Raw genomic sequence first — 72,089 nt, 5'->3', positions numbered from 1 at the left:
AAATCCATCGACAAGTGGGTCCATGGTCGACGGGGAACGGATAGTGGAACCAGTTGCCCCGCAGGCGACTGGCGGGATACTTTATGTTGGGCACACTTTGGGCAAGATGCAATAAACTCTAAGACGTCCTTTTTCAGAGTTGGCCACCAATAGGACCTAGAGATAAACTCCAGGGTTTTTTGGATACCTGTATGACCGGCAAAACGGGAAGCATGGGCCCAATGCATGAGCTTCTTCCTTAGCATCGGCTTCACAAAACTTTTCCCTGATGGGGGCGTAGAGTCCATCCCTACCGTGGAGAATGCCAACGGATTTATAATAGGATGCTTGTCTGAAGACTCTGACTCATTTTCTTGCTCCCATGAACGGGAAAGGGCATCGGCCTTGCGATTCTGAGAGCCCGGACAGAACTGGAGTTTAAAGTCGAACCTGGAAAAGAAAAGTGCCCATCTGGCCTGACGAGGGTTGAGACATTGTGCGCCCTTCAGGTATAAAAGGTTCTTGTGGTCTGTAAGTATGGTGATTGAATGAGAAGCTCCCTCCAACAGATACCTCCACTCTTCTAGAGCGAGCTTGATGGCTAGCAACTCCTGGTCGCCAATGGCATAGTTGCGCTCAGCTGGGGAGAACTTCCGGGAGAAGAAACTGCAAGGGTGTAAATGGCCATCTTTAGCCCTCTGAGATAAGACCGCTCCTACTCCAACGGAGGAGGCATCCACCTCTAAGATGAAAGGAGAGTCGATGTCAGGCTGTTTCAGAACAGGCGCAGAGATGAACCTTTGTTTTAAAAGATGAAATGCTTGCATGGCTTCTTCAGACCACTTGGACGGGTTAGCACCCTTCTTAGTGAAAGCAGTAATAGGCGCCACAATGGTGGAAAAGTCTCGTATAAACTTTCGGTAATAGTTGGCGAACCCTAAGAACCTCTGGACCCCTTTGAGGGTTAAGGGTACCGTCCAATTTTGGATTGCTTGTAGTTTCTCAGGATCCATCTCTAGTCCGGAACCGGACACAATGTACCCTAGAAACGGAATGGACTTGACTTCAAAGACGCATTTCTCTAATTTGCAATAGAGATGATTGACACGGAGACGGGACAGAACCTCCTTTACCCAAAAACGATGTTCCTCTAAATTGTTGGCAAAAATGAGGATATCATCTAGATAGACCACGACATGACGGTATAGAATGTCTCTGAAGATCTCATTGACGAAATGCTGGAAGACAGCTGGAGCATTGCTCAATCCGAAGGGCATGACGAGGTACTCATAATGTCCGTCACGGGTGTTAAATGCGGTCTTCCACTCGTCACCCTCACGGATCCGGATGAGATTGTATGCACCTCGCAAGTCCAGCTTTGTAAAGATGGTAGCTCCGCTAACTCTGTCAAAGAGCTCAGTAATCAGGGGTAAAGGATAACGGTTCTTGATGGTAATGTCGTTCAAACCTCTGTAGTCGATGCACGGCCGCAGACCACCATCTTTCTTTTTTACAAAAAAGAAGCCTGCGCCGGCTGGAGAAGAAGAAGGTCGAATGAACCCCTTTGCTAGGTTCTCTTTAATATATTCCTCCATAGAATGCGTCTCAGGCAGAGACAACGGATAAGTTCAGCCTCGAGGTGGAACCTTCCCTGGAACGAGATCAATCGGACAGTCCCATTCTCTATGAGGAGGAAGGATATCAGCAGAAGCTTTACTGAACACATCCGTGAAATCTTGATATGGAGGAGGTGGAACATCAGACGACCTGGGGGAGGAAGAACAGACAGGCAATACTTTAAACAAACATGTCTCAGCACAGGAGGAACCCCATGCCAGGATTTGCGTAGTCGTCCAATCAATTGTAGGATTGTGAAGACGGAGCCATGGAAGGCCCAGGACCACAGGATGTGTGGCTCTTGGAATCACTAAAAAAGAAATAAGTTCGGAATGAAGAACTCCCACTCTCAGACGAACTGGTAGAGTCCTTAAAGAAATAACTGCATCAAAAATTTTGCTGCCATCCACGGCAGTTAAAGAAATGGACGAAGGAAGTCTCTCGGTGGGTAGGGACCACCGTTTAACATAGGCTTCGGTAATAAAGTTCCCAGCTGCTCCGGAATCAAGGGGGGCAATGACGTTCCGATAACGTTGAGCAACTTGAAGCGAGACTGGGAGATTACAATCTTGAGGAGATGGAGAGGAGATCATTACTCCTAGCCGGCCCTCTCCTTGGCGAGCTAGGATTTGGAGTTTCCCGGACGTTTGGGACAGGCATTAATGGTGTGAGACGGAGCTGCACAATAGAGACAGAGAAACTCGGAGAGACGTCTTCGGCGCTCAGCAGGAGTTAAACGGGAACGGCCAAGTTGCATGGGCTCATCTTTAGATGGTGACAGTTGACGAGGAGGAGGAGCAGAAGATTTTGGAGCAGATGATCTTCCACGCTCAGTTGCTCTCTCTCTGAAACGTAAATCAACTTTCGTGCAGAGTGAGATTAGCTCATCTAACTTAGAAGGTAAGTCTCTGGTAGCTAACTCATCTTTAATACGCTCAGATAAGCCATGCCAGAATGCAGCATACAGGGCCTCGTCGTTCCATGCCAGTTCGGATGCCAGGATCTGGAACTGTATCAGATATTGTCCTACAGTACGTGACCCCTGGCGTAAACGGAGAATCTCGGATGAAGCTGAGGTTACCCGGCCTGGCTCGTCGAAGATGCGCCTGAATGTTGACACGAAGGCAGTGTAGGAAGATAGCAGGGTGTCGGACCTCTCCCATAACGGTGATGCCCAATCAAGGGCTGAGCCACTGAGAAGAGAAATAATGTAGGCAATTTTTGTACGGTCACTGGGAAAATTGCCAGGTTGTAGCTCAAACTGAATCTCACACTGGTTGAGAAATCCCCTGCAGAATCTTGGAGATCCGTCAAATTTTGCTGGCGTTGGAAGATGAAGACGTGGAGCAGAAATGGGTAAGGTGGGTGGGGTTATAGCTGGAGTCACTGTGGTTGACGCACCAGACGCGCCTGATCCACGGAGAGTTGTCTGAATCCCATCCAGCCGAGTAGAGAGATCCTGGAGACAGCGGATGATGTGGCCCTGTGCAGCCTCCTGATGTTCTAGTCGGGCTGCCAGTTCTTGCATCGGCCTGGCCGCTTGATCCTGGTCTCCGGCTGGATTCATTAGGTCAGTGCTTACTGTCACAACTGAGGGCCTGAGCTGACGGGAGGCAGCCTCAGTTGTAGGGGCTGAGATGTACCGGAACCTGGGAGGTTGTATCAGACCCCTGGACATGTAAGTAACATGAATAATAACTGCCCGAAGGCGTGACCACGACAACTTGGATAAAAGTCAATGATGTTTATTATGACAACTCCGCAACACAGCAACAGTAAAAGAAAATGTAAAAAGTCAGCAAAGAATAAATACAGTTCCTGGGTACTACAGGATGGCAGGAGCCACAGGGCACTGGTAGTGTGAGATAGTTCTTATGATCTTCTAGATGGAAAGTCCTTACCAGGCCCGACTGTAGCAATGGAGATAACCCAGGATTGTGCCAGCTGGTGTTCCAGGAAAAGCTGGGTTGCTGAAGATAAAACAGCTGCTGTGGATACTGGCTGGAACCAGACTGTTGTTAGCACGGAGTGGATACTGGCTGGAACCAGTTAAATAATAAATGAACTTGGGAGCGATGAAATATGAACTGAAACGTAGAACTTGAGAGCGGAGAAATAATAATACCGGTGGAGAGTGGTAAAGTGTAGAAAGGACACCGGCCCTTTAAGGGAAGCTGTACTCTGCTGGAAGCTGAGCTGGAAGCAGGTAATGTTGTAGCTGGAAACAGATGAATCCACAATGGATTGGAGAGTCAGGCTACACCGCAGGTGGAATGCTAGTGCGGGTCTCTATGGTGGAAGTCTTGAGACAGGAGCTGGAACCTGGAAGACAATCACAGGAGAGAGACAAACAGGAACTAGGTTTGACAACCAAAGCACTGACGCCTTCCTTGCTCAGGCACAGTGTATTTATACCTGCAGCAAGGAAGGGATTGGCTAGGCAATTATGCAGATTATCAATACTGAGAACAGATTGGTGGAAATGATCAGCTGACAGAATCCAAGATGGCTGCGCCCATGCAGACACTTGGAGGGAAGTTTGGTTTGTAATCCATGTGGTAATGAAAACAGTAATGGCGGCGCCGGCCACCGGAGACAGGAGGCGCCAGGCTGACAGATGCACATCCAACCACGCGGACACAGCGGAGGCCGCGGCTGACGTAATCGCCACTCAGACACTCTGCATGCAGAAGTTCAGGGACGGCGGCGGAGGCCGCGGGAGACGCCATGCCAGGTGTAATATGGCGTTTACTGTGACAGCGTCCCAGAGTGACAGGAGAGGATACAGGAATGTACACATCAGGATAACAGATGGGATCCGGTCCTGGAGCGCTGAGCCAGCCTTAGGAGGCATCTGATGGGTAAGAAATGGCGTCCAGATACCCGGATCGTGACACCCGTGCTCCGGCCACAGCCTGGTAACGTCTGCTGGACCTGCTAGTATATCCGACACAGACGCCCGTCGAGACAGCACTTGTACCGTGGGTAAGCATTGTTGCGACCTGGCAGAGAGTTGTTGGAGCGACTCTTTCCAATATGCGTGTAAGACGTTGTTAGGAAAGATCAGTCAAAACAATGTAGTAAGACTATAAAAATAGCTTAGGGCTGCCAAGCACAGCAGCCCTGTGACCATGGTCCGGCTCCTGCCGCACCAAACAAAAAACTGATTTGCCTGAGCCAGTGGGCGGGGATACATGGACGAGCCTGTTGCATCCTGGGAGGCCTGAAAGCTTGTGATCGTTTGGTGCCAATCCGCTGCTCCATCATATCCCATTGTTATCCTGTGGTTAACCTGTGGACCCTGCCAGAGAAAAGAAGTCTTAGCAGCTGCTAATTCAGACACCATTTTATTCAGGTCCTCTCCAAATAAAATGTTCCCAGTGAAGGGGAGCAGCTCCAGGGTCTTCTTGGAGTCTAAATCCACTTTCCACGACCTTAACCACAGTATACGGTGAGCCAGGACCGACGTGGATGAGGCTTTGGCTGCCAGTACCTTGCCTCAGAGGATGCCTCCTGAATGTAATAAGTTGCGGTGCGGAGATAGGTATTGTCTGGCATTGTCAGAAATATCTTGGACAGCTCATCCTCAAACGCCTGAACCCACGCCTTAGAACCTTTTGCAGCCCAAGAGGCAGCTATCATAGATCTATGAATGGCCCCTGCGAGGGTATAATAAGAATTTACTCACTGGTAATTCTATTTCTCGTAGTCCGTAGTGGATGCTGGGTACTCCGTAAGGACCATGGGGTATAGACGGGCTCCGCAGGAGACTGGGCACTCTTAAAAGAAAGATTAGGTACTATATCTGGTGTGCACTGGCTCCTCCCTCTATGCCCCTCCTCCAGACCTCAGTTAGGGAAACTGTGCCCGGAAGAGCTGACATTACTAGGAAAGGATTTGGAATCCAGGGTAAGACTCATACCAGCCACACCAATCACACCGTACAACTCGTGATAACTATACCCAGTTAACACTATGAACAATAACTGAGCCTCTCTCAACAGATGGCTCATACAATAACCCTTTAGTTAAGCAATAACTATATACATGTATTGCAGAGAGTCCGCACTTGGGACGGGCTCCCAGCATCCACTACGGACTACGAGAAATAGAATTACCGGTGAGTAAATTCTTATTTTCTCTGACGTCCTAGTGGATGCTGGGTACTCCGTAAGGACCATGGGGATTATACCAAAGCTCCCAAACGGGCGGGAGAGTGCGGATGACTCTGCAGCACCGGATGAGCAAACTCAAGGTCCTCTTCAGCCAGGGTATCAAACTTGTAGAATTTTGCAAAAGTGTTTGAACCCGACCAAGTAGCAGCTCGGCAAAGTTGTAAAGCCGAGACCCCTCGGACAGCCGCCCAAGAAGAGCCCACCTTCCCCGTGGAATGGGCTTTTACTGATTTAGGATGCGGCAGTCCAGCCGCAGAATGTGCAAGCTGAATCGTGCTACAGATCCAGCGAGCAATAGTCTACTTTGAAGCAGGAGCACCCAGCTTGTTGGGTGCATGCAGGATAAATAGCAAGTCAGTTTTTCTGACTCTAGCCGTCCTGGAAACATAAAGTTTCAGGGCCCGGATTACGTCCAGCAACTTGGAATCCTCCAAGTCCCTAGTAGCCGCAGGCACCACAATAGGTTGGTTCAAATGAAACGATGATACCACCTTAGGGAGAAATTGGGGACGAGTCCTCCATTCTGCCCTTTCCATATGGAAGATCAGATATGGGCTTTTACATGACAAAGCCGCCAATTCTGACACACGCCTAGTCCAAGCTAAGGCCAAAAGCATGACCACTTTCCACGTGAGATATTTTAGCTCCACGGTCTTAAGTGGCTCAAACCAGTGGGATTTTAGGAATCCAACACACGTTAAGATCCCAAGGTGCCACTGGAGGCACAAAAGGGGCTGAATATGCAGCACCCCTGTAACAACGTCCGAACTTCAGGAAGTGAAGCCAGTTCTTTTTGAGAGAAAAAGGGATAGGGCTGAAATCTTGGCCTTTATGGATCCTAATTTTAGGCCCATAGTCACTCCTGACTGTAGGAAGTGCAGGAATCGACCCCCCTGGAATTCCTCTGTAGGGCCATCCCGGCCACACACCAAGCAACCTATTTTCGCCATATACAGTGAAAAAGTCTTGCTGTCACGTCTTTCCTAGCCTTTATCAGCATAGGAATAACTGCATCCGTAATGCCCTTTTCCGCTAGGATCCGGCGTTCAACCGCCATGCCGTCCAACGCAGCCGCGGTATGTCTTGGATCAGACAGGGTCCCTGTTGCAACATGTCCTGACTGAGAGGCAGAGGCCATGGGTCCTCTGAGAGCATTTCTTGCAGTTCCGGGTACCGAGTCCTTCTTGGCCAATCCGGAGCAAAGAATATTGGCCCTCATTCCGAGTTGATCGGTCGCAAGGCGAATTTAGCAGAGTTACACACGCTAAGCCGCCGCCTACTGGGAGTGAATCTTTGCTTCTTAAAATTGCGACCGATGTATTCGCAATAATGCGATTACTAACTACTTAGCAGTTTCAGAGTAGCTCCAGACTTACTCTGCCTGTGCGATCATTTCAGTGCTTGTCGTTCCTGGTTGACGTCACAAACACACCCAGCGTTCGCCCAGGCACTCCCACCGTTTCTCCGGCCACTCCTGCGTTTTTCCCGGAAACTGTAGCGTTTTCAGCCACACGCCCCTGAAACGCCGTGTTTACGCCCAGTAACACCCATTTCCTGTCAATCACATTACGATCGCCGGAGCGAAGAAAAAGCCGTGAGTAAAAATACTTTCTTCATAGTAAAGTTACTTGGCGCAGTCGCAGTGCGAACATTGCGCATGCGTACTAGGCGGATTTTCACTGCGATGCGATGAAAAATACCGAGCGAACAACTCGGAATGAGGGCCATTGTTCACACTCCTCCGTTTATTACAATTCTCAGCCCTTGGGTCTGAGAGGAAGAGGAGGGAATATATAGACCGACTGGAACACCCACGGTGTTACTAGTGCGACCACAGCTATCGCCTGAGAGTCCCTTGACCCAGCGTAAAACCTTTTTTATCTTTTTATTGAGGTGGGACGCCATGTAGTCCACCTGAGGCAGTTTCCATCAATTTGCAAAACTGCGTGAAGACTTCCTGATGAAGTCACCACTTTCCCGGGTGGAGGTCGTGTCCACTCCCGGAATGAACACTGCTGACAGTGCGCTTACTTGATTCTCCGCCCAGCGAAGAATTCTGGTGGCTTCTACCCTCGCCACCCTGCTTCTTGTGCCGCCCTGGCGGTTTACATGAGCCCCTGCGGTCTGACTGGATCAGAACCGGTTGGTCGCGAAGCAGGAACTCCGCTTGACTTAGGGCGTTGTATATGGCCCTTAGTTCCAGGATATTGATGTGAAGGCAAGTCTGTTGGCTTGACCACAAACCTTGGAATTTTCTTCCCTGTGTAACTGCCCCCCACCCTCGGAGGCTTGCATCCGTGGTCACCAGGACCCAGTCCTGAATGCCGAATCTGCGGCCCTCGAGAAGGTGAGCACTCCGCAGCCACCACAGGAGAGACACCCTGGCCCTGGGGGATAGGGTGATTAACCGATGCATCTGAAGATGTGATCCGGACCACTTGTCCAGTAAGTTCCATTGTCCTTGCATGGAACCAGCCGAAGGGGATGGCCTCGTATGATGCCATCATCCTTCCCAGGACTCGAGTGCAGTGAAGCACTGACACCTGTTTTGGTTTTCAATAGATTCCTGACCAGTGTCATGAGCTCCTGAGCTCTCTCTATCGGGAGATAAACCCTCTTCTGGTCTGTGTCTAGGATCATGCCTAGGCGAGGCAGATGAGCTGTAGGAACCAACTGCGACTTCGGAATATATAGAATCCAGTCGTGTTGCCGTTTCACTTCCAGAGAAGGTGATACGCTGTTTCAGGTATATGTTCAGGGATTTTAATTCAATATGGGTCTAACCGAACCGTCTGGTTTCAGGATTATAACATGGTCGAATAATAACACCCTCTTGTTGAAGGAGGGGACCCTTGACCACCACCTGTTGAAGATACAATTTACGAATTGCAGTTAACACTGGCTCCCTCTCTTGGGGGGAAGCCCGCCGGGTCCTCGGTGAGGGGGCATCTTCTCACAGTCCAGCCTGTATCCTTGCGATACAATTTCTATTGCCCAGGGATCTAACAGGGAGTGAACCCACTTGTGGCTGAACTTACAAAGGCGTGTCCCCACCAGGCCTAGCTCCGCCTGTGGAGCCCCAGCGACATGCGGTGGATTTTTGTAGAGGCCGGGGAGGACTTCTGTTCCTGGGGACTAGCTGTGTTGTACAGCTTCTTTCCTCTGCCCCCGGCTCTCACAAGAAAGGACGCACCTCAGACTTTCTTGTTTCTTTATTCGAAAAGCTGCATTTAATAATGTCGTGCTTTCCTAGGCTGTGCAGGAATATAAGGCAAAATATCAGAATTACCAGCTATAGCTGTGGAGACCAGGCCCGAGAACCTTTCTCCACACAATCCTCAGCCTTCCATATGCCTCTTAAGTCGGCATCATCTGTCCAATGTATATTCTACAGGACACGTCAAGCAGAAATCGACATAGCTTTTGTCTCTAGGACCCAGTATACTCATGTCCCTTTGGGCATGCTTTATAATTATATATCTATCACTTAAGACAGCATCTTAAAATATTTATATGCATACTAGGGTCTCAATCTCTGCTGATAAGGTACCTGTCCACGCTGCCACAGCGCTATAAACCCATGCCGACACAATCGCCGGTCTGGGTAGTATACTAGAATGTGCACACTATCTGCAGGATCCCTGAGAATAGCTGGTGCAAACAGGACACCCAAGGGGAAGATTCTCAACACATCCTGGCCCTAGTGGGGAAAGGATACAGCCTGAGAATTCTCTTGTGGGAAGCTGCCGTCTCTTGTCTGGAGATTCCCGCTCTTTTTCCTCATGAGAGGAGGGAAATTTACCTCAGCATTCTTCCCCTTAACATGTGTACTCTCGTGTCAGGGACAGATGAGTCATCAGTGATATGCAAATCATCTTTTATTCCAATAATCATATATTGAATATCTTTTAGCCCTCTTGGCTGTAACTTTGCATTATCGTAGTCGACAGTGGAGTTAAACTCCGTGTCGATACTTTGTTATTTTGGATAGTGAACATAGAGAGACTCTGAAGGACTCTGTGACATAGGGACAGACCAGGGTAGATTTCCTTTCTGTTCCCTAACCTTTTGTGCAATAATTTTACCTCAGCACTTACACATATCCAAACAGGTGTCGGCGTTGTTGACGGAGACACCCTCCCACACACTTATCCGCTCTATCACCTCCTTAGAGGAGCCTTTTACCTCAGACATGTCGACACACGCGTACCGACACACCACACACACAGGGGATGCTCTATTTGAAGACAGTTCCCCCACCAGGCCCTTTGGAGAGACAGAGAGAGAGTATGCCAGCACACACCACAGCGCTATATAATACAGGGATGTACACTATACTGAGTGATTTTTCCCCTATAGCAGCTTATATACACAGTTTTGCGCCTAAATTTATGTGCCCCCCCCCCCCCCCCTCTCTTTTTTACCCTTTGTGTACCAGGATACTGCAGGGGAGAGCCTGGGGAGCTTCCTTCCAGCTGAGCTGTGAAGAGAAAATGGCGCCGGTGTGCTGAGGAAGAAGGCCCGGCCCCCTCAGCGGCGGGCTTCTGTCCTTTTATGTACTTTAATGGCGGGGGTTAATGCACATATACAGTTTATCAGACTGTATTATGTGCTTTTCGCCAAGTAAGGTAATCTAATTGCTGCCCAGGGCGCCCCCCCCCCAGCGCCCTGCACCCATCAGTGACCGGAGTGTGTGGTGTGCTAAGGGAGCAATGGCGCACAGCTGCAGTGCTGTGCGCTACCTTAATGAAGACCGGAGTCTTCAGCCGCCGATTTTCAACTTCTCTTCGTTCTTCTGGCTCTGCAAGGGGGACGGCGGCGCGGCTCCGGGACCGGACGACCGAGGACTGGGCCTGTGTTCGATCCCTCTGGAGCTAATGGTGTCCAGTAGCCTTAGAAGCCCAAGCTAGCTGCAAGCAGGTAGGTTCGCTTCTCTCCTCTCAGTCCCACATAGCAGTAAGTCTGTTGCCAGCAGATCTCACTGAAAATAAAAAACCTAACAAATACTTTCTTTTCTAGGAAGCTCAGGAGAGCCCCTAGGGTGCATCCAGCTCTGGCCGGGCACAGATACTAACTGAGGTCTGGAGGAGGGGCATAGAGGGAGGAGCCAGTGCACACCAGATATAGTACCTAATCTTTCTTTTAAGAGTGCCCAGTCTCCTGCGGAGCCCGTCTATACCCCATGGTCCTTACGGAGTACCCAGCATCCACTAGGACGTCAGAGAAATATAGATTTCAGGCATCCCGCCACACGTTTATCTGTCGGATCCTTCAGGGAGGTGACAGTGGTGACAGGCAGAGGAGACAGCACAAGACGGGTGACATGAGAATTCACCGGCGGCGGATTCTCCCATTTATTACATAACTCTGCAGAGAAAGGATATCGAGCCAAACCACGTTTAGGGAGCGGGAATTTCTTGCCTGGGGTAGACCAGTGTCCACAAGATGATCAGAATGGGGTAATACAGTTTTAACCACTTTCTGTTGTTTAAACATATCAGTTTTCTTGGCCACAGTAGTGGAATCCTCAGATTTGTAGGCTCTGCTTAATAGCAGCCACTAAGGCAGGGACATCAACCTGTGAGGGAGAGTCCTCGTCAGTAACACAGGATTCAGAGTCTGACAGGACTGTATGCTCCCCCTCCTCCTCAGATGAAACATCACAGAGGTTAGTGGATTGTGAGGAAGCAGCCCGCTTAGAGGACCCAGGAACACGGGAGTGACCTGGAGTAGATTTCTGCCAAACCAAAGACTGATTTAACTGCTGCAGCTGGGTAGACACATTATCCGCCCAAGGCAGATTTACTATAGGGACAACTTGTGGTGGCAGCGGCACCGGAGGTCCCATAGGAGGAGCTAAACGGTCCACCAGAGTCCCCAAGAGGGTAGTGAACGTAGCCCAGGGTGGGTCCATTGTAGTCACAGGAGCTGCATGCAGACTGGGAGGTATATGACATTTAGAACACAGACCATCACACAATGGGGGTAATTCCAAGTTGATCGCAGCAGGAATTTTGGTAGCAGTTGGGCAAAACCATGTGCACTGCAGGGGAGGCAATTATAACTTGTGCAGAAAGAGTCAGATTTGGGTGGGTTATTTTGTTTCTGTGCAGGGTAAATACTGGCTGCTTTATTTTTACACTGCAAATAAGATTGCAGATTGAACACACCACACCCAAATCTAACTCTCTCTGCACATGTTAAATCTGCCTCCCCTGCAGTGCACATGGTTTTGCCCAACTGCTAAAAAATTTCCTGCTGCGATCAACTTGGAATTACCCCCAATATTTCCCCCTCAGGTATACCTCTGGAGCATGCCTTGCAACTTACAGGAGCCTCCAGAGTTTTACTGCCCTTATTGTTAGACATTGTAATAAAGCAACAATCAGGCTAATAGTACAATGAAGCCAGACATAATACACAATCTGCAGACAAAGTACACAACCTGCGTAAGAGTACACAAACTTGTGAACTAAATCCCGTTGTACGCGACTGTAACACAGTAAAATATCCATATAGCGATAAGTACTGTGTACACTATATTAGAGTACCCTGACGCACCTAGGTGGTCATTCTGAGTTGTTAGCTAGCTGCAGTCGTTCGCTGTGAAGAGGCAAAAAAACTGCACTTTTGCGCATGCGGCGCAATGTGCATGCGCGACATACTTTCACAATGGGCGTAGTAGTTTTACACAAGGTCTAGCGAAGCTTTTCAGTCGCACTACTGGCCGCTGAGTGATTGACATGAAGTGGGCGTTTCTGGGTGTCAACTGATCGTTTTCAGGGAGTGTTTGAAAAAACGCTGGCGTGCCAGGAAAAAGGCAGGCATGGTTGGCCAAATGCAGGGCGTGTTTGTGACGTCAAATCAGGAAATGAATGGTCTGAAGTGATCGCAAGCGCTGAGTAGGTTTGAAGCTACTCGGAAACTGCACAAAATTATTTTGTAGCCGCTCTGCGATCCCTTCGTTCGCACTTCTGCTAAGCTAAAATACACTATATATATATCTATATATATATATATACATATATACTGCTCAAAAAAATAGAGGGAACACTAAAATAACACATACTAGATCTGAATGAAATATTCTTATTAAATACTTTGTTCTTTACATAGTTGAATGTGCTGACAACAAAATCACACAAAAATATCAATGGAAATCAAATTTATTAACCGATGAAGGTCTGGATTTGGAGTCACACTCAAAATTAAAGTGGAAAAACACACTACAGGCTGATCCAACTTTGATGTAATGTCCTTAAAACAAGTCAAAATGAGGCTCAGTAGTGTGTGTGGCCTCCACGTGCCTGTATGACCTCCCTACAATGCACACAAGTGGCTCAGGTAGTGCAGCTCATCCAGGATGGCACATCAATGCGAGCTGTGGCAAGAAGGTTTGCTGTGTCGGTCAGCTTAGTGTCCAGAGCATGGAGGCGCTACCAGGAGACATGCCAGTACATCAGGAGACGTGGAGGAGGCCGTAGGAGGGCAACAACCCAGCAGCAGGACCGCTACCCCCGCCTTTGTGCAAGGAGGAACAGGAGGAGCACTGCCAGAGCCCTGCAAAATGACCTCCAGCAAGCCACAAATGTGCATGTGTCTACTCAAACGATCAGAAACAGACTCCATGAGGGTGGTATGAGGGCCCGACGTCCACAGGTGGGGGTTGTGCTTACAGCCCAACACCATGCAGGACGTTTGGCATTTGCCAGAGAACACCAAGATTGGCAAATTCGCCACTGGCGCCCTGTGCTCTTCACAGATGAAAGCAGGTTCTCACTGAGCACATGTGACAGACGTGACAGAGTCTGGAGACGCCAAGGAGAACGTTCTGCTGCCTGCAACATCCTCCAGCATGACCGGTTTGGCAGTGGGTCAGTAATGGTGTGGGGTGGCATTTCTTCGGGGGGCTGCACAGCCCTCCATGTGCTCGCCAGAGGTAGCCTGACTGCCATTAGGTACCGAGATGAGATCCTCAGACCCCTTGTGAGACCATATGCTGGTGTGGTTGGCCCTGGGTTCCTCCTAATGCAAGACAATGCTAGACCTCATGTGGCTGGAGTGTGTCAGCAGTTCCTGCAAGACGAAGGCATTGATGCTATGGACTGGCCCGCCCGTTTCCCAGACTTGAATCCAATTGAGCACATCTGGGACATCATGTCTCGCTCCATCCACCAACGCCACGTTGCACACAGACTGTCCAGGAGTTGGCGGATGCTTTAGTCCAGGTCTGGAAGGAGATCCCTCAGGAGACCATCCGCCACCTCATCAGGAGCATGCCCAGGCGTTGTAGGGAGGTCATACAGGCATGTGGAGGCCACACACACTACTGAGACTCATTTTGACTTGTTTTAAGGACATTACATCAAAGTTGGATCAGCCTGTAGTGTTTTTCCACTTTAATTTTGAGTGTGACTCCAAATCCAGACCTCCATGGGTTAATAAATTTGATTTCCATTGATCATTTTTGTGTGATTTTGTTGTCAGCACATTCAACTATGTAAAGAACAAAGTATTTAATAATAATATTTCATTCATTCAGATCTAGGATGTTATTTTAGTGTTCCCTTTATTTTTTTGAGCAGTGTATATAAAAATACACATATACATATATACACACACATACACAGCGCGGTCCTAGACCAGAGGTATATATCAGAATACTCATACAATATATTCCGGAATAGGTACACTTTCTTAACTACCGCTGTTTGTAATAAGACATGTAGAATACTCAAGTGTCTGCAAAGTCTCAGCGCTGTGTACAGGCGGCTTTACAGGGGTGACCTTGCCCTGCAATCCCAGAGACCAGCAGCAGCTATGCTCAGAAGATGGCGGTGTCAGGAACTGAGGGAGAGTGTGAGGCAGCTCCAGGGTGGGAAATCTGCGAGGAGATGGCACCCTGGGCCAAGGAAGGGGCTACAGGTCAAGCGCCGGATCCCCTATGCTGGACCTCACCACCGGTACTATGGAGCCTTACCAATAGGGGCGCTAGTACACCCAACCTGTACTCCTATGCCCTGGTGGATATAGTGGGGTCCCTGCTGGGTGACAGTGTCCATGCCAGTGTCGCAGCCCCTCTCCTTAAGACTGCGATCAGGAACGCGATTTAGTCTTACCTCCTCCCTTCGTAGCAGCCACGCGAACCAGGAGAGCGTCTGTGACAGTGTGCCTGAAGCGGAGCGTCTCCGCCACAAGTACCTGGGAACTGCGCAGCGGGAGTATGCAACGTCGCTGGGGAGGCGACTGAGACACAGCACTAAATGTGACCCTGACATAACAGTGCTGCGGCCCTTGAAGTCTTCTTAGCTTTTTCAGGGCTGCCCAGTGCAACCCGCCTGTTATGTGACCTGTTGCCTGCAGGCACCACTCGAAACTGAGTTCTCAGTGCCTGGAAGCGGGGTTATAGAGGAGGCCCCAATGCATCCTGGGACAGTCAAAGCTTTGCCTGATGGTACCTCTGGATCAAGATCCCGCTCTATACCCCAATGTTTTCCCTGTGGAACACAGTGTAGCCCACTGCAGAGATTCTGAATTCATAGTTCTAAAATGTGCATAAAAGTGTGGTACACGTACCATCTATTGGCTCGTGTTGCCTATAAAGCAAGACTAACTGAATGTCTTCATGAATGCTCTGATTGTAATCTTTCATCAGTGCTATTAAATGACCTTCATCAGTTTGTATTTATACTATAGATACACTAGCTATGCTTTAAGAGTTTATTACAGAACATTTCCATATTGCTAATATACCATATCCACAAATTTATTGATTATTTACTCTTAGACTTAAATAGCTCCAGTTTACACACAAAAAGTATTTTACTCTTCTAAAAGTGGTCCTATTCATTTACTGCACAGACGGTGCAGTAACGGTGTAATGGTTAGCATTACTGCCTCACAGCACTGAGGTCATGGGTTTGATTCCCCCCATGGCCCTAACTGTGTGGAGTTTATATATTCTCCCTGTACTTGCGTGGTTTCCTCCAGGTACTCTGGTTTCCTCCCACAATCCCAAAAGTATACAGATAGGTTAATTGGCTCCCAACAAGATTAACCCTAACGTGAATGTGTGTGCGTGTACATGTGGTAAGGAATATAGATTGTAAGCTCCACTGGGGCAGGGACTGATGTGAATGGCCAAATATTCTCTGTAAAGCGCTGTGGAATATGTGTGCGCTATATAAATAAATAAGAATTTACTCACCGGTAATTCTATTTCTCGTAGTCCGTAGTGGATGCTGGTACTCCGTAAGGACCATGGGGAATAGCGGCTCCGCAGGAGACTGGGCACAACTATAAAGAAAGCTTTAGGTCTAACTGGTGTGCACTGGCTCCTCCCACTATGACCCTCCTCCAGACTTCAGTTAGGATACTGTGCCCGGAAGAGCTGACACAATAAGGAAGGATTTAGAATCCCGGGTAAGACTCATACCAGCCACACCAATCACACCGTATAACTCGTGATACAATACCCAGTTAACAGTATGACAACAACTGAGCCTCTCAACAGATGGCTCAACAATAACCCTTTAGTTAAACAATAACTATATACAAGTATTGAAGACCATCCGCACTTGGGATGGGCGCCCAGCATCCACTACGGACTACGAGAAATAGAATTACCGGTGAGTAAATTCTTATTTTCTCTGACGTCCTAAGTGGATGCTGGGACTCCGTAAGGACCATGGGGATTATACCAAAGCTCCCAAACGGGCAGGAGAGTGCGGATGACTCTGCAGAACCAAATGGGCAAACTCTAGGTCCTCCTCAGCCAGGGTGTCAAACTTGTAGAATTTAGCAAATGTGTTTGACCCCGACCAAGTAGCTGCTCGGCAAAGTTGTAAAGCCGAGACCCCTCGGGCAGCCACCCAAGAAGAGCCCACCTTCCTCGTGGAATGGGCTTTCACTGATTTATGATGCGGCAGTTCAGCCGCAGAATGTGCAAGCTGAATCGTACTACAGATCCAGCGAGCAATAGTCTGCTTTGAAGCAGGTGCACCCAACTTGTTGGGCGCATACAGGATAAATAGCGAGTCAGTCTTTCTGACTCCAGCTGTCCTGGAAACATAGATTTTCAGGGCCCTGACTACGTCCAACAACTTGGAAGCCTCCAAGTCTGTAGTAGCCGCAGGCACCACGATAGGTTGGTTCAGATGAAAAGCTGATACCACTTTAGGAAGAAACTGGGGACGAGTCCTCAATTCTGCCCTATCCATATGGAAAATCAGATAAGGGCTTTTACATGACAAAGCCGCCAATTCTGATACACGCCTGGCCGAAGCCAAGGCCAACAACATGACCACTTTCCACGTGAGATATTTCAATTCCACGGTTTTAAGTGGCTCAAACCAATGTGACTTTAGGAAATCCAACACCACGTTGAGATCCCAAGGTGCCACTGGAGGCACCAAAAGGGGGCTGAATATGCAGCACTCCCTTAACAAAAGTCTGAACTTCAGGTAGTGAAACCAGTTCTCTCTGTAAGAAAATCGATAGAGCCGAAATCTGGACCTTAATGGAACCCAATTTTAGGCCCATAGTCACCCCTGACTGTAGGAAGTGCAGGAAACGGCCCAGCTGAAATTCCTCCGTTGGGGCCTTCCTGGCCTCACACCACGCAACATATTTTCGCCATATGCGGTGATAATGGTTTGCGGTTACTTCTTTCCTGGCTTTAATCAGCGTAGGAATGACTTCCTCCGGAATGCCCTTTTCCTTCAGGATCCGGTGTTCAACCGCCATGCCGTCAAACGCAGCCGCGGTAAGTCTTGGAACAGACAGGGCCCCTGCTGCAGCAGGTCCTGTCTGAGCGGCAGAGGCCATGGGTCCTCTGACATCATTTCTTGAAGTTCCGGGTACCAAGCTCTTCTTGGCCAATCCGGAACAATGAGTATAGTTCTTACTCCTCTTCTCCTTATTATCCTCAGTACCTTTGGTATGAGAGGAAGAGGAGGGAACACATAAACCGACCGGTACACCCACGGTGTCACTAGAGCGTCCACAGCTATCGCCTGCGGGTCTCTTGACCTGGCGCAATATCTTTCTAGCTTTTTGTTTAGGCGAGACGCCATCATGTCCACCTGTGGCCTTTCCCAACGGTTTACAATCAGTTGGAAGACTTCTGGATGAAGTCCCCACTCTCCCGGGTGGAGGTCGTGCCTGCTGAGGAAGTCTGCTTCCCAGTTGTCCACTCCCGGAATGAACACTGCTGACAGTGCTAACACGTGATTTTCCGCCCATCGGAGAATCCTTGTGGCTTCTGCCATCGCCGTCCTGCTTCTCGTGCCGCCCTGTCGGTTTACATGGGCGACCGCCGTGATGTTGTCTGACTGGATCAGTACCGGCTGGTTTTGAAGCAGGGGTTTTGCCTGACTTAGGGCATTGTAAATGGCCCTCAGCTCCAGAATATTTATGTGCAGGGAAGTCTCCTGACTTGACCATAGTCCTTGGAAGTTTCTTCCCTGTGTGACTGCCCCCCAGCCTCGAAGGCTGGAATCCGTGGTCACCAGGACCCAGTCCTGTATGCCGAATCTGCGGCCCTCTTGAAGATGAGCACTCTGCAGCCACCACAGCAGAGACACCCTGGTCCTTGAAGACAGGGTTATCAGCCGATGCATCGGAAGATGCGATCCGGACCACTTGTCCAACAGGTCCCACTGAAAGGTTCTTGCATGGAACCTGCCGAATGGAATTGCTTCGTAGGAAGCTACCATCTTTCCCAGGATCCGCGTGCAGTGATGCACCGATACCTGTTTTGGTTTTAGGAGGCCTCTGACTAGAGATGACAGCTCCTTGGCCTTCTCCACCGGGAGAAACACTTTTTTCTGTTCTGTGTCCAGAACCATCCCCAGGAACAGTAGACGTGTCGTAGGGACCAGCTGTGACTTTGGAATATTTAGAATCCAGCCGTGCTGTTGTAGCACCTCCCGAGATAGTGCTACCCCGACCAACAACTGCTCCCTGGACCTCGCCTTTATCAGGAGATCGTCCAAGTACGGGATAATTAAAACTCCCTTCTTTCGAAGGAGTATCATCATTTCGGCCATTACCTTAGTAAAGACCCTCGGAGCCGTGGATAGACCGAACGGCAACGTCTGGAATTGGTAATGACAATCCTGTACCACAAATCTGAGGTACTCCTGGTGAGGATGGTAAATGGAGACATGCAGGTAAGCATCCGTGATGTCCAGTGATACCATGTAATCCCCCTCGTCCAGGCTTGCAATAACCGCCCTGAGCGATTCCATCTTGAACTTGAATTTTTTTATAAACGTGTTCAAGGATTTCAAATTTAAAATGGGTCTCACCGAACCGTCCCGTTTCGGTACCACAAACATTGTGGAATAGTAACCCCGTCCTTGTTGAAGTAGGGGCACCTTTACTATCACCTGCTGGGAATACAGCTTGTGAATTGTCTCTAACACTGCCTCCCTGCCTGAGGGAGTTGTTGGCAAGGCAGATTTGAGGAAACGGCGGGGGGGAGACGTCTCGAATTCCAGCTTGTACCCCTGAGATACTACTTGAAAGATCCAGGGATCCACCCGTGAGCGAGCCCACTGATCGCTGAAATTTTTGAGACGGCCCCCCACCATACCTGGCTCCGCCTGTGGAGCCCCAGCGTCATGCTGTGGACTTAGAGGAAGCGGGGGAGGACTTTTGCTCCTGGGAACTGGCTGTATGCTGCAGCTTTTTCCCTCTACCTCTGCCTCTGGGCAGAAAGGACGCGCCTTTAACCCGCTTGCCCTTATTGGGCCGAAAGGACTGTACCTGATAATACGGTGCTTTCTTTGGCTGTGAGGGAACATGGGGTAAAAATGGAGACTTCCCAGCTGTTGCTGTGGAAACTAGGTCCGAGAGACCATCCCCGAACAACTCCTCACCCTTATAAGGCAAAACTTCCATGTGCCTTTTAGAATCTGCATCTCCTGTCCACTGCCGAGTCCATAACCGTCTCCTGGCAGAAATGGACATTGCACTTATTTTAGATGCCAGCCGGCAAATATCCCTCTGTGCATCCCTCATGCATAAGAGTGCGTCTTTAATATGCTCTACGGTTAGCAATATAGTGTCCCTGTCTAGGGTATCAATATTTTCCGACAGGGAATCTGACCACGCAGCTGCAGCACTGCACATCCATGCTGAAGCAATAGCTGGCCTCGGTATAACACCTGTGTGTGTATATATAGACTTCAGGATAGCCTCCTGCTTTCTATCAGCAGATTCCTTCAGGGCGGCCGTATCAGGAGACGGTAGTGCCACCTTCTTTGACAAGCGTTTGAGCGCTTTATCCAGCCTAGGGGATGTTTCCCAACGTGACCTATCCTCTGGCGGGAAAGGGTACGCCATTAGTAACCTCTTAGAAATTACCAGTTTCTTATCAGGGGAAGCCCACGCTTCTTCACACACTTCATTTAATTCCTCAGATGGAGGAAAAACAACTGGTAGTTTTTTCTCTCCAAACATAATACCCTTTTTTGTGGTACCCAGGGTAACATCAGAAATATGCAACACATTTTTCATTGCCTCAATCATATAACGTGTGGCCCTATTGGAAGATACATTAGTCTCATCGTCGTCGACACTGGATTCAGTATCCGTGTCGACATCTGTGTCTGCCATCTGAGGTAGCGGGCGTTTTAGAGCCCATGATGGCTTTTGAGACGCCTGGGCAGGCACAGGCTGAGAAGCCGGCTGTCCCATATTTGGTATGTCGTCAAACCTTTTATGCAAGGAGTCGACGCTGTCGCGTAATTCCTTCCACAGAACCATCCACTCAGGTGTCGACCCCGCAGGGGGTGACATCACATTTATCGGCATCTGCTCCGCCTCCACATAAGCCTCCTCATCAAACATGTCGACACAGCCGTACCGACACACCGCATACACACAGGGAATGCTCTGACAGAGGACAGGACCCCACAAAGCCCTTTGGGGAGACAGAGAGAGAGTATGCCAGCACACACCAGAGCGCTATATAACACAGGGATCCCACTATAAATGAGTGTTTTTTCCCTTATAGCTGCTTATAATAAGATTTTACTTACCGATAAATCTATTTCTCGTAGTCCGTAGTGGATGCTGGGGACTCCGTCAGGACCATGGGGATTAGCGGCTCCACAGGAGACAGGGCACAAAAATAAAGCTTTAGGATCAGGTGGTGTGCACTGGCTCCTCCCCCTATGACCCTCCTCCAAGCCCCAGTTAGGATACTGTGCCCGGACGAGCGTACACAATAAGGAAGGATTTTGAATCCCGGGTAAGACTCATACCAGCCACACCAATCACACCGTACAACTTGTGATCTGAACCCAGTTAACAGTATGACAACGTAGGAGCCTCTGAACAGACGGCTCACAACAAGAACAACCCGATTTTTTTGTAACAATAACTATGTACAAGTATTGCAGACAATCCGCACTTGGGATGGGCGCCCAGCATCCACTACGGACTACGAGAAATAGATTTATCGGTAAGTAAAATCTTATTTTCTCTGACGTCCTAGTGGATGCTGGGGACTCCGTCAGGACCATGGGGATTATACCAAAGCTCCCAAACGGGCGGGAGAGTGCGGATGACTCTGCAGCACCGAATGAGAGAACTCCAGGTCCTCTTTAGCCAGGGTATCAAATTTGTAGAATTTTACAAACGTGTTCTCCCCCGACCACGTAGCTGCTCGGCAGAGTTGTAATGCCGAGACCCCTCGGGCAGCCGCCCAGGATGAGCCCACCTTCCTTGTGGAATGGGCCTTGACAGATTTAGGCTGTGGCAGGCCTGCCACAGAATGTGCAAGTTGAATTGTGCTACAAATCCAACGAGCAATCGTCTGCTTAGAAGCAGGAGCACCCAGCTTGTTGGGTGCATACAGTATAAACAGCGAGTCAGATTTTCTGACTCCAGCCGTCCTTGAAATATATATTTTCAATGCCCTGACAACGTCCAGCAACTTGGAATCCTCCAAATCGCTAGTAGCCGCAGGGACCACAATAGGCTGGTTCAGGTGAAACGCTGACACCACCTTAGGCAGAAAATGAGGACGCGTCCGCAGTTCTGCCCTGTCAGAATGGAAAATCAGATATGGGCTTTTATACGATAAAGCCGCCAATTCTGACACTCTCCTGGCTGAAGCCAGGGCCAGTAGCATGGTTACTTTCCATGTAAGATATTTCAAATCCTCCGATTTGAGTGGCTTAAACCAATGGGATTTGAGAAAATCCAAAACTACATTAAGGTCCCACGGAGCCACTGGGGGCACAACCGGGGGCTGTATATGTAGTACTCCTTTTACAAAAGTCTGGACTTCAGGAACTGAAGCCAATTCTTTCTGGAAGAAAATCGACAGGGCCGAAATTTGAACCTTAATGGACCCCAACTTGAGGCCCATAGACAATCCTGTTTGCAGGAAATGTAGGAATCGACCCAATTGAAATTCCTCCGTGGGGGCCTTCCTGGCCTCACACCACGCAACATATTTTCTCCAAATGCGGTGATAATGTTGTGCAGTCACCTCCTTCCTGGCTTTAACCAGTGTAGGAATGACCTCTTCTGGAATGCCTTTTTCCCTTAGAATTCGGCGTTCAACCGCCACGCCGTCAAACGCAGCCGCGGTAAGTCTTGGAATAGACACGGTCCCTGCTGAATCAGGTCCCGTCTTAGAGGTAGAGGCCACGGATTTTCCGTGAGCATCTCCTGAAGTTCCGGGTACCAAGTTCTTCTTGGCCAATCCGGAGCCACGAGTATCGTTCTTACTCCCCTTTGCCGTATAATTCTCAGTACTTTGGGTATGAGAGGCAGAGGAGGAAACACATACACTGACTGGAACACCTACGGTGTTACCAGAACGTCCACAGCTATTGCCTGAGGGTCTCTTGACCTGGCGCAATACCTGTCCAGTTTTTTGTTGAGGCGAGACGCCATCATATCCGCCTTTGGTTTTTCCCAACGGTTCACAATCATGTGGAAGACTTCTGGATGAAGTCCCCACTCTCCCGGGTGTAGATCGTGTCTGCTGAGGAAGTCTGCTTCCCAGTTGTCCACTCCCGGAATGAACACTGCTGACAGTGCTATCACATGATCTTCCGCCCAGCGAAGAATCCTTGCAGCTTCTGCCATTGCTCTCCTGCTTCTTGTGCCGCCCTGTCTGTTTACGTGGGCGACTGCCGTGATGTTGTCCGACTGGATCAACACCGGCTGACCCTGAAGCAGGGGTTTTGCCAGGCTTAGAGCATTGTAAATCGCTCTTAGCTCCAGTATATTTATGTGAAGAGACATCTCCAGGCTTGACCATACTCCCTGGAAGTTTCTTCCCTGTGTGACCGCTCCCCAGCCTCTCAGACTGGCATCCGTGGTCACCAGGACCCAGTCCTGTATGCCGAATCTGCGGCCTTCTAACAGATGAGCACTCTGCAACCACCACAGAAGAGACACCCTTGTCCGTGGCGATAAGGTTATCCGCTGATGCATCTGCAGATGCGATCCGGACCATTTGTCCAGCAGATCCCACTGAAAAGTTCGTGCGTGGAATCTGCCGAATGGGATTGCTTCGTAAGAAGCCACCATCTTTCCCAGGACTCTTGTGCATTGATGCACAGACATTTTTCCTGGTTTTAGGAGGTTCCTGACAAGTTCGGATAACTCCTTGGCTTTCTCCTCCGGAAGAAACACCTTTTTCTGAACCGTGTCCAGAATCATTCCCAGGAACAGCAGACGTGTTGTCGGGGTCAACTGAGATTTTGGAAAATTCAGAATCCACCCGTGTTGTTGCAGCACTACTTGGGTTAGTGCTACTCCGTCCTCCAGCTGTTCTCTGGACCTTGCCCTTATCAGGAGATCGTCCAAGTAAGGGATAATTAATACGCCTCTTCTTCGCAGAAGAATCATCATTTCGGTCATTACCTTGGTAAAGACCCGAGGTGCCGTGGACAATCCAAACGGCAGCGTCTGAAACTGATAATGACAGTTTTGCACCACGAACCTGAGGTACCCTTGATGTGAAGGGCAAATTGGGACATGCAGGTAAGCATCTTTTATGTCCAGGGACACCATAAAGTCCCCTTCTTCCAGATTCGCTATCACTGCTCTGAGTGATTCCATCTTGAACTTGAATTTTTGTATGTACAGGTTCAAAGATTTCAGATTTAGAATAGGTCTTACCGAGCCGTCCGGCTTCGGTACCACAAATAGCGTGGAGTAATACCCCTTTTCCTGTTGTAGGAGGGGTACCTTGACTATCACCTGCTGAGAAAACAGCTTGTGAATGGCTTCCAATACCGTCGCCCTGTCTGAGGGAGACGTTGGCAAAGCAGACTTTAGGAACCGGCGAGGGGGAGACTTCTCGAATTCCAACCTGTAACCCTGAGATACTACCTGCAGGATCCAGGGGTCCACCTGTGAGCAAGCCCACTGCGCGCTGAAATTCTTGAGTCGACCCCCCACCGTTCCTGAGTCCGCTTGTAAAGCCCCAGCGTCATGCTGAGGGCTTTGCAGAACCCGCGGAGGGCTTCTGTTCCTGGGAAGGAGCTGCTTGCTGCCCTCTCTTACCCTTTCCTCTGCCTCGGGGCAGATATGACTGTCCTTTTGCCCGCTTCTTATAGGACCGAAAGGACTGCGGCTGAAAAGACGGTGTCTTTTTCTGTTGGGAGGGGGTCTGAGGTAAAAAGGTGGATTTCCCGGCAGTTGCCGTGGCCACCAAATCCGATAGACCGACGCCAAATAATTCCTCCCCTTTATACGGCAATACTTCCATATGCCGTTTGGAATCCGCATCACCTGACCACTGTCGTGTCCATAAACTTCTTCTGGCAGATATGGACATCGCACTTACTCTCGATGCCAGAGTGCAAATATCCCTCTGAGCATCTCGCATATAAAGAAAAGCATCCTTTAATTGCTCTAAAGTCTGTAAAATACTGTCCCTATCCAGGGTATCAATATTTTCAGTCAGGGAATCCGACCAGACCACCCCAGCACTGCACATCCAGGCTGAGGCGATGGCTGGTCGCAGTATAACACCAGTATGTGTGTATATACTTTTTAGGGTAGTTTCCAGTCTCCTATCAGCTGGATCCTTGAGGGCGGCCGTATCAGGAGACGGTAACGCCACTTGTTTTGATAAGCGTGTGAGCGCCTTATCCACCTTAGGGGGTGTTTCCCAGCGCGCCCTAACCTCTGGCGGGAAAGGGTATAATGCCAATAACTTTTTTGAAATTAGCACTTTTCTATCTGGGTTAACCCACGCTTCATCACATACATCATTCAATTCCTCTGATTCAGGAAAAACTACAGGTAGTTTTTTCACCCCCCACATAATACCCCTTTTTGTGGTACTTGTAGTATCAGAGATATGCAAAGCCTCCTTCATTGCCGTGATCATATAACGTGTGGCCCTACTGGAAAATACGTTTGTTTCTTCACGGTCGACACTAGATTCAGTGTCCGTGTCTGGGTCTGTGTCGACCGACTGAGGTAAAGGGCGTTTTACAGCCCCTGACGGTGTCTGAGACGCCTGGGCAGGTACTAACTGGTTTTCCGGCCGTCTCATGTCGTCAACTGATTTTTGTAATGTGCTGACATTATCACGTAATTCCATAAACAAAGCCATCCATTCCGGTGTCGACTCCCTGGGGGGTGACATCACCATTACCGGCAATTGCTCTGCCTCCACACCAACATCGTCCTCATACATGTCGACACACACGTACCGACACACAGCAGACACACAGGGAATGCTCTATTGATGACAGGACCCCACTAGCCCTTTGGGGAGACAGAGGGAGAGTTTGCCAGCACACACCCAAGCGCTATAATATATATGGGAACAACCCTATATAAGTGTTGTATCCTTATAGCAGCTTAAATATAGTAATATCGCCAAAAAAAGTGCCCCCCCTCTCTGTTTTACCCTGTTTCTGTAGTGCAGTGCAGGGGAGAGTCCTGGGAGCCTTCCTCACAGCGGAGCTGAGCAGGAAAATGGCGCTGTGTGCTGAGGAGAATAAGCCCCGCCCCCTATTTCGGCGGGCTCTTCTCCGGAGTTTGTGAGATCTGGCAGGGGTTAAATACATCCATATAGCCTCAAGGGCTATATGTGATGTATTTTTTAGCCATAAAAAGGTATTATACATTGCTGCCCAGGGCGCCCCCCCAGCGCCCTGCACCCTCCGTGACCGCTGTGTGAAGTGTGCTGACAACAATGGCGCACAGCTGCAGTGCTGTGCGCTACCTCAGGAAGACTGAAAAGTCTTCTGCCGCCTGCTTCTGGACCTCTTCCATCTTCGGCATCTGCAAGGGGGGTCGGCGGCGCGGCTCCGGGACCGGACTCCATGGCTGGGCCTGTGTTCGATCCCTCTGGAGCTAATGGTGTCCAGTAGCCTAAGAAGCCAATCCATCCTGCACGCAGGTGAGTTGACTTCTCTCCCCTAAGTCCCTCGATGCAGTGAGCCTGTTGCCAGCAGGACTCACTGAAAATAAAAAACCTAAAAACTTTTTCTAAGCAGCTCTTTAGGAGAGCCACCTAGATTGCACCCTGCTCGGACGGGCACAAAAACCTAACTGAGGCTTGGAGGAGGGTCATAGGGGGAGGAGCCAGTGCACACCACCTGATCCTAAAGCTTTACTTTTGTGCCCTGTCTCCTGCGGAGCCGCTAATCCCCATGGTCCTGACGGAGTCCCCAGCATCCACTAGGACGTTAGAGAAATTATATATATATATATATATATATATATATATATATATATATATATGTATATATAGATATATATATATATACTGCGCCTAAATTTAGTGCCCCCCCTCTCTTTTTTACCCTTATGTAGCTTGACACTGCAGGGGAGAGCCAGGGAGCGTCCTTCCAGCGGAGCTGTGAGGGAAAAATGGCGCCAGTGTGCTGATGGAGATGGCCCTGCCCCTTTTCCGGCGGACTTCTCCCGCTTTTTCTGGAATTCTGGCAGGGGTATTTTTACACCTATATAGCCTTCCTGACTATATATGGTGTAGATTTGCCAGCCAAGGTGTATTATATTGCCCTCAGGGCGCCCCCCCCCCAGCGCCCTGCACCCATCAGTGACCGGAGTGTGAGGTGTGCATGAGGAGCAATGGCGCACAGCTGCAGTGCTGTGCGCTACCTTGTTGAAGACAGAAGTCTTCTGCCGACGATTTTCCGGAACACTTCTTGCTTCTGGCTCTGTAAGGGGGCCGGCGGCGCGACTCCGGGACCGAACGATCGAGGTCGGGACCTGTGTTCGATCCCTCTGGAGCTAATGGTGTCCAGTAGCCTAAGAAGCCCAAGCTACCACCAGTTAGGTAGGTTCGCTTCTTCTCCCCTTAGTCCCTCGCTGCAGTGAGTCTGTTGCCAGCAGATCTCACTGTAAAATAAAAAACCTAAAATATACTTTCTTTCTAGGAGCTCAGGAGAGCCCCTAGTGTGCATCCAGCTCAGCCGGGCACAAGATTCTAACTGAAGTCTGGAGGAGGGTCATAGTGGGAGGAGCCAGTGCACACCAGTTAGACCTAAAGCTTTCTTTATAGTTGTGCCCAGTCTGCTGCGGAGCCGCTATTCCCCATGGTCCTTACGGAGTCCCAGCATCCACTTAGGACGTCAGAGAAACTGGTAATAAATAATAAACTTACTGAGATTTAAGTGCCACGTTTAGATGATTTCCTTAGCCACGATTTTTCATAGCTACCAATGATGGGTGGCTTTGACAAACGGATTTTAAACACGTAATAGTAAATTAATGCTAAACCATAGTAATATTTCCCATTGCCCTTTGAAATCGATTGGCAGGGTTGTAAACCAGATGGATAATAAATCTACCCATTAAGCGCAGATATACTAAGCCTTGGGGTGTGATAAAATGGAGAGAGATAAAGTACCAGGCAATCAACTCCTAACTTCCATGTTACAGGCTGTGTTTGAAAAATGTCAGGAGCTGATTTTATCTTGCTCCACTTCATCACTCCAAGGCTTAGTACATCTGTTCCCATGTCTTTTATAGAATCAACTCACTCTACTCCCAAATTTGAGGGCAGTTTGCACATATGCATTCATTAACAAGATGTGCTATTAGCCTAGTACAACTTATATTGATGAGACCTATAAGATTGTTCAAAGAAACCAAGTAAGTATAGTCTCCAAACTGCAGAAAAATATATGCAGGGATTCAATTTCTGGCAGTAGCAAGAGCCTTGCACTTAGGTCGAGGACCTGGAAAATGGATGTCCTTTCAGTGACGTGAGCAAAGCACATTACTAAACAAAACTAAATAAAATAATAATAATCATAATAATATGGAAAAAGTTGTCAAAAGATTAATGCCCCATAATTATTTTTCCAGTTTTATTGTTTGAAATAATAAAAAAAAATGGTTTAAAAAAAAAAAAAGTTTTTCAGTGCCCAAAACGTTCCCATAGAACTTCCATAAACACTATTGTAATTTAAACTGGAAAAAAAAACCCTCAAAATTAAATCTCCCCAAGCTCCTATTTACAAAGAAAAAAAAATAAAAAGACAAAATTTCTCCCAAGACATTACTTGTTTTAAAATATTTACAATGAAACAAATTTTTACACATTAGAAAAAGAAAAACAGAACTTGAACTGTGAGAAAGATGAATAGTTTGCAACGATGTAAACTGGTTTTCACTGTGAGGACGTATAGTTCAGGTGTGACCCCGTTGTCTGTAGATCAATGCAATGCAGGCCCTTCTGGCATTGAATGGGTATGTGGCTTTTTCTCTAACAGTGTTAAAATATTTGTTAACACTGCTGCTATCTTGTAGACGAGGCGGTCTGGATTGTCACTTTCCACGTACATAAGGGCCGTTTCAGACAACTTGTCTTACATCATGACGATGCCAACTTGGATAGGGACGATAAATGCTCTCTCTCGTGGACCACAGGACGAGTTTTCTGCTGTCAGCAATTTTACGTAACATTACGGCTCTCTAGATTTCAGCCCTCACCTACACAGTGGAAGCAGCCATTTTGTAGTCTGTTAATTCACTAAGACATGAAGGACTTTGTGCCTTACACTATAACAAGTCAGTGTATTATGACTGACGGACAGCAACCCTGTAAAAATTGGTTAAGCACACAAAATTACTGCTTCCACTATATCTAGGCGATAGGTGCACAAAATGTGAAGTACTGTTGACAATTAAATACAGTCTAAATCCACTGACTTGAAAGGACAGAATTGCTAGAGAGGGCAATGAATGAAAGCAAGAATGGAAGTACACAATGTGGAAATTATAGATGTGATGAGATGCTTTGCTTATTTCCTGTACAAATTATGTAGAGAACAGTAGAGAAGGAACCGATATGCTAGGATCACATGTACGGGAAGCCATTCCATAAAGGGATAACAAGCATATAGACAGGTCAGGCAAGGAGCAGAGAAAGAAAAAAGCAAATAAAAACAAACAGATAGCAGTAACAATATGTTATAGGAACACCAGTTTCATTTGGAGCTGGAAAAATGGTAAACAGAAGAGTTTATGCAAAAGGGAAAAATATACTTTTGCTTCTGGTTAACTAAAAATACGAAGAATCGTTATGTGCTACGATCTGTAGCAGAAAAGAGGATACAGTCATAGGGGCAAAAAGGTCTCAGACTTTTGCCAAGTGGTTCTGCCGACTGTGGTAGCCACAGTCACATGACATAAGATGCAGTGAGCAGGTGGCTTTGAAACTAGATTCTAGTCAGCATGCTTGTTCACAACAAAGGGCAGATTGTATTGGTTTGGGCAAGACATCACTAGTATGGTAGAACTTTAGAGATGGAGAAGAAATGACAGGAAGTTTATAAGCTAGCAGACAGTAGCTCATGTTAAGGGTAGAGGTGGTTGGTGCCTGCTAGAGCTATTTTTAGGTGGGCGTTAAGCAGGCTAGAAAAAACCCTGGCCAATTTGCATTGAACCACCCTGAGGAAACAATGTTCGGGATATGAAAGCCTTCCATAATTTCCTAGGATTGTCCAATTTTCATTTAACCAACTGCTGATTCTCATAAAATAATAGGACCATGCCCCTATAAAAGGTTTTGCATGAAGTAACAAGTATGGGGGGGCTATTATAGACTGATTTAAACACATTGTGAATGTGCCCGTTTTCTGTTCCAAGAACACTGGATCCCTATTCATGTATGTTCAGGTATTGCAATGTTATATATGCAGAATGAAGGGTGTTAACAAGTAAAAGGAAATGCTAGGTTAGGTAAGCAAGACATTACAATGAAGAAAGGGCATGAAAACTGAACTCCCCACAGACTAGGCAGTAAAGATAATACAAATGAGCAATTCAATTTATGTAAAAAAATAATTGACAATATTTCTTCTCCAGAAGCAATTAAAGAGATTTAGTTTAGTTAACTTGGTCTAACAATACACCATTAAATCGGGCGATCCTGTGACTGAACTTTCACAGCCAGCGGGGTGTGAAACAAATTGCAGGCCACACGAGGTTATTTTGTATACATCAACTTGCAGTGCATATAATTCAATATTTAAACGTTGTCACAAGACATGGGTTCCCAGTCTATTTACGGGGTGTCCTGTGTGGAGTCTGCTTCTTCTGCATTTCAATGCGGCATCGACTCCGCTCATCAAGCCAGGGGAGCTCAAAATTCCTTAAGGGAATAGAAGATGATAATATAAGTAAAGAGAAAATAAATTGGGTAAGAAGGAAATTAAAGTTAATTATCTACTGTGTACTTACTGTGGTGTTATTTTGGGCAAGGGGCGTCCAAATGACACAACAGGGAGGTAGGGGGTGATCATCACAGATTCCACTGCGGAAGTAGTAATGAAGAGTCAGCACAAGAACATTAGGATATTATAACAGTTTGGAGAACAATAGTTTTAACAAGCCTAAGAAAGTATATAAGCTAGTCCAGAGGTTCTCAAACACGGTCCTCAAAGCACCCCAATGGGCCTTGTTTTAGTTATATCCATGGCTCAGCACAGATGGTTAAAGCAAATTCATTGAGGTGCTGTGGCCAAGCATGGATATACCCAAAACCTGGACCTTTGGGTTCCTGCCTTGAGGACCGCATTTGAAAACCTGTGAACTAGTCAAAAAAATGGACAAAACAACAAGACAAAACAATAGCACATAAACAATGATATACAAAAAAACGTTGATGAAAGATTAATAGGAATATACATTTGGAGTCTCCAACATATTTAAAATCCTTAATTGTGAAATGCTGAAAAAGCATTTGATCACACTGCTTGGCCATTCATGTTTAGGGTTCTTTAGTTTGATGGGTTTCAGAGGGAAATTCTAGAACGCCAATGCAGCATTATATAACAGCCTAAGAGCTTCACTGTTTGCTCCTCTCTCTACTACCAATGGCACCCCGGCAGGGATACCCTTGGACACCATTAGTTATAGAACCCTTGACTGCAAAGATTCTGGCCAATCCACACATAAAAGGGGGTCAAGGTGGGTCCTACTGACCATAGCAGATGTGACCTCTTCACTTCCCCACTTATTTAAAGAGATTGAAGAAAATGGCAGCCACTCTGGGTATAAAATGAACCAACAGAAAACAGAGGTCTTAGACTTTTATATTCTTAAAGAAAGGGTACACAATGCAAGAAATTTAACTGCGCTCTACCCCTGATGTTCATATGTCTCAATCTGTTTAAATCGGAAATACCTGTGCTGTTTCTTAGCTTGAGATCAATAATACCAGTGAGTGGAAAAGTATAACTAAAAGGTGTTTTATTGATTGCTAATTGGACAGGGTATGCGTTCCAAACAAAGTCCAAATGCTGTCCTTCTCTTAAGTGAAAGTCCAACAAGCTCTTTCTATTACTGAAAGTGCCCTTTTTGATGCAAGGAGTAATAACTTCAAAACGTCCTTTTCCTAGTAGTAGTTCACATTGAATTGACACTCTTTGATCCTTAATGAAGTAACAGAGACCGGCGTCCCGTGTCTCTGTTGAGGTCTAGTGGATTAAAGTCCTTACCGTTGCGGCCGTGTTAGGAGACAGGATTCATCAGTGATAGAACAATATATCCAATGGAGAGCACTAGATATTTTAACATACAAGAAGGAATTAGGGAACACACTTTTTTTTTTACATTTACTAGGTTAGACTGGGGACTAGAACTAAGGGATTCAGAAAGGGCACTTTCAGTAATAGAAAGAGCTTGTTGGACTTTCACTTAAGAGAAGGACAGCATTTGGACTTTGTTTGGAACGCATAACCTGTCCAATTAGCAATCAATAAAACACCTTTTAGTTATACTTTTCCACTCACTGGTATTATTGATCAAAAGCTAAGAAACAGCACAGGTATTTCCGATTTAAACAGATTGAGACATATGAACATCAGGGGTAGAGCGCAGTTAAATTTCTCACATTGTGTTCTTGCATTGTGTACCCATTCTTTAAGACTGTAACAATAGGGACTGGACATCCCCTGAACTTGCAGCACACCCCGACCCAGCTAACACCTAACACCTCAGTGCGCAGATTACCATCACCTGTTCTAATTCTTAGACTTTTATATGTCAAGAGATATTAAACACACACTGGCGCAAACCTTTCCTTTTCAGTGACATCGGTGCCAGATTAAAGGAGTCCATAGCACAAAAACTTATCACCAAATGTTTAAAGCCAAGTATACAAAACTACTAGTTCAATTTAAGCCCAGAATAAGACTCTGGAGTGGCCGTTATATTTCATAGATTGGCCAGATCAATGATTTATTACCACAATTACTTTACTTATTTCAAACCCTAACTGTGAGGGTTTTCCCATAGGTTTCCAAATATCTCCACCATATTACCTCCCAATTTCTATTGTTATTTAAAAAAAATAAAAAATAAAAAGAGAGCACACTACAGTAAGGAGTAATCTTTTACAGAGATCCACACTGAGCGAAGGTTTGGGCATCCCAAATTTTTAACTTTATTACTTGGCAGCCAGACTCACCCACTCGTCTTATGGAACCAGCCCAAATCAGAGAATTTGGCCAACAATTGAAGCAGGAGTGCTGGGAATGGAATATGCATGTGGTGGAGCTGCCCGAAGCTTACTCCCTTTTGGAATGAGATAAGGGCTTGTTAATTCCATAGTAGGCTTGAATATGCCTCTAAACTCCAAATACTTTCTCTTGCCACGGAGCATCCCATATGCCACTCGCCAACAAAAATTGATTAGACACATACTAATGGCGGCCACATGTCAGATAGCATCATTTTGCATAAGTGGGAGATTTTAGCCACACTGTGGCATATACATTCTATGAAATACATTACTAGTATTTTGCTCGACTCCTCTAAGAACTTCTCTAAAACCCAAGACCCACGGTCATCACATGTTCCTCTGGCATTTTCCTGACATCTTAGCAGACCCACTATACTTGCCCATTACATTCTCGAACTTCATACATTGATAAAATCCATTTGAGGCTTCGGATGGGTCTAGCGGGGCCAAATCCACCCTCCACTCCTCACTTTTCTCTTTTGTTTTTTCTATTTCTCCATACCCTCCTTTTCTCTCTCTTTAGCCTGCAGTTGGCCATCCCGCAATATTTTCTTTGCTTCTTTCTTTCAAGCTTTATAATTTCTCTTCCTATTTACCTTTGTTAAAATTGGATGAATTGACTGTTTTATTAGCCTGTATTATGTTACCTTGGTGAGAATAAACTTTAATATTTCTATTTTTCTTAGGTTTTTTATGAACAGACATTGTTTTGCACTCTTTACCATGCAAGGTTTAGGTTTACTTCAATTATATTATATGCCCTGTTATTATTGACCTCTGCATAGGTCTGTTCTGTTATGTCTCTCAATCACTGAATAAAATAATAATTTAAAAAAACCCAAAAAACCTTTATTGTGGAGTTTACTGCTCTCATAATAATCATTGTTTTCAGCCATGCCCGCCCCCCCCCCCAAAGATGTACATATACGACTCGGTTAAAGGAAGCGAGTGGTGGCATTTTATGGAATTGACCATTACTTATTATGATGCAATCTGCAAATTCACTGCAAATTTGTGACTGTCTGCAGATGTGAGGAATGTTACTTTTCCACAGTGAACGGATGAGCTTTGTTCTGAAATTGCATCACTAGTTCTTAAACACATGGCTTTATTAACATGAATATTCGCTCACTGCACAAAATGGCTGCCTCCACTCTGTACACTGTAAAGACGGCATGCTATTTTGGCAGTCATTATTTGGCCTGTTTCTAAGTATATCAGTATCCTTCTGAAGGAAGACTCTGCAGTTTCATGCATTTATCTAAAGGGTTAACTAAAGGGGGGTACTCACGGGAGAGATGTGCGCTGAGTGATCTTAACACAGACCACTCAGCACACATCTCTCTCCCCGCTCAGCACAGCGCGATGTGCTGAGCGAGGGGGAAAGCCGATGGGGTGCCGCTCACTTCACACAACGGTGAAGTGAGTGACCCGCTAGATTGAGCCTGCATGCAGGCTCAATCTAGCACCGGCGATAGCGATGCGCGGGGCCGCGCATCGCTATCGCTGGAGGGCATACACACGGCAGATCCGTGCTTAAAATCTAAGCAATCTAGCAAGATTGCTTAGATTTTAAGCACGGATCTCTCCGTGTGTATGCCCCTTAACACTATTCTGCAAAGATGCAAAGTGTTATTTAACAGCATAGGTGTGACAATGTTATAGGATGGGAACTTTAATTCACAATGTGATGTTATGAGCAGAGAAAGCGAATACACACAAAATATATGTATAAAAACCAAACAAAAATAAAAATAAAATGTAGATTATAGTAAGATAATCAAAACACCAAAAATGACCTTCATCAGGATCTGGAAAGAAAGAGGTAACCTCTGGCTCACTCTCCTGATTCCCTTTCTTTTTGAACATCCTCAGCTGCAGTCGCTGTAATATCCTCTGCTCACGGATCCGCTGTATATCCCACCTTTAGAAAAGAAATACAAATGAATGTACACCTGCATGTTGTCTCTCGGGGGAAACGTAAGTGTATAAACACACAAACACGTACATACAAATAAAGCCTGAAACCCTCACCTTTTTCTCCTCTTTTCATCTAGCTCTAACTTGGCATGTCTTTTAGCGAACACTGCGTCATCCAAATTCTGAAAAGATACCAGGTTATAGGCACATGGTAGAACATAAACATAGTAGCTACCAGTTATCACCTATAAACTACATTAACACCTAGTCACAACAATTTACGCACCTAGCGATATCCCCCTATTGCACCATTTTTCTCAGGGCGACATAGTTAAGGGCATTACAGACGGGGAGATGTGGAGGGAGATGTGTGCTGAGCGAACCGCTCAGTACACATCTCTCCCCACAATCAGCACAGCGCGATGTGTGCTGAGCGAGGGGGACCGCTCATTTCATGAATGATGTGCTAGATTGTGCCTTCATGCAGGCCAATCTAGCACCGGCGATAGCGACGCGAGGGGCCGCGCATCGCTATCGTTGGGGGGCATACACACAAGAGATCCGTGCTTAAAATCTAAGCAATCTAGTCAGATTGCTTAGATTTGAAGAACAGATCTCTCCGTGTGTACCCCCCTTTAGTTAGATGAGCCACAATCTGAAAGGAGGAGGATGGTGTTAGAAGTTAGACCAATCATAAACTAAAGTCATCAAACTTTTGCTAATTCTACATTACAGAAATGGGAAGGGGAAATACCAAGCTAGCAGATTTTATAAAACTAGGTGGTAATGCATCTTAAAGTACTGCAAATTACTAAATAAGGACAAATAGCTTATGTAAGGAAAATGCTTGTAACACACCTACATTTTCCACAGAAAGCTAGACTCTCAGAAGAAAGAAAGTTATTGAATTTGTTTGTCTATCATACTACAGGCAGAAACATTCAATAACATATAGCCAATAAGAAGCTGACTTGTCAGCTGACACTCCATTCATAACATCCCAGGCCTTAAATCATAAACAATTCAAACCTAACAGGCCCTAGACACTGGGCAATATTACTGAAAGATATGAATGATCTCGTTCATTAATGAACGAGATACCGTTCCCATCTTTCAGTGTGAAGGCACCAGTGATGAACGATGCGCGGCCCCGCGCTCATTCATCGTTGGTGCCCCGTCGCTTGTGCACTGCTATGGAGCCGGGTGACGGGGGGAGTGAAGAAACTTCACTCCCTCTGTCACTGCCCCCCCCCAGGTCGCCCATATCTGCCGTCGGGCAGCTCGTTGACGCATCGCATAGGGTGTAGGGCCCATAACTGTTTCCGGTCATATTATTAAAGATTCTGCTGGGTAAGGGTTCATATGGGAAAATAAATCTTACCCAACTAAGGTTATATTTACACACAAAAGAGCTATGTGCAATCACTAGATAGCCTTTCATTTTTATTTGAAAAATCTATATTAGGGGTGGTCATCAACCATCGATGGTCTGATGGCAAGCAGTACCTCCTACTAATGGGAGGTCACTGAGGGTAAAACATCAGTGGCTGTCCACTGATGGCGACTGCTGGCCCCACTATGTGCACATGTGGGGTACAGGAGTATCATCAATGATTGTCAATGGCCATCGCTAATCTATATACTATGTTCTTATGATATATTCAGTTGTCACCCACTGTACTTCTAAGGGGGTGTACACACAGATATTTTCTTTCGATTTTGACTATATAGTCAAAATCGCAAGAAAAGTTAGTGCAGATCAAGGTGAAAGTCACCTTGCGATCCCGATTCGATCCCGATGCGTGGTGCCGCCAGGTCGGCATCGCAAGAAAAGATAGACTGTGTAGGCAAGTCAATCCTTGCTAGATCGGTGTACTATCTAGTTCATCTCACATGTCAATGACATCTCACATAAGCCAAAATCGTAAGTACACATAGTCCATATCTCAAGAAAAGTTAGTCAAAATCTGTACTATCTGGGCTCCGGGGAGTTCAAGGGAAATTGCAAGTGAAAATCGGTCATAGCAAGGATCTCACCGTGCACCCATGTAGCAAATTGGTGGGTTACCTACTTTTATTACCTGATAACTCTGAGGTGTGTCCAGTCTAACCTTACAGAGTGCATACAGTCAGCTCTGTCCTGTACCTTGTGCACACAAACACTCACTTCTGTAGGATTTGCCATTTGCTACATGAAGGGGGTATTTCATTATGCCCTTATGTTACGAAAGTCTTACCTCTGGTACATCTGATGCACTCAAGTCCTGCAAAGGCTCTATAGGATGTTCTCTCCATGAAGGAACTAGAAAAAAGAGAAAGTATAGAATACATAGAAGATTAACATTTCTGTAACACTATGTGGCTCAGAGTAGGACTAAGTTCAGAGTTCATCACTCCTCATATCTAAGTAGCTCTTTACAAAACATTTATCCCATGAAGCAACTGTCTTGCAACATTATGTGATGAATACATCCTCTTACAACATCACTGCAAAAATACTAAGCATGGTTGTTTCCCTTTTTACATTCTAGCAATAAAAATAAATTATACTGAATCATTATTTATTTAATTTAAGTATTTGTAAAACTCTACTTTTTAGGAAAAAAAGGTAGAACAGATGACTTGTGCAATGTTCAACGACTTAATCTGCACCAGTTATTCGATCATTTATTTTAGCCACAATAAATGACTGCTTCATCTTTTTTAAAGTCTATGGCTATTGCTTCCACATTTATGAGCATAGATGAAAAAATCCAGAGAATAAGCATGTTGTGTACACACTGTGAAGACAGGCATTTTGTAGTCTTAACCAAGATTCTGAAAAACTACAGCCTCCATTACACAGGAAACTAGTGGCGTCACTAATATACGACACATTCATGACCACTAGTCCCAAGTGACTAAAAATGCAGCCACCAAACCCTTTACACAAACAGATCAATCAATGCCCATGTCTCACAAATACATAGGTATCTTGAGAAGGCTTCAGACAAATGATACCTCCTCCCAGACATTGGAAGAAATAACAGTAAACCTGAAGTCGCATACATCAGGTACACTGAGGGTTCTATTCATGAAGCAGCGAAAAGAGTGGAGAAAAGGACCAGTGGAGAAGTTGCCCATGGCAACCAATCAGCTTTGAAGGAAGCCTTTATCAAGTACCTTCTATAAAATATAAGGGAGATGCTGATTGGTTGCCATGGGCAACTTCTCCACTTGTTTGTTTCTCCACTGTTTTCACGTCTTCATGAATAGAACCCTGAATCTTTAAACATTTTAACGCCCAGTTTGATAGAAACCCCTAATTTGAGTCAAGAACATTCATTCTACCAAAATAGGTTAACACTATATATAAGTCTGATTTAAACATTTCTAGTGTTTAATCCTGTAATGTTTTCAAAGGAGAAGCGGAAGCTTGCACATACATTACAGGAGCAATTGCAGTTATTTGTTACATTTTAACTGAACTGCTCCTTCCCTTCTGTGGAACTCCAGAGACTTCTTGCTGAAACTATTATTCTTGGGAGATATCTTTCATTTCCATCAACTAGCTCAAAGAAAAAAAAAAAAAAAAGAGCTGGTTCGCCATCCTAAAAAAAACTGTTACATGAGCGTGAGCAGGTAGACAAATAGGAAGCTGCACAGTCACACTCCACCAGACTGTAGTGGCAAAGCAGAGGAGTGCTGGGAAAATTCTTTCAGCATGCTGGTCATACTGCTGCACTATGTAACAGGAGCGAGTCAATCAAAAGTGAAATAGGAACAATGAAAAAAAAAAAAAAAAAACAGCTTTAGATAGTACCAGGCGGACCAGAAAAAAAAAAACAAGCGATGTTCATATAAAAATACCTACAAGAACATACCCCCTTAAACACTTTCTTCTTTAAGTTTTCACACGATTTGTAAAAAAAACAAATAGATTATGAATTCTAAGCTGAAATAAGATATTGGAGCTAAATCATATACAAACTCCGGTACCAGTTATTCTGTTGAAGAAGCAAATGGTAAATAGCATGTCTCTGTAGTAATCCCTGTCCTAGCCTAAAACAAAGACATAATAAAGAACACACACATATATAATCTTTATAACCCCCGCTCAATGATGTGATGGTTGACATCATGGTTGTTGCAAACCCTACAAAACGGAGTAAAGCGTGAAACAAAAATAGATTTACATGCAGACTAATCTGCATACTAAATTGTACAAGTATGGGGCTTACTAGGAGTGGAATATTTTATAATGATTCAGATCATGAACAAGTGCTTAACGGTCACTCCCCTGACTCCTCTTAAAGGAGAACTTCAGTCTCCAACAAACTTTTGCCACTCCCCATCATCTCAAACAGGTTGTCCCTCCCATCTGATGATGCTAACCAGCCCCTTGCCATTTGTCCAAAACTAATCACTGGTGGCCCTGTCCATTCCATGTTTTCTCTCAGTTGGGGGGGGGGGATATATAAAAAAATAAAAATAAAAACAACACTGGAACTGACTCACACTGAGTCTCAGCTGACTGTGACACACAACATCAAGTGAAAGGACAACAAGGACCCGATACACAGAGCCAGACCCAGTCACACAGGTTTTGGCGAATCCAAGTACCCAGGGGCCAGAGATCTCAGTACAAGCAGACTTAAGGTGATTGGACATTATGTGGTCAATTGAAATCTAAAATACAAGGCCAGTTCGGCCCTCTCTGAATATTATCCTGACTTCAGGATAAACAAAGCAGTGTGGGGAGACAAACAGTGATGAGTATTGGGCAAACGGTAGTTGTCTCTGGGAGGGACTCTGCATTTTAATTTGTTGAGGGAAGGGAAATTAGAGGTCTCCTTATACAATTTTTTTTTTTTTTTTTTTAAAAGGTCACCAGACGTCAACATATTGGGGGTAAACAGCATTTGTTAGCCAATAAAAAATTATATCACTTTTATTCAACTTTTATCTTGTTGCAATTCCTTAAACATATGAAAGTTGAAAGCATATAACAGGCTGACTCTTCAAAGAAATGGATAATATAGCCCCTAAAATATTCAAGTTCTCTGTACCATGGGATAATAGAAAACCAGGAGCAATTTCTCCACCCCAGTGTACTTAGGGAAAGAATGGCCTCTTACTTGCCACACACTCTTCTTTCTTGGGGGAGGGTTCCCTCAGCGGGGAAGGAGGTGGCTGATGCCACCGGCTTAGATACATGTCCGTGGTGGCGAGGTAGGGTAGAGAATCTACTTCGCCAGGGTTTAGGTCACTGTCCTTTATTGAGGCTGTTGCAGAGGTGCCCCACGCAGACCTCAGGTGAGCATCTACTGGAGATTGTGAGTGCTCAGAAGTCTCTTTGCTACGCAGCTCTCGCTGACAGGCCATCTCAGACACCGAGCCCCCAGGCTCTGTATCCTGTGTTTCTGTCGGCAACCGAGACATCTTGCCCTTTAACTTTGAGAGGTTAGAAGACAATCTCTTCACAGGAGTCCTGTGTTCTGCGCTACCAAAAGCAGATTTCCTAGATGGTGGAAAGAAAAGAGTTAGGCTTGAAAAACATATACTTACTTTGACATTGTGTGTAGTGCTTACAAAAATCTAACACAAAATAAATAATTTTTTCCCCATGGACTCGTCACTCATACTTCAGGTTCTTGACCCATACGAATGGAGATAACATAATGTACAAGGCAAGTTATATAATGCTGTCTGATCCCAATGAAAGTGAAATGCCGCTCTCCTTGTATAATAGAAATGTGATGAACTTCCCTTCACGTTTAGAAGTCAATTCTAGAATTAGCATTACAGCAGAGAGCTATAGTAAGTGGTACAAAGCAATAGGATAAGGATTACCTTACTGTACACTAATGTCACTTCAAATGGACCAAAGGGGCATGGAAAAGATCTCAAAGTAATAGGATATCCTATTAAATATTATTGTGGCTGTATTTTCCCATTATGTGTTTTAGTAACTTACATTTTATACTATCATCCCTCCCCACGCTGCAACTATGTGAATGGGGTGCAGGATATTCCCAGCACTATCGAAGCTTAATATGTTTGGGTGGCCATCAGGCCTGAATAATATTCAAAGTATCCGTTTATCTGTCCAAACCGGCAGAGGCTCAACACACAATTTATTGAATCTCAGCTGCAGTCAAGGTGAAATTAATTTCTAATACACACCTTTTGTGACCTTTTGCATTTCGGCCATAGGAGAAGGGTTTTGGGTTAAGGCCTGAAAGCCGAGGGGAGGCCTCTGGGGGAAACTCCCCACCCCCTGCACTCTCTGGAAGGGGTGCCTCTGGCATGTCGACTGCCGACTCTCGGCTTTGAGACGTGCGCTGTTTATCCTTCTCACTGTCCTTTCTGACCAACTGCATACGTCTTTCCATCCGCTCAATGCGGGCCAGAAGCTGTGGAGAACAAATAGAAGTATTGGAACATTTATTAGTATTAGAGGAGGGATAGAACAAAATGGAAACAAGGTGAACAAATAAACATTTTCTATGTAGAACATAAAACAAACAAAATACATACATACATACATACATACATACATACATACATACATACACACACACACACATACTATTAGATAGAAACATTAGCATGTTTCTTTACCTTGAATCCTTCCATTTATAGACTACAATATAGACTGGGCAGCAGAACAGTACTCTTTACAGGTATTACACGTCTGTGTGCAGAAGACTGCTACTTAAAGGCCCTATCCTCATTCAAAAAAAAAAAAAAAAATTGAGTGGGGTCAGGTAGCACAAGAGATTCCAAGCATGGAGGTGTCTACTTCCATGCTTAAATAGGTTAAGTAGTTATAGATCAAGTTGTGCAGACACACCAGCAGAAATACGAGGAGGAGGAGGATGGGGTGTATTAAGGTGTTTTAGGGGGTTGGGGTGGAGGTAAATTAGTTGTAAAGAAGAGACAGTCTGAGGGAAGAAAAGAAAAGCAGACATTCACAGAGCAGCCATATATAGTCTGCATTGCACCAAATCACTGTGTGAGTGTCTGTGTTAAGACAGACACCTATAACAACCAGAAGACATGCTAAGGAAGACACATTTGCCCAACTACTGGAGGGTGCAATATAAAAACACAAACAGGTGTTAAAATGAATGAAACAAATATCTGATCATAGGATATATAATAAAAAATGGTCCCCTTGCAATATGCAGTCTAGAGGAAGGAAATGAAAGCCAAAAAAAAAAAAAAACCTCACTGCAAAAGCTTAAACATTTATCAGATTGCATTCGTGGTCCCTGCAGATATTTGGCTGTAGAAGTGTTAACAATTAGCAGATATTCAATCTACAGTCAAAGGGCCCAAAACAGATTGAAATGCTAGGAGATGCAAGCTCCTATAGCAGTGCAGGGGTTAAGGGGGCAGAAATTTCACTTATATATACATATATAAATATACACACAAGCTGCAGCAGACTTGCGGATTCTATTAACCATTACTGCTAATGCGACCCAATTCTTGCTGGTCATGTTGCAAATTAAAGGGGAAAAACAATAATAATAATCCAGACTCCTGATTCCACCAAACCTTAAATCCATGGTATCCCATCCTCCTTTCCGTTGCCATGGCAGCCCATTTAAACCGCCACCCCCCCTCCAACGCCATGATGGTCTTGTGTGATTCTCATGAATGTGTATAGAGTGGAGGGGATTTGTAAAGAAAAAAGGAGGAGGGCAATGAGAGGGAAAAAGGGGGGCTGGAGAGAAATGGTGAGGGAGGTGGCATTACCTCAGCCTGCATGGGTCCTTCCTATGGAGGGCTGGCAAGGCAGATTCTCTAGCATTACAGCATGCAAGCTCAAACATCCACTCCATAGCTCCCTCTCCCCCCTCACAAGCATCCTTTCCCCCTCTCCACTACAATATCCCTTCTCTTCCAACCCCCCACAACCTCCTACCCCCGGTCTAGCCACAAGATGCATTGATTATACAAGTACTGGCCGTCCCACAGGAACATGTAGGTCTATCAGAAAACTTTATAATAGATGCTGGATCATAGCTATTTATAGTACTAATGCCAACATATAGGAGCAATCTTTCAAGAAATGTCATAGCCCAGTTGTAATAAAAAAACAAGACATACACATACTGTTGTCTAATATAATAGTGATCACTGGAAGCCACAGTAAAGGGAAACATGTAGATTGCCAACAATACTCCATACACATGACTAGCTGCAGGAAGAGACTGTGAAGGAGATGGAATGAGAATTTACTCCTCAAAAATGCCAAAGCCCTGACCGCTTTTTGGAGGGTACACATACACACTGTATGGGGGTACCAGCTAGCATGCAAACTGCGGTTCATTAAACGCTTGCTGACTGCAGGTACACACACACACACGTTACTGTACAGATGTGTAGAGACACACATACATGTATGTACACACTGCCATGTATCCCAGGTGTGTGCCTGGGGTAACAAAGCACACGGGGTCTGTGGGAACAGCACAATGACACATCACAGCCGCCTCTATTGCGATCACCACTCGCAGGCCTCGTCCCCACTCTCCGTTTTTCCCGGCTAGCGGCACCGTCCCCCCGGCGGCCGTTATCTTACCGTGTCCTTCTCAGCCCGGAGCTCCCCGATCTGCCGCTCCCGCTCCTGTATGCGATGCTGCTGCTGCTCGATTAGGTCCAACTGCAGGAGGACAATCTGTTTGAGGCAGGCCCCGGGACCGGCGCCCCCTCGCAGCGGCGGCCTCCAACGCGGGCCGGCCGGGGACGTAGAGCTCGAGGCCGGGGCCTGGCCTTGCCCCGTGGCCGCCGTGGTAGCTGCCCCGGCCCCGGTCACCGCCGCCCCGGCAGCTCCCCCAGCCCCCTTATCCGCCAGGGCCCCCGCTTCACAGCCAAGCTTGCCGCAGGGATCGCTGAGCCCGGCCTGACCCTTCCCCTGCTCTCCAGCCCAACTGTCAGGCTGCGGCCTACTCCGGCCCGCAAGCCCCGAGCTTTCCTGAAGCTCTTCCCCCGGCGAGGGGTCTTCGTGCCTCGGGCGGCACACACTGCCTTTCATACTCATGACTCCTCCTCGGGCCCGGCATCCTCCTGCAGCCTCGAGTGAGGGGAGGAGGCCGAGGCCCCCGGGGCGCAGTGAACAGGGAACCGAGGAGGAGGAATCAGTACAAGATGGCGGCGGCTGCGGGGGGAGGGCGGCTGGTGGCTACAGCTGGGTATGTATAGGAGAGAGAGAAGGGAAGAAAGCTGCTCATAGCCGCGGCGGCGGCACTGCTGCATGCACACACTGGGGAGAGCTGCCGTGTCATGTACAGACTTCTACCTATACATCTGCATGCTACACTGTACTGTGCACAGCCAGGGAGGGTGTGCTGCTGCTGTGCTGTGTTATGGGGCGTATATAGATTATAGCCAGCACCACCCTGTGTAGAGTGATGCAGGGGGGAGTGAGGTGTGGACTTATTTACATGGAGGATCCTGAGTGCTGGAGAGTAGGTCTGAGGCTCTGATTACTAGTACCAACAATCCCATCAGGCATAAACGTGCAAAACTCTGCATTCACATAGTGGAAGGTCATATGTTCTACATGATACTAGTCAAAGATGACCCCCCCTTTTATTCTGACTATACTTCAGTTTTACATTGTGGCTATTATTGTTGACACCGCATATTTATATTACAATCCCAATTAATAAAGCTAATAATAGTAAAATAATGCACATATCTATGATAATGGGCCACAAGATCTGTTTTCATGTGTATTTCCTATTTACAGTGTCTATGACAGTCATTTGGCAATGTTAAATAAAAATAGAATCTTACGGTAGAAAAGAACCAAATGACCCTTCCAGTCTTCCGTTAGGGTATTACTGATAGTTTATGGTTTTAGTATTATGTTGTTTAGTGGTTTGGGTTAGGGCCGAGTTTTTCAAACACAGTTCTCAAGGCACCCCAATGGTCCAGGTTTTATGTATGTGACTGTCCATGCTTGGCCACAGGTGACTTAAGCTGGGTACACACTGGACGACTTTTTTAACAATATTGCTGATAATGACATTTCTGAATTACTTTTTTGTCAAATCATCCAGTGTGTACACACTATGGGCCTAATTCAGACCTGATCGCTAGCAAGCGATTTTTGCACTGCTGCGATCAGATAGTCGCCGCCTACAGGGGGAGGGTATTTTAGCTGTGCAAGTGTGTGAACGCATGTGTAGCAGAGCTGTACAAACTGATTTTGTGTAGTCTCTGCGCAGCCCAGGACTTACTCAGCCGCTGCGAACACTTCAGTCTGTCCGGGACCGGAATTGACGTCAGACACCCGCCCTGCAAACGCATGGACACGTCTGCGTTTTTCCAGACACTCCCTGAAAACGGTCAGTTGACACCCACAAACGCCTTCTTCCTGTCAATCTCCTTGCGATCGCCCGTGTGAACGGATTCGCCACGCAAACCCATCGCTGAGCGGCCATCCGTTTTGTACCCGTACGACGCGCCTGCGCATTGCGGTGCATGCGCAGTTTGGACCTGATCGTTCACTGTGCGAAAACACAGAGCAGCGATCAGGTCTGAATTACCCCCTATATCATCAACAATGCGCACTCCTGCGGGTTGTTACCAAGGTCTTCTGTCGTCTGTACATGCAGATCAATTTTGGCTATGTCATTAACGACAAGGTGCATATTCAGCGCAACGAACGACATGTTAAGTTAGACTGAAACTAAAACAATGTGGTAATATCGGAGACGACTCCTATATTTTATTGGTCATTTGTAAAATCCCTCAGTGGGTACACACTATGGGCCTAATTCAGCACGAGTTGTAGTTTTGCGGAAATTCGCAAAACTTAAACTCATTCCACAGGCATGCGGTGGGGCGTCAAGCATAAGACAAAGCCGCCCAGCATGCCGGGTCCTGCCCCCCCCCCCCGCTAAAATGCGAGCACTTCGCTAAATAGCAAAGCACTCACACGTTTAGAGTAGCCCCCTGCCTCCGCAGCCTAGCTGCAAAGGCAGTCACCAGGTTTTTAGGTTAAGTGGTGCCTGCCCCGCAACTGGTCCGGACCGCGCTCCCCCACAAAACGCCTCCAAAACACTGAACACTGCGTTGATGCCCCGCCTGCCCCGTGAATGCCTCTGCCTGTCAATCAGGCAGAGGCATTTGCAAAAGTGAGATGCTATCGCATCTCACTGTGTGCACACGCGCAGTACGGCTCCTGCGCGCATGCACACTGCACAGGGGCTTTTGACCCTATATCGTTTGTCCGGGAAGTTCAAGGGAAATTCAACGATATCGTTCATGTTTCATGTCGTCCAGTGTGTACCCATCTTTAGTTAGTACATCAATCAATTTGATTTAACCATCTTTGCTGAGCCTTGGATGTACTTAAACCTGCACCATTGGGGTGGCTTGAGGACTGTGTTTGAGAATCCCTGGGTTAGGGTGTCAGGGATAGGGTATTAGGTTTGGTTTAGCGGTTTGGATTAAGCTGTTAGGGTATTAGGATTAATGTTTAGAGTGAGGTTTAGGTTAGGATACTAGGGTTAGGGTGGGGATGCTCTACACCCCAGATTTACAGAAATTGTACCAGATTCAGCGGAAGATCAACATGACAGCTAATAAGTCAGTACTCAATTTACAAGGAGTGATTATTGTGACAGAAGTATTGCTATGAAGAACTACAGCCAACCTATAGCTTGTAAGCATGTGAACAGAGCCCTCTTACCTCCTTGTCTGTCATTACCCAGTCTTGTTTTATTATTGCTGCATTAATGTTTTGTTCCTCAAAAGCAAAGCACAGTGGAATATGTTGGTGCTGTATATAAGTAAATACTAATAAATAACCTGTATCTCCTAATTTATCTCCTACTGTGCCTCACCTTAACCCCTGTGCTTTACACCAGATCTACATCTCTCATTCACCCTCCTTACCTTCCATGCCCACAGGACTTTCCCAAAGCTGCACCTGCTCTGTGGAATGCTTACTCTTGGGCAACAAGCTTTTCCTGTAGCCTTGCAACGTTCTCTGAAAATTACATCCACCAGCAAACCTGTGAATTTCCAGAACCCCTATATAAACTCCCTAGGTTATTTTACCCAACTACATCCCCTCTACCAGATACAATAGTAACTACCTTCCCTCTAATAGGTGCAGTAGCGTTTTACATCTTTCCTATTTTTGCTCTCACACAACCCCCTGACCTTTGACAGCATTGTGACTGGACCTTTCAATCTGGCTGTACCAATTTACAATATAAGTTGCTAATTCACATATACTGTATGAGATTACTACTTCCCTAGGTGTTGCATACAGTCTTGTTCCATTACTGTTCTATCCTCAATTGTAAAGTCTGACAGAGGGGGTTATTATTGTTGGATTGCAGATTCTGCGAAAAAGCAGAATCTGCGATCCAATCTATGCTGAAGGCCGCCCATCGCAGGGCAAGGCCGTCCAGCAGCTGCGACACTGTGGACAACCCCCTGCTTTTGCAGCCCGGCCCACCTCTCATTTTTCCATTGGAGCGGCTGCATGTGTCACGCAGCCGCCCTGAAAATGCCGCCAACCCGCCCCCGTTTTCCTTGCACCACTCCCGCAATGATTCATTGCTGCCCCGCGAACGCCTGAACCTGTCAATCATTGATTGTGGGCTTGATATGTGCGGTTTTGTACAGCTGCACGGAAGCAGCTGTGCAATACCGTACAACATGTATGCTAATGCTGCAGGAGGCTTCTGTAGGAAAAAGATGCCTCCTGTTAGCATCTGCAATCCATGTGCTGCGTCGCATCCATCTGTCACAGCCCTCAGCCATCTGAGCTAGTTCGGCACGCCTACAAAACCAAGGCAACACACCTCAGTTTGTAGAACGTTGCCCGGCACTGCCCCCACCCCCAAACAAGCATTGTTGCTGAGGTTGCACTGAGTGCGAGGAAGCAGGACCCGTTCTGCACATGCTAAAGGTAACTGCCCAGATGAGCATACAGTCATAGGCTGGGAACACACCTGGGCGACAAAATGCCCGACCCGCCATTGCGCTGACAGATGGCTGATTAGGCAAGCATACACACTTACCAATCGTCCACTCACTATGTCGGGTCACGCATCACAACTGGGCAGGCATTTGAATTTGCCTGCCCAGTTGTGACATCAGTACCTGCAGCCAGTGTAGGGACAATCAGACTGTCACCCGTACATGATATACATCGGCATTGGCTGTGTTGCAGGCCTGATGTGGTATGTCTGTGAGCAACATTCCCCAGTGCAACTGAGATCATTAGTGCCACATAAAATACTATTGTTTCTGCAGCGGGGTACACAGGTGTTCCACAGGGAATACATCGGGGTGTAGAGCGGGATCTTGAATCCAGAGGCACCATCAGACAAAGCTTTGACTGTCCCAGGATGCATTGGGGCCTCCTCTATAATTCCGCCTCCAGGCACTGAGAGCTCAGTTTCGACAGCAGGTCACCTAATAGGCGGGCTGCACTGGGCAGCCCTGAAAAAGCTGAAGACTTCAAGGGACGCAGCACTGTTATGTCAGGGTGACATTCAGCGTTGCGTCTCCGTCACCTCCCAAGTTGCATACTCCCGCAGCTCAGATCCCGGGTACTTGCGGCGGAGACGCTCTGGCTGAGGCACACAGTCGCAGATGGGCTCCTGGTTTGCATGGCTGCTACGAAGAGAGGAGGTAAAAGGGTCCCCCAGGCGGGACCCGCCACTAAATCGCATTCCTGACGCAGTCCGTCTCCCTAGGCGGATATAGTGGGGTCCCTGCTCCCTGGCGTGGACACTGTTACCGAGCAGGGACCCCACTATATCCGCCAGGGCATAGGAGTACAGGTCGGGTGTACTAACGCCCCTATTGATAAGGCTCCGTAGTACCAGCGGTGAGGCCCAGCCAGTGGCGTAACTACTGCCCCCGCAGTCCTCGCGGTGGCTTGGGGGCGAGGGGCTGCGGGGGCGCCACTGACTTTGCACAGATTGACATGCGGACGAGCGTCCGCATGTCAATCTGCGGTCTCCTTCCCTCCGCTGCTGTAAGGAGGGACACGGAGCGCACAGCGCGCGCCTCTCCTGTGTCCCTCCCTGGCTCTCCGGCCGGTCTAATAAAGGAAGTGCCATTCGTGAGCTCTGATTGGCTCACGAACCGGCACTTCCTTTATTAGAGCGGCCGGAGAGCCAGGAGGGACACGAGAGGCGCGCGCTGTGCGCTCCGTGTCCCCGAACACAAAGGAGCGAGGAAGGGGAGCAGGCACTGTGGGGGAATATCTGGCACTGGGGGCATATACCTGGCACTGTGGGGGAATATCTGGCACGGGGGGCATATACCTGGCACTGTGGGGGAATATTTGGCACTGGGGGGAGCAGGCACTGAGGGGGCATATGTGGCACTGTGGGGGAATATCTGGCACTGTGGGGGAATATCTGGCACTGGAGGGAGCAGGCACTGTGGGGGAATATTTAGCACTGGGGGGAGCAGGCACTGAGGGGGCATTTGTGGCACTGGGGGGGGGTATATGTGGCACTGGGGGCATGTACCGGGCACTGTGGGGGAATATCTGGCACTGTGGGCATATACCTGGCACTGTGGGGGAATATCTGGCACTGGGGGCATATGTGGCACTGGGAGCACGGCGCTAGCAACAAGCACTACCCCCTAGCAACGAGCATGACACCCAGTGCATGACACCCCTGGCAACGAGCATGACACCCAGTGCATGAAACCCCTGGCAACGAGCATAACACCCAGTGCATGAAACCCCTGGCAATGAGCATGACACCCTGAGCATGAAAACCCCTGGCACCGTGCATGGAACCAAGAGCATGAAACCGCTGGCAACGAGCATGACACCCAGTGCATGAAACCCCTGGCAACGAGCATGACACCCTGAGCATGAAAACCCCTGGCACCGTGCATGGAACCAAGAGCATGAAACCCCTGGCAACGAGCAGGTAATTTAAAAGTAATTAGAAGCCTTACTGTAGAACTTAATGTGTAATGGTATTCAAAACGATTATTACAACTCTCAGCAGCAGCACAGTGATCTAGGATACTATACTCTGCAGTGTCTGTTTGCATAGGTATTCTGGAGTTATTGTTTTGTGCAGAATTTAGCCTGTTTAATTGTTAGATATTTGGGGAATTTGGGATGTCCTCCTCCCATATCATTATTTGTTTGTTTTAGCTTTATTGCCCACCAGTGGGTGTTGGGCAATGGGTGGGGTTTTAATCAGTGAACCAAATTGTGTAAGGCTATAAATACAGAGGAGGATGCCGAGTCTCTTCAGAACGACTTAGTTAAATTAGAAGCATGGGCAGCCAAATGGAGAATGCGCTTCAACACAGACAAGTGTAAGGTAATGCACTGTGGTAACAAGAACAAAAATTACACCTACCTACTAAATGGGGTAAAATTAGGGGATTCTGTACTGGAAAAGGACTTAGGTGTCCTCATAGATAGCAAGCTAAGCAGTAGTACCCAAAGTAGGACTGCAGCAAAGAAGGCTAATAAGATATTAGCATGCATAAAATGGGGTATTGATGCTAGGGACGAGAGTATTATACTCCCGTTATATAAATCACTAGTGAGGCCACACCTTGAATACTGTGTACAGTTCTGGGCACCGTACTACAAAAAGGATATCCTGGAGCTTGAAAAGGTACAGAGGAGGGCGACCAAACTAATTAAGGGCATGGAGACGATGGAATACAAGGAAAGGCTTGAAAGACTAGGCATGTTTACATTGGAAAAGCGGAGACTAAGAGGGGATATGATCAACATCTACAAATATATAAGGGGACAATACACAGAGCTTGCGCGGGACCTGTTTTTGGTTAGATCAACACAGAGGACTCGTGGACACTCGCTCAGGTTAGAGGAAAGGAGATTCCGCACAATACGGCGTAAAGGCTTTTTCACGGTAAGGACAATACGTGTTTGGAATTCCCTGCCCGAGGGAGTTGTAATGGCGGAATCTGTCAACGCCTTTAAGAATGGGTTAGATAAATTCCTATTGGATAAGGATATCCAGGGGTATGGTGCATAGTCATGCATTATAGTTACTATAAATAGGGATAAAATGCAATGGCTGACAGCAGCATCAGTCAGAAATTTTAGTCAAATCATCATGCATAGGACACCACAAATAGGTTGAACTCGATGGACAATTGTCTTTTTTCAACCTCAGATACTATGTTACTATGTTACTATACCTTACACATGTTAATGTTAGTTCATATTAGAGTATACTTGGCTGATTAAGCCTGGCTGATTGATCCAGGGTGTAGGACTCTAAGGGAGGAGACTCAAAGGGAGCAGATATATAATTTTAATATCAAAGCCTGGACTTAGCCTGGACGAAAAACTGAACGAAAAACTGAAAGAAAACATCAAACAACAACAGATGAACTACTTATCAATATCAACTGGATATGCAAATTTATCACCCTCCAACTTTCACTCTGTGAACACTATGCAACCCACTTGCAGAAAAGAACATTGGCCCTCATTCCGAGTTGTTCGCTCGGTATTTTTCATCGCATCGCAATGAAAATCCGCTTAGTACGCATGCGCAATGTTCGCACTGCGACTGCGCCAAGTAACTTTGCTATGTAGAAAGTATTTTTACTCACGGCTTTTTCATCGCTCCGGCGAACGTAATGTGATTGACAGGAAATGGGTGTTACTGGGCGGAAACACGGCGTTTTATGGGCGTGTGGCTGAAAACGCTACAGTTTCCGGAAAAAACGCAGGAGTGGCCGGAGAAACGGTGGGAGTGCCTGGGCGAACGCTGGGTGTGTTTGTGACGTCAACCAGGAACGACAAGCACTGAACTGATCGCACAGGCAGAGTAAGTCTGGAGCTACTCTGAAACTGCTAAGTAGTTAGTAATCGCAATATTGCGAATACATCGGTCGCAATTTTAAGAAGCTAAGATTCACTCCCAGTAGGCGGCGGCTTAGCGTGTGTAACTCTGCTAAATTCGCCTTGCGACCGATCAACTCGGAATGAGGGCCATTGGCCCTCATTCCGAGTTGTTCGCTCGGTATTTTTCATCGCATCGCAGTGAAAATCCGCTTAGTACGCATGCGCAATGTTCGCACTGCGACTGCGCCAAGTAACTTTACTATGAAGAAAGTATTTTTACTCACGGCTTTTTCTTCGCTCCGGCGATCGTAATGTGATTGACAGGAAATGGGTGTTACTGGGCGGATACACGGCGTTTCAGGGGCGTGTGGCTGAAAACGCTACCGTTTCCGGAAAAAACGCAGGAGTGGCCGGGGAAACGGTGGGAGTGCCTGGGCGAACGCTGGGTGTGTTTGTGACGTCAACCAGGAACGACAAGCACTGAAATGATCGCACAGGCAGAGTAAGTCTGGAGCTACTCTGAAACTGCTAACTCGTTTGTAATCGCAATATTGCGCGTACGTCGGTCGCAATTTTAAGAAGCTAAGATTCACTCCCAGTAGGCGGCGGCTTAGCGTGTGTAACTCTGCTACATTCGCCTTGCGAGCGAACAACTCGGAATGAGGGCCATTAGTAAGATCTGATTTCCATCCATAATCAGGATTACAAAGATCTTCTTTGGGACAATTGTGAGTTCATCTTCTCATCTACAAACACTTGAAAAATCTAACAAAATTACCATTGCTTCTTAACCCTCTCACAATCCTTTCATTTCTTACAGCCCAAATACATTTCTGCACCCACTTTATCTACGCTTTTGACTCATTCCATACTAAATCTACACCCATTGAGACTACACTGCTTTTCTCACCTGCATTTCTGCAATTCTTCTGCTCTGATTCCCTTACAGTCTCCACTCCTACTTCCACTTTCCCTCAACCTATTTACCTACTTAACACTATGTCAAGGCTTTCTTATACTCCCCACATCACTCAGTGTCTACCTAATAATGTATCTTTATCCTTCCACCCTAGTCTCCTACACCTCCTCCTCTGTCTCCCCTCCATCCCTCTGTTTCCTTCCCCCTCCTTTCCTGTTACCCCACATTCATTTACCTCTGCCCCATGGTCCTGCTACCCCTCAACTCAGCCCTGCTCCCTCTCTCCCTTCCCTGTCACCTCCCCATATCCCCATCCACATCACACTGACCTCCCTCCCTGCCCACCTCCTGCAGTTTCCCCTCCTAGCTCAGGCACCCGTACCATCACTACTCTCTCATCATCCCTGCCCTCAAAGTTAATCTCACCTCATCGCTACAGCAACCCTGATAATCTCATTCACATCTCTCCCACAAACTCATACCCCCTATCCTGTGCCCTCTGGAATGCCAGATCTGTTTGTAACAAACTGGTCCCCACTCATGACCTTTTCATTTCCAACTCCCTACACCTACTAGCCATTACTGAAACTTGGATTACGCCCTCTGACACTACTTCTCCTGCTGCTCTCTCTGCTGGGGGCCTCACATTCTCACACACACCCCGACCTGGGGGTCGCCATGGGGGTGGTGTTGGGGTCCTTTTACCTTCTAGTTACTCCTACCAACTCATACCACAGAACCATCCCTTACATTCTCAACATTTGAGGTCCATGCCATGCGCCTCTTCCAACCAGTCCATCTTAGAGTAGCTGTCATTTACCGCCACCCTGGCACTGCTTCCAAATTCATCGACAACTTTGCTTCCTGGCTTCCTCACTTCCTCTCTTCTGACATTCCCTCCATTATCCTAGGCGATTTCAACATCCCTATTGACATCCCCACACAATCCCCTGCCTCTAAATTCCTTAACCTCGCCTCTTCACTTGGTCTCTCCCAGTGGACCTCCTCACCCTCCCATGTGAATGGGAGCTCACTGGATCTGTTCTTCACTCACCGCTGTGATATTTCTGATTTTTCAAACTCCCCATTTCCCCTCTCTGACCACCACCTGCTCTCCTTTAACCTATCTCTCTCGACTTTCCCATCTCTACCTCCTAAGGCTACCATCACTAAGCGTAACATTGAAGCTATTGACACCACATTCCTTTCCTCCCTGTTTGACTCACTTCTCTCTCCTATTCTCTCTCTCTCATGCCCTGGACAAGCCACTTCCACATACAATGCATCCCTTACTTCTGCTCTTGACTCTGTTGCTCCACCGACCACTATTCACCCTCTCAAATTAACACCTCAACCCTGGCACACCAAATGCACCAGATATCTGCAAAAATGCTCACGTACTGCTGAGCGACACTGGAGGAAATCACGCTGTAAGGGAGACTTCCTCCATTTCAAACTTATGCTCTCATCCTTCAGTGCTGCCCTTTCTCTTGCTAAACAGTCATACTTCAAGAACCTCATCTCCTCCCAGTCTGTTATGAGCCACGGCTGTGGCTCATTCCTGTTTTGCATGTCAGTTAGGTATTTTATGTTATTCTTCTGTTCATGTTCCCCGTGGGTGTCATGGGGTGCTCGGAACTCACCTTTAAGGAGGGGATACTGTTATGAACCACAGGTAGTGGTTCATTCCTATTTTATGTTTATAAGTTGTTTCGCAGGCCAGGATTTCCTGTTGCTCTGTTTAAGAGTACTCTTGGTTGCTGCCGCTGGTGAGTCTGTGTAATTGCAGCTTGTTCCCATGTGTTCAGCCTCACCTGGCTGCTAATTGCATCTTGTCAGTTTGGAGTCATGCAACAGGGCAGCTGCATGAGATTATTAATTAGGCCTCTCTGTTATATGCTGGCTCAGTGCTATTCACAGACACTGGTGATATTTCTGGGTTTCCAGTCTGCTTGAGTTCTGAGCTTGGTTCCTGCTAGTTCCTGAGCTTCCTGTGTCGATTCCTATGTCTGATCCCGTGTCCTGCCGTGAGGCGTTCCTGTGCTGAGGTCCAGTGCCTTTGCCTGTGCCTGGTCAAGTTTCTGGCTTCTTGGTGTCCACCGGTCTGTCGTTTGGGATTCTGCCTGTCCTCCAGTTCTGAGAGTCTGTGTCAGCAGCATTGGGAGTTCCTGTCCGTTTGCCAGTATTCGTACCGGTTCCGTGAGTAGCGGCACTGCCGCGTCCGTCGGCCTAGGCCACTGTATTCCCTTATTATTTTTGTCACTGGTGTTTTGCAGAGGGTTCTGCTTATGCTGTCACCGCCGGTACACAAAAGTATTGTGTCGGCGTGTGGTCAGCATTTCCTTTGTTGTTCTTTTCCTTTGGCGGCAAGCCGCACATACTTTGGTTTTAGGTTTGTTTGTAGCCCCTGGCCTTGTTGTTTAGTCAGAGGGCCCCTTGTTATCACCCTGTCTCGGTTCACTCTTTGTCTCTCATTAAGACCTGAGGGGGCATCGAAGTTGGGCAGACGTAATCCACCCTTCAAACGCGGCTGCCATGGGCTCAAGCAACCATAGTCTCGCAAGAGTGTACTGACAGCACGGGCGAGACAACGGAGATAGGGCGCCAGGGGCTATTCCCTTTCCATTCCCCTTTCCCAGCGTTACATCCTGGTGCTCTGGACTCACTTCATAACATCTCCCTTGTTCTGAGCACCAGGAACCTAACACAGTCTTCCAACCCCCATCGCCTCTTTGCCACTCTCAACTCACTCCTCTGCCCACCTCCACCTCGTCTCCCTTCCTCACTCTCTGCTCTTGACTTTGCCAATTACTTCACATCCAAAATTGATTCCATACGTCAGGACATCACATCACACCAGTCCATCAGTAACCAGCTTTCTCCTATCCCTTACCAACCCTCCCCATCCCTCGCACCTACTCTGACATCTTTCTTCCATGCATCTGGAGAAGAAGTCATGGCCCTCATTCGTTCCTGTCCCCTCACCACCTCCCCACTTGACCTTATCCCCTCCCGCCTCCTCCGCTACCTCTCTACTTCTGCTTGTTCCCATCTTTCCCACCTTCTCAATCTATCCCTCTCATCAGGCACTGTCCCCTCTGCCTTCAAGCATGCACTCATCTCTCCTATTCTTAAAAAACCTACACTTGATCCAAACACTCTCTCCAACTACCGACCCATCTCTCTCCTCCCTTTTGCCTCCAAACTCCTTGAGCGTATTGTCTACAACCGTCTTACTTCCTTTCTTTCCTCACACTCACTGTTTGACCCATTCCAGTCTGGCTTCCGTCCTCTCCACTCCACTGAAACTGCCCTTACAAAAGTATGGAATGACCTCCATGCTGCTAAATCTAAGGGACACTACTCTATACTTATTCTACTTGATCTCTCTGCTGCTTTTGACACTGTGGACCATCCTCTCCTACTGCAAATTCTTCACTCCATTGGTCTACGTGACACTGCCCTCTCTTGGCTGTCCTCCTACCTTTCTGACCGTTCTTTCTCTGTCTCCTCTCATGACTCCACCTCCCCCTCACTTCCACTAACTGTAGGGGTACCCCAAGGTTCTGTCCTTGGTCCTCTTCTCTTCTCTCTCTATACGTCCTCACTAGGTAAGCTCATTAGTTCTTTTGGTTTCCAATATCACCTCTACGCTGATGACACCCAAATCTATCTTTCCTCTCCAGACCTCTCCCCTGTTCTCCTCACTCGTATCTCCAACTGTCTCTCTGCTACCTCATCCTGGATGTCCCAGCGCTTTCTTAAACTTAACATGTCTAAGACCGAGCTGATCATCTTCCCTCCCGCATAACCTCACCCCCTACAATCTCATTATCTATTGATGGCACTACTATCTCCTCTAGCCCCCAAGTGCGCTGTCTTGGAGTAATCCTTGACTCCTCCCTCTCCTTCAAACCACACATTCAGCACCTCTCACAAACCTGCCATTTTCATCTAAAAAATATTTACAGGATCAGACCCTTTCTGACCCAGGATGCTACTAAGACTCTTATCCACTCACTGGTCATCTCCAGACTGGACAACTGTAATCTGCTCCTGACTGGTATTCCTGACAAATACCTCTCTCCACTCCAATCTATCCTCAATGCTGCTGCCCGGCTCATCTTCCTCACCAAACGCACTACGTCCACCTCTCCTCTCTTACTAGACCTTCACTGGCTCCCCTTCCCTTTCAGAATCCATTTCAAGCTTCTCACACTCGCTTGCAAAGCCCTCACCCACTCCTCTCCCATCTACATCTCTGACCTTATCTCCCTTTACACTCCCACCCGTCCTCTTCGCTCTGCTAATGCACGCCGACTCTCCTGCCTACAGATTACTTCCTCCCACTCCTACCTCCAAGATTTCTCACGTGCTGCACCACTTCTTTGGAATTCCCTACCTCTCCCCCTCAGACTCTCCACCTCTCTACAAAACTTCAAAGGACTCTCAAGATCCACTTCACCAAACCCAGCCAAATCTCATCCTAACCCTCTGTTCTACGCTCTCTATGTACCCCAACTGTGTCACCCCTGTCTGTCTACCCCTCCCCTTTAGAATGTAAGCTCTCACGAGCAGGGCCCTCTTCCCTCATGTGCTTATCCTTTCTTACTTTAATAATCTTCAACTGCACCAATTCCATCAGTCTTCTGCCACCTGATACTTATTCCAGTGTCATCTGCTGATGTAACTATGTTTATTTACCCTGTACTTGTCCTATACTGTCATCAACTGTAAGTTGCTGTTTTCCTGTTTGATTATTTGTTTATGTACTCTGTAATTGGGCGCTGCGGAACCCTTGTGGCACCATATAAATAAAGGATAATAATAATAATAATGGGCATTACGGTGTGTGGCATAATGTATCACGGACATTGCGGTGTGTGTCATAATATGTCAGGCATTACGGTGTGTTGTATGCTATATCACGGGCATTGTGGTATGTGGTATAATGTCTCAGGATCATTGTGGTGTGTGTCATACTGTGTCACAGACATTGTATGTGCTATAATGTATCAGGGGCATTGCAGTGTGTAGCATAATGTATAACGGGCATTGCGATTCCTGTCATAATGTGTCACAGGCATTACGGTGTGTGGCATAATGTGTCGGGGGCATTACAGTGTGTGCATATTGTGTCATGTGCATTATTGTGTGTGTGGCATAATGGCTAAGCCCATTGCAGTATGTGGAATAATGTATACTGGGCATTACTATAAGGAGGAAAAATGACAAATAATGTAAGGGGCATGAATCAGGATTATTTTTCTTTCCTGTGGTGGCTAACGTCTGGGCGTGCAGGTTGCAAAACTGGGGTATAAGGTAGTCTTTTCCTGCAATGTCACGCCCCTTTACGTGAAGCCACGCCCATTTCAATGAAGCCACACCCCTTTTTGGCGGGCGGGCGCATATTTGTCCCTTTACTAGTGCCAATTATGGGGGTTATGGGGGGGGGGCGCCGAAGAATTTTTTGGCTTGGGGGAGAAAAATTTCTAGTTACGCCACTGGGCCCAGCATAGGGGAGTCAGCACTTGACCTGTAGCCCCAGCCCAGGGCGTCATCTACTCACAGATTTCCCGCCCTGGAGCTGCCTCACACTCTCCCTCAGTTCCTGACAGAGACACTGGGCACCATCTTCTGAGCATAGCTTCTACTGGTCTCTGGGATTGCAGGGCAAGGTTTCCCCTGTAAAGCCGCCTGTCCACAGCGCTGAGACTTTACAGACACTTGAGTATTCTACATGTCTTATTACAGACAGCGTTAGTTAAGAAAGAGTGTACCTATTACAGAATATATTGTACGAGTATTCTGATATATACCTCCAGTCTAGGACCGCGCTTTATTATATATATATATATATATATATATATATATATATAGTGGGGGGTCCCTGCACTCTCACTTGATACAGATAAATAGCGGGGTGCCAGTCAGAGTCCAATCTCGTGAAAGATGGGGCCCATAGTACACCATACAGTATCTCCACTATGTGGAAAAGACAGCACTCTCCAAATTGGATTTTCAAAAAATCAAAAAGTGAATATTTATTGTAAAGTTTGTCTCACAGTTTTCCAGGAAATGTCCAACGTTTCGGTCCACACCGGGACCTTTTTCAAGGTATACAGCAACAGAAACATCCAAACAGCAATGCAGCATAGGTCAAAGTGCTGTCTTTTCCACATAGTGGAGATACTGTATGTTATATATATATATATATATATATATATATATATATATACTAGTCCAGTGCAGTTTTATTGTGCTTATAATAATCTCTGCATTGCCATGTGACTGTGTGTGCCTGTACCTGCTGTATGGTTTCACTCTCATGTGTATCCCATCTAAGGTAGCTATCACTATATTCTATACCCGAAGGGACTAGGTGCGTCAGGGTCCTCTAATATAGTGTACACAGTACTTATCACTATACGAATATTTTACTGTGTCTCCCAGTCAGCCTGAAGCTCCTGTATCTACAATGGAGCCACCCTGGGCTATGTTCACTACCCTACTGGGGACTCTGGTGGATGGTGGACCTGTCAGGGCCGTTTCTAGCCAATTTGGCTCCCAGTGTGAGATTTCAAAATGCGCCCCCCCCCCCATTGCTATAAAAAAAATTGTGTGCCCTCCCCCCCCACATACCTATAAAAAGAAAAAGCATGCGCGCGCTCCCGACATGGTGGTGTGGCCTGAATAAAATGGGTGTGGTCTCATTAAAGTGGGCGTGGCCTCGTCTGATATCACACCCACCACAGGGGAAAATAAATAAAAATAAAAAAGTCCCCATTTTACACAGCGCGGCAGGGGTCCCCATTTTACACAGTATGGCAGGCAGGTGTCCCCATTTTACACAGCACGGCAGGCAGGTGTCCCCATTTTGCACAGTATGGCAGGCAGGTGTCCCTATTTTACACAGCGCGGCAGGCAGGTGTCCCCATTTTACACAGTATGGCAGGCAGGTGTCCCCATTTTACACAGCACGGCAGGCAGGTGTCCCCATTTTACACAGCACGGCAGGCAGGTGTCCCCATTTTACACAGCACGGCAGGCAGGTGTCCCCATTTTAAAAAGTGCGGCAGGCAGGTGTCCCCATTTTACACAGTATGGCAGGCAGGTGTCCTCATTTTGCACAGTACGGCAGGCAGGTGTCCCCATTTTACACAGTATGGCAGGTACGTGTCCCCATTTTACACAGCACGGCAGGCAGGTGTCCCCATTTTACACAGCACGGTAGGCAGGTGTCCCCATTTTACACAGTATGGCAGGCAGGTGTCCCCATTTTACAAAGTGCGGCAGGCAGGTGTCAAGTGGGGGGGGGAAGCGGGGAGGGAGGGGGAGAGAAAGAGAGATAGAGATACTACTTACATCTACCCGCTCTTTGGGTCTGGCCGCCTCACGTCCCTCGCGCCGGCCGCCTCCTCCTTCCAGGCTTATCTCCTCTCCTCCCTCTTCCCGAGCGCTCCTGCTCGGGGGGCGGGGTTTCGTGAAAATGACGCGTTTGCGTCCTGACGTCACGACGCAAATGCGTCATTTTTGCGAAACTCCGCCCCCCGAGCAGGAGCGCTCGGGAAGAGGGAGGAGAGGAGATAAGGACACACAAAGTGCTGCGACGGGCGCGCCGTGCGGTTGCACGGCTCGCCCGCCGCTAGAAACGGCACTGGGACCTGTAAATGCTGATTTACTTACAGGACTAAAAGCAATACCTTATTACACTTAAATTCAAGCCGCTGCGGCCGCTGTATGTAATTCTAAACCTACGTACCTTTTACTCAGCGTACAAAGGCCTGTACCGTGTACGCACTTTGCGTACACACGCCGCGAAGGACGTACACACACACACACCGACACACTGAGAGCACAATGCAGCTGCACGTGTGGCTGAAATACAATTTAAACCTTAGCAGGAAGGAGACACGACACCAATTGTATTTAAGATGTTGGGATCCGACCCACCAACATATATTTGATGAAAGGGGGTTACAACAGATATACAATCACAATAACAGAAAAGAGGCTACAATCAATGGTACATACGTTTGGTTTCGCCAGCGCCACACGGTCCGGTGCTCAGTCAATCAAGCAAGATGACCTTCAGAGAGAGATGAATGACCGGCTAGGCAGCTTGGCTTTTATACAGTTGGTCGAAACACAATACAATAGAAACTGTAACCTCTTCATCTATAGGACAAAGGGCTAGTCATTTACAGTACAGGAGGGGTCATAAGTTGGTTTGAATAGGTGGGCGATGTCTTGTCCAGGTGTGCTTGCAGTTGGTCTCTACTGGGTTCCCGCCGAATATCAGAGTACAGTAAACACAGTATAATATTAATATCCTGTTCCTGCGCGTAATTATGCGCAGGAGCGTGCTATCTTCTGCAAACTGCTACCGGAATGTTGCCCTTAAAATACCCTACAGTTGGATACCAAACACCACCTCATAACTAGTGATGTGCACCGGAAATTTTTCGGGTTTTGGATTCGGTTCCGCGGCCGTGTTTTGGATTCAGACGCGTTTTGGCAAAACCTCCCTGAATTTTTTTTTTGGCGGATTCGGGTGTGTTTTGTGCACTATGTGGATTAAATATGAGATATGTCTTTGTGGCTATTCTATGCGAATACAAATGCTACCATAATTACTCATACCACAACTTTTTTTTGTATGTTTTGAATGTTGTGTATTTGTCGTGTGGAGTAAAACCATCTGTGGAATAAAGAAAAGGGGAATAAAAAGAAAATGTCAGGTTTGCATTCACCATCAGGTCGTCACACCATCATGCATATCAATGTCTGTACACAGTTTCCCTTTCACCAGTATTCTCATTCTCCACCCTTTGTGCATGACCAGGCACATTGTAGTAATACTGGTGTCATTGTGCTGGTGAGATATACTGGGTTTGGGCAGAACTCTGAAGGACCAATTAGGCATGTGGTGTTTGAACTGTAATCGGGTCCATGTATTTCACCCTCCTGTAGGTGAATGTAAGAGATGAAGAGGAAACTGTGAAGAAAAATCACATAGAGGTTAGTAACAGATAAGTTTATAGAGGCAAAGAGAATTTTATAAAATTTGACAACTGGATTGGGCACTATGGGGAATGACTTTCTACTTGGTCTACTCCCCTTAAAAAAAAATTCTATGTATGTTGTATCTCTACTGGGACTATCCCAGCCATCAATCCAGTGTCCTGTCCATCCTAAGTTCAATGGGAACCTAGTATTTTAGTGAGACATTTTCCTCTACCTGTGATGGACATGAATCTAGAACAGTGAAATGCAACATTAGTCTTCGTTGGTGTCTAACATACTTTGTACTTTCTGAACGGGAGCACATTATATGTATATCATATCTAACAAAGATCCTGTTAAGTTAATCAGGGGCCATTTCTGCTAGGAAAAAGAAGCAAAAGTTTAGAGGCCCCATCTTAACCCCAGCAAGTTTTGTCAAAGGGTAATGTTGCGTTTATTTTGTTCTTCCCATTAGCCGAATCTGTGTTTTCTATATGGCTTTTGAATCCTTACTATATGTCCCTTGGTCCCGTCTATGTGTTTAATAATGTGGCTTGTGTTTTTTGTCTAGGGGGTCTATATTGACTATGTGTCCTACTACTCCTACAATCTCTGGCAAAATGCCCTTCCTTCCTACAAATGTAACATAGTCTTGATCTTTTCCATACATCAAGGGTCTGGGGTTTAGGTAGATGGGACTTTGCTGTAAGAGCCTGTAGATTTTCAGTCCTCAGCCTCTCCTCCTGTTGTTCTCTGCATATAGCGATATTCCTGTGATGTTCCATAATGCACTCTATGAGATTATCTACTGTGACCCCTCTCCAATTTGGCAAAGAGGTTTGCACCCTGGCCCTCAATGCCTTATTGAGCCCGTCCATTAGCACAGAGACAGCCACCTCCCTGTAATTCTCATCGTTCCCTATATTCGATACCCTAGTGTATCTAGCCATTATTTGCAAAACCCTATGGAAATATTCAGATGTCATTTCATTTTCTCTCTGCTTTATGGAGAAAATTTAGCTCCACTTAACAGTTGTGGGGAAATACAATCCTAGTTGCATGTTAATTCGTTCCACGTTCTCCTGATTGTGTTCGTCAATCATAGGACCGTCCAACTCTAATTTACAATCCGTAATACATTTTTGGGTGTCAATATTAGGGTGTAGGCACGCTTTCAAAAGTGTCCACCAATCTTTATTTGCAGGTTCATGGGTATTACCCAGATCCTTGATAAACTTCTGACATCTGGCTAAATGCTTCTGGGGGTCGGGGAATTCTGAAATGATTGACCGCAGCTCTGATCTGGACCACGGACAATACATTGCATTATTCCTGGTGAGGATTATACCCTATCGGTCCTCATATTGGGGTTACTATTTCCAAGACAGGATGTAAACCTACCATTCCATTCTTACAAAGGCCCGTACCATGTACGCACTTTGCGTACACACGCCACGACGGATGTACAAAGAACACGCAGTGCATACACACCGACACACTGAGAGCACAATGCAGCTACACGTGTGGCTGAAATACACTTTAAACCTTAGCAGGAAGGAGACAGGACACCAATTGTATTTAAGATGTTGGGATCCGACCCACCAACATATAATTGCTGAAAGGGGGTTACAACAGATATACAATCACAATAACAGAAAAGAGGCTACAATCAATGGTACATACGTTTGGTTTCGCCAGCGCCACATGGTCCGGTGCTCAGCCAATCAAGCAAGATGACCTTCAGAGAGAGATGAATGACCGGCTAGGCAGCTTGGCTTTTATACAGTTGGTCAAAACACAATACAATAGAAACTGTAACCTCTTCATCTATAGGACAACGGGCTGGTCATTTACAGTACAGGAGAGGTCATAGGTTGGTTTGAATAGGTGGGCGATGTTTGGTCCAGGTGTGCTTGCAGTTGGTCTCCACTGGGTTCCCGCCGAATATCAGAGTACAGTAAACACAGTATAATATTAATATCCTGTTCCTGCGCATAATTATGCGCAGGAGCGTGCTATATTCTGCAAACTGCTACCGGAATGTTGCACTTAAAATACCCTACAGTTGGATTCCAAACACCACCTCATAACCTAATGCTGTACCCTCATATCCTGTAAAGGTGAATCCCTTTGTTGTTGCACCTTTTAAACAAGTATAACTTTCTGGTGTGGTGCATGTGGGCTATGTGTACATTGTGCACTATGTGGATTAAAGATGAGATATGTCTTTGTGGCTATTCCATGCGAATACAAATGCTACCGTAATTACTCATACCACGCGCTAATACGCAGGACCGCGTGAGCGGTCATACGCAACTTGCAAATAAATGCACGGCAGAACAAATACGCGCACGGAGGCATCTTTGTGGAGTTTGTACGTGATGTGTGTACTGTAATATTTTCCGACTTCGACAGACCGTTTAGCCCCTCCATGGGACCTTCGGTGCCACTGCAACCACAAGTTGTCCCTATAGTAAATCCGCCTTAGGCAGAAAGTTTGTCTACCCAACTGGAAGAGTAAAATCAGTCTTTGGTTAGACAGAAATCTACCCCAGGTCCCTCTCATGTCTCTGGGTTATCTAAGCGGGCTGCTTCCTCCTCACAATCCACTAACCTCTGTGATGTTTCATCTGATGAGGAGGGGGGCATACGGTCCTGTCAGACTCTGAATCATGTGTTACTGATGAGGATTCCAGGTTGATGTCCCTGCCCTGGTGGATGCTATTAAGCAGATCCTACAAATCACTGAGGATGAGGATTCCACTACAGTGGCCAAGAAAACTGATATGTTTAAGCAACAGAAGGTGGTTAAAACTGTATTACCCCATTCTGATCATCTTGTGGACATCAGGAAGAAACCCTGGTCTACTCCAGGTAAGAAATGCTGCTCCCTAAACGGGCTTCGCTATCCTCTCCCTGCAGAGTTATGTAGTAAGTGGGAGAACCCACCGCCGGTGGATTCTCATGTCACCCGTCTCGTGGTGTCGTCTACTCTGCCTGGCACCTCTGTCACCTCCCTGAAGGAACCAACAGATAAGCATGTGGAGGGATGCCTGAAATCTATATTTCTGCTGCGGGGTACACTGGACTCCACAGGGGATGACATTGGGGTGTAGAGTAGGTGTCACAGCTGAGGGTTTTAGCTGACAGGAGGAAGCCTCAGTTGTAGGGGCTGAGAAGAACTTAAACCGGGGAGGTTTAATCAGACCCCTGGACATGTAAGTGTTAAAAGGAAACCCAAAGGTGTGACCATGACAAACAGGTAAAAGTAAATTAAAAGTTTATTGACAAACTCCGTGTAACAACAGACAGCAAATGATGACAGTGGCAATAAATAATATTCCTGGAACACTTTGACCAAGGAAGGTGTAACAGAGCACTGGTAGGTTAAGAACAGCTGTTAAAGTCCTTGATGGAAAAACCTTACCAGGCCTGGCTGTAGTAGTGCAGATAACCAAGGAACATGCCAGTAGATGGAATAGATGAAGTTGGTAACTTGAATCAGCTGTTGTGTTTGCTGGATAGAACCAGCCAGGTGGTAAGACACAGAGTGGATGCTGAGTGGGATCAGCCAGGTGATAAAGTCACTGAGTGAATGCTGGATGGAACCAGCCAGGTAATGATACACGGAGTGGAAACTGTAAGATGCTAGGGAGCGTGGAAACAGAGGAGTTAAAGGAAGGTTACCGGTGGTAGTGGATACTGCTGATAAGTAGGAATCCGCTGGAACAACACCGGCACTTTAAGGATACTGGAAACTGCTGGAAGCAGGCTGCTGGAAGCAGATGGGTTAATAGCTGGAAGCTGGATCAGCCACGGAAGACTGCAGAGTCAGGCTGCACCGCAGGATGGTAGGCAGGTGCGGGTCTCTTAGTGGAAGCTGGAGACAGGAGCTGGAACCTGGAAAAACAACCACAGGAGAGAGACTGGAACAAGGTATGACAAACAAAGCACTGACCATTTCCTGGCACAGGATACTTATACCTGCAGCAATGCAGGTATTGGCTGGGCAATTATGCAGATTTCCAGAGGCAGTGGATTGGTGGAACTGAGACATGTGATTGGATCCAACATGGCTGCGCCCATGTTAGAACTTGGAGGGAAAGCTGGTTTGGAAACCATGTGGAAATATAACAGTAATGGCGGCGCCGGCCGCAGAGGACAGGAGACGCCATGCAGGATTCAAACAAGGCGCCGCGGTGACAGCGTCTCAGCGTGACAGGAGGGATATGCAGAATGTGGACACAGATGAGATCCGGCCTTGGAACGCTGAGCCAGCCTCAGGAGACATCTGAAAGGCAAGTAATGGCGTCCAGATACCCGGATCGTGACAGTAGGATCTTGATCCGAGGCACCAACAGGCTCAAAGCTTTGACTGTTCCCAGAATGCCTAGCACCACCTCCTCCTTAACCCCGCCTCCGAGTACAGGAGCTCAGTTTTTGTTATGAGCCACGGCTGTGGCTCATTCCTGTTTTGCAGTTTTGTTCTGTATTTCATGTTATACTTCTGTTTATGTTCCCCGTGGGTGTCATGGGGTGCTCGGAGCTCACCCTTAAGGAGGGGATACTGTTATGAACCACAGGTAGTGGTTCATTCCTATTTTATGTTTATAAAGTTGTCTTGCATGCCAGGATTTCCTGTTGCTCTGTTTTAGAATACTCTTGTCTGCTGCCGCTGGTGAGTCTGTGTAATTGCAGCTTGTTCCCTTGTGTTCAGCCTCACCTGGCTGCTAATTGCATCTGGTCAGTTTGGAATCATGCAACAAGGCAGCTGCATGGGATTATTAATTAGGCCTCTCTGTTATATGCTGGCTGTTTGCAATTCACAGATGCTGGTGATATTTCTGGGTTTTCAGTCTGCTTGAGTTCTGAGCTTGGTTCCTGCTAGTTCCTGAGCTTCCTGTGTCGATTCCTGTGTCAGTCCCTGTGTCGATTCCTATGTTTGATCCCGTGTCCTGCCGTGAGGCGTTCCTGTCCTGAGGTCCAGTACCTTTGCCTGTGCAAGTTTCTGGCTTCTTGGTGTCCACCGGTCTGCCGTTTGGGATTCTGCCTGTCCTCCAGTTCTGAGAGTCTGTGTCAGCAGCATTGGGAGTTCCTGTCCGTTTGCCAGTATTCGTACCGGTTCCGTGAGTAGCGGCACTACCGCGTCCGTCGGCCTAGGCCGCTGTATTCCCTTATTATTTCTGTCACTGGTGTTTTGCAGAGGGTTCTGCTTATGCTGTCACCGCCGGTACACAAAAGTATTGTCGGCGTGTGGTCAGCATTTCCTTTGTTGTTCTTTTCCTTTGGCGGCAAGCCGCACATACTTTGGTTTTAGGTTTGTTAGTAGCCCCTGGCCTTGTTGTTTAGTCAGAGGGCCCCTTGTTATCACCCTGTCTCGGTTCACTCTTTGTCTCTCATTAAGACCTGAGGGGGCATCGAAGTTGGGCAGACGTAATCCGCCCTTCAAACGCGGCTGCCATGGGCTCAAGCAACCATAGTCTCGCAAGAGTGTACTGACAGCACGGGCGAGACAACGGAGATAGGGCGCCAGGGGCTATTTCCTTTCCATTCCCCTTTCCCAGCATTACGTCCTGGTGCTCTGGACTTGCTTCATAACATCTCCCTTGTTCTGAGCACCAGGAACCTAACATTATCACCAGCCATACCACAAAAAAGAAATAAAACTTTTTTTTCTTTTTTGGCCCAGTCCGGTGTTTAGAATCCAGTCCGGTGTCTAGAATCCAGTCCGGTGTCTAGAATCCAGTCCGGTGTCTAGAATCCAGTCCGGTGTTTAAAATCCAGTCCGGTGTTTAAAAAAAAAAAAAAAGTCCTGTTTTGTTTAGCAAAATTTAGTCTTGCCTTGTCTTGTCTAGTTTTAAATCCTCCTATGTCTACTATGCAAGCCCTGCAGGCTTCTCTCGCAGCCCTGAACTCTGTATTCAGTGCTTTGAGACCAGAGCGACTAGAAGTTTTGCAGCAATCCCTAAAGCAACTGCAAAACCTACTGACTAAAATCTTGCTCATCTTGCCAGAAGTCGTTGAGAGTACATCTATCTCTAAAGAGACTCTTGTTCACAGTATGGTGACAAGAGAATCCTCTGGTTTAATTGAAGAGAAAAGGTTTAAAAGTTTTCTGCGGCCCAGGCTCTCAGAAGAGGAGCGTCTGCGTCGCAGAAACTTAAACTTATGCCTATATTGTGGGGGTTTAGGCCATTATCTGCAGACCTGTGAGTTGCGCAAGCCAAAGTGTGGTGACGAGTCTTGCCCTCTGGCCAAGTTGAGTCATGATACAAGACCTACTCCTGTCTCTACTGTGGCAGAGGTACTTGTCACACAACCCACACAAAAAAGCTCTCTGTCCTATAATTGGGGTCCTTGGGCAAGGGAGCCCCATTATAGATTCAGGAATCAAAAGAGAATGTTTCTCTCCTCTCTTGAGGTTCCTGTGGAAGCGGAGTTGCAAGTCCCTGGAGTGGTGCCTGATGCCCAGGTCCCTGGAGTGGTGCCTGATGCCCAGGTTCCTGGAGTGGTGCCCGATGACCAGGTTCCTGGAGTGGTGCCCGATGCCCAGGTTCCTGGAGTGGTGCCCGATGCCCAGGTTCCTGGAGTGGTGCCCGTAGCCCAGAGTGCTGGAGCGGTACCCGATGCCCAGAGTGCTGGAGCGGTACCCGATGCCCAGAGTGCTGGAGCGGTACCCGATGCCCAGAGTGCTGGAGCGGTACCCGATGCCCTAGCTTATAGAGGGACATCAAATATTATAGTTCAGGTGTCCATACCGGAAGGGGTCTCAGAAGCTGTTACCCCAGGTAGGGACTTGAAAAGCGCAACCCTAGAAAGGGTCTCTAAAACCATAGTTCTTGAGGAGAACTCGAGAAGTAAAACCCCAGAAGGGATCTTTGAAGTAATATCCCCAAGTGGGGTCTCGAGAGACGCAGCCCCAAAGAAGGGTCTAGAAGTCCCTTCCCCAGGAAAGAACTTAAGAAGCATAGCATTAGTGGAGGATCTGAACGTTATTGCTTCAGCAAAAGTCCCGGAAGTCATAGTCCCGGGAGAACTTTCGATAATTATCGACTCAGAGAGGGAGGCCGATGGCCCGATCCCAGTCAGGGAGGCCAACGGCCCGGTCCCAGTAAAAGAATCCGAGGTGCTGGCCCCAGCGGGGTTCCCGGAGGCCACTGCCCCAGCGGGGTTCCCGGAGGCCACTGCCCCAGCGGGGTTCCCGGAGGCCACTGTCCCAGCGGGGTTCCCGGAGGCCACTGTCCCAGCGGGGTTCCCGGAGGCCACTGTCCCAGCGGGGTTCCCGGAGGCCACTGCCCCGGGTGGGGTTCAGAAAGTCACTGCCCCAGGTGGGGTTCAGAAAGTCACTGCCCCGGGTGTGGTTCAGAAAGTCACTGCCCCGGGTGGGGTTCAGAAAGTCACTGCCCCGGGTGGGGTTCAGAAAGTCACTGCCCCGGGTGGGGTTCAGAAAGTCACTGCCCCGGGTGGGGTTCAGAAAGTCACTACCCCGGGTGGGGTTCAGAAAGTCACTGCCCCGGGTGGGGTTCAGAAAGTCTCAGCCCCGGGTGGGGTTCAGAGAGTCTCAGCCTCGAGTAAGGTCAATAGTGACCAGGTCCTAGCAAAGCACTCCAGTCAGTCAGATGAGAAGGAAACAGATCCTGACTCTGATATCTCAACATCCATAACCTTTGATGGGGACTTCGCCCAATTTCTGGCGCTTTTCAAACACTATTACACTATTATGTTGTCTAGACCATTTCTGGGCATCACTTCAGAAAACCTTGGGCTCTATCTGATTTATTCTTTTAGAGGAGAGCCTTCTGAGTGGGCGACCAGCCTAATGAAAGCTGAAGATCCCATTCTTCAGGATCCCCTAGCATTCTGTGATGCAATTGTTAAAAGATACGGTTCCAAAGAAATTGGTTCAGGTTCCTCTAAGTCACCCGTCTTGTCTGCTGAGAGTCCACCAAATACTGTAAACTCGGCACAAGAGTCCCAGCCCGTTGTTTTGACTGCAGGATGTGCTTTTTTGACTTCTTCTTCTAATAATAGTACTTTACCAGAAAGTTCAGCTCCCAAGGGTAAGAGACCTGTCTCTGATTTGAACGCAGCCTTGCTGGGTGGTACCATCAGTTCAGACAATGTTTGGGGAATTACCTTGGTCAGACCTAAAGAGCTTTGTAAAAAGAAGAAGAAGAAAAAGAAATAATTTTTGACTCTTGCCTTGATAAAAAAAAAAAAAAAGATTTTTTTTCCCCTGTCTTGTGTCCAGTGGCCACCATCAAGGGGAGGGCACTGTTACAAGTTGTTGCTACAACTTGTTTTTTTTTTTTTTTCTTGTCTGTTAGACCAGTGTGTCAGGTTTTTTTTTGTATCCCTTGTTCTGGATAGTCTGAATTTTGGGGTCTTTTGACCCCTCCTCAAGGGGGGGGTAATGTTATGAGCCACGGCTGTGGCTCATTCCTGTTTTGCAGTTTTGTTCTGTATTTCATGTTATACTTCTGTTTATGTTCCCCGTGGGTGTCATGGGGTGCTCGGAGCTCACCCTTAAGGAGGGGATACTGTTATGAACCACAGGTAGTGGTTCATTCCTATTTTATGTTTATAAAGTTGTCTTGCATGCCAGGATTTCCTGTTGCTCTGTTTTAGAATACTCTTGTCTGCTGCCGCTGGTGAGTCTGTGTAATTGCAGCTTGTTCCCTTGTGTTCAGCCTCACCTGGCTGCTAATTGCATCTGGTCAGTTTGGAATCATGCAACAAGGCAGCTGCATGGGATTATTAATTAGGCCTCTCTGTTATATGCTGGCTGTTTGCAATTCACAGATGCTGGTGATATTTCTGGGTTTTCAGTCTGCTTGAGTTCTGAGCTTGGTTCCTGCTAGTTCCTGAGCTTCCTGTGTCGATTCCTGTGTCAGTCCCTGTGTCGATTCCTATGTTTGATCCCGTGTCCTGCCGTGAGGCGTTCCTGTCCTGAGGTCCAGTACCTTTGCCTGTGCAAGTTTCTGGCTTCTTGGTGTCCACCGGTCTGCCGTTTGGGATTCTGCCTGTCCTCCAGTTCTGAGAGTCTGTGTCAGCAGCATTGGGAGTTCCTGTCCGTTTGCCAGTATTCGTACCGGTTCCGTGAGTAGCGGCACTACCGCGTCCGTCGGCCTAGGCCGCTGTATTCCCTTATTATTTCTGTCACTGGTGTTTTGCAGAGGGTTCTGCTTATGCTGTCACCGCCGGTACACAAAAGTATTGTCGGCGTGTGGTCAGCATTTCCTTTGTTGTTCTTTTCCTTTGGCGGCAAGCCGCACATACTTTGGTTTTAGGTTTGTTAGTAGCCCCTGGCCTTGTTGTTTAGTCAGAGGGCCCCTTGTTATCACCCTGTCTCGGTTCACTCTTTGTCTCTCATTAAGACCTGAGGGGGCATCGAAGTTGGGCAGACGTAATCCGCCCTTCAAACGCGGCTGCCATGGGCTCAAGCAACCATAGTCTCGCAAGAGTGTACTGACAGCACGGGCGAGACAACGGAGATAGGGCGCCAGGGGCTATTCCCTTTCCATTCCCCTTTCCCAGCATTACGTCCTGGTGCTCTGGACTCGCTTCATAACATCTCCCTTGTTCTGAGCACCAGGAACCTAACAGTTTTGTAGTTGGTGCCATGCAGTAAGCAGGCACTTAACAGGGGGGCTGCTCCAGCAGCCCTGAAAGAAGCTTTTAAAGTATTTTGAAGACTTCAAGGGCCGCAGCCGAGACACTGACTGTGTTAGATGACGTCAGACATCTCCTGCTGCAGCTCCATCACCTCCCCCAGCGGCGCTGTACACTCCCGCGCCCTGGTTGTCGGGTACCTACAGCGGAGGCTCCGGTTTTCTTCATTGTGAGTGTCACACACGACCGCTGCTCTCCCGGATTGCGTGGCCGCAGTACACTGAGGAGGTAAGGGGTCCACTCAATGGGACCCACTGTTAATCGTGATCCCACGCGGCTGGCGGTAGGCGGGCCGCGCGCGCTGGCGTGGACACTGTGGTAGTACAGGGACCCCACTAGACCACCAGGGCATGGGCACAGGTCGGTTTTCTCCTCTAAAACCATTTTACTAAGCCCCCATTACCCGGTGATGTAGTCCAGCAGGAGGATAAGGCTTTGACCTGTAGCCCCTCCCCCAGCCCCAGGGCGCCATTTAGAGTAAATGTTCCAGCCCTGAAGCTGCATCTCTCTCTCTCCCTCACTCCCTGTCAGCGTTTGGGCGCCATTATAGCATGCAGAGCTGATCCTGGGACTGTTTGGGCAAATCCTCCTCTGTAAAGCCGCCTACCTGTCAGCGCTGTGCATTTTACAAGACACTTAACTAACACTGTCAGCAGACATGTAGAATACTTAAGAAAAAGTGCATTTAGTCAGGGTTATTTAGTACAAGTACCCTGTGATATACATTCAGTCTTTACTGTGCATTGTTATATCTATTCAGTGTATAGCTATACATAGTACTACTCTGTATTGCTAGTCCAGTGCAGTTTTATTGCATGTCATAATTTTTGCATTGTACAAACTGTGACTCTGTGTGTGTGCATATAGGGGGTCATTCCGAGTTGATCACTCGCTAGCAGTTTTTAGCAGCCGTGCAAACGTTATGCCGCCGCCCACTGGGAGTGTATTTTAACTTAGCAGAAGTGCGAA

At 47.2% G+C, this 72,089-nt stretch overlaps 1 protein-coding gene across 2 annotated transcripts; it reads right to left on the bottom strand.

The window, feature by feature from the left end:
• Positions 1-28,282: 28,282 nt before the first annotated feature.
• Positions 28,283-44,048, bottom strand: MSL1 (MSL complex subunit 1). Of its 2 annotated transcripts, none has more exons than XM_063959767.1 (8): positions 43,262-44,048; positions 40,852-41,081; positions 39,804-40,186; positions 36,924-36,988; positions 34,801-34,868; positions 34,566-34,690; positions 30,483-30,555; positions 28,283-30,393 (listed from the first exon to the last, which is right to left on the bottom strand). In XM_063959767.1, the coding sequence occupies exons 1-8, from the start codon at positions 43,718-43,720 to the stop codon at positions 30,303-30,305; spliced, it is 1,494 nt and encodes a 497-aa protein (XP_063815837.1). In that variant the 5' UTR covers positions 43,721-44,048; the 3' UTR covers positions 28,283-30,302. The 2 variants fall into 2 exon arrangements, 1 of the variants encoding a protein (XP_063815837.1); XR_010243775.1 differs by lacking the exon at positions 28,283-30,393 and adding an exon at positions 33,171-33,362.
• Positions 44,049-72,089: the final 28,041 nt, after the last annotated feature.

The sequence above is a fragment of the Pseudophryne corroboree genome, chromosome 3 (assembly GCF_028390025.1).
Source record: "Pseudophryne corroboree isolate aPseCor3 chromosome 3, aPseCor3.hap2, whole genome shotgun sequence".
Taxonomy (NCBI): Eukaryota; Metazoa; Chordata; class Amphibia; order Anura; family Myobatrachidae; genus Pseudophryne; species Pseudophryne corroboree.
Note: the sequence above shows the minus strand (reverse complement) of the source record. Positions and strands in the feature narration are given on the sequence as shown.

Coding starts and splice junctions, on each gene's coding strand:
- MSL1 (XM_063959767.1), bottom strand. CDS start 43,720: ATGAGTATGAAAGGCAGTGTGTGCCGCCCGAGGCACGAAGACCCCTCG. Junction 36,989..39,803: donor GAAAGAAGAGTGTGTGGCAA/GTAAGAGGCCAT, acceptor TCTTTTTTCTAG/TTCCTTCATGGAGAGAACAT. Junction 30,556..34,565: donor CTTTCCAGATCCTGATGAAG/GTCATTTTTGGT, acceptor CTACTTCCGCAG/TGGAATCTGTGATGATCACC.